The sequence below is a fragment of the Malania oleifera genome, chromosome 3 (genome assembly GCF_029873635.1).
Source record: "Malania oleifera isolate guangnan ecotype guangnan chromosome 3, ASM2987363v1, whole genome shotgun sequence".
NCBI lineage: Eukaryota > Viridiplantae > Streptophyta > Magnoliopsida > Santalales > Ximeniaceae > Malania > Malania oleifera.
This window is the reverse complement of record NC_080419.1, coordinates 58,168,759-58,240,847: the sequence shown is the minus strand read 5'-3', so window position 1 is coordinate 58,240,847 and position 72,089 is coordinate 58,168,759. Positions and strand designations below refer to the sequence as shown.

The 72,089-nt window shown below is 36.5% G+C and overlaps 2 protein-coding genes and 1 non-coding gene across 13 annotated transcripts in view; 1 reads left to right on the top strand and 2 right to left on the bottom strand.

Annotated features, from left to right (window-relative positions):
• Positions 1–3,728: 3,728 nt before the first annotated feature.
• On the bottom strand, positions 3,729–3,834 carry LOC131152477 (small nucleolar RNA R71). The gene has a single exon (XR_009135976.1). It is a non-coding gene; the product is annotated as a small nucleolar RNA R71 (small nucleolar RNA).
• A 19,217-nt stretch (positions 3,835–23,051) lies between these two features.
• LOC131152073 (protein ALTERED XYLOGLUCAN 9) lies at positions 23,052–55,691 on the top strand. Of its 11 annotated transcripts, XR_009135842.1 has the most exons (4): positions 23,158–23,360; positions 23,424–24,982; positions 54,807–55,417; positions 55,520–55,691. XR_009135842.1 is itself a non-coding variant. In XM_058103686.1 (3 exons), exon 3 carries the CDS (start codon positions 23,728–23,730, stop codon positions 24,841–24,843), a length of 1,116 nt encoding a protein of 371 aa, XP_057959669.1. In that variant the 5' UTR covers positions 23,052–23,321; positions 23,424–23,510; positions 23,651–23,727; the 3' UTR covers positions 24,844–25,171. The 11 variants fall into 11 exon arrangements, 9 of the variants coding, with proteins under 9 accessions (XP_057959669.1, XP_057959667.1, XP_057959665.1 ...); XM_058103686.1 differs by lacking the exons at positions 54,807–55,417; positions 55,520–55,691 and having other exon boundaries at positions 23,052–23,321; positions 23,424–23,510; positions 23,651–25,171; XR_009135841.1 differs by having other exon boundaries at positions 54,807–55,691.
• A 16,321-nt stretch (positions 55,692–72,012) lies between these two features.
• LOC131151649 (crocetin glucosyltransferase, chloroplastic-like) overlaps positions 72,013–72,089 on the bottom strand; it is a 1,605-nt gene continuing 1,528 nt past the window's right edge. Inside the window, exon 1 of the mRNA XM_058102929.1 lies at positions 72,013–72,089. This exon is cut by the window's right edge and continues 1,528 nt beyond it. The gene's annotated coding sequence lies outside the window, so the exon portion shown is untranslated.

Below are 72,089 nucleotides of genomic sequence, written 5' to 3'. Positions count from 1 at the left end.
CATTTAAATTCTAATTTCTGAGCCTAAGTTTGTTTTATTATGTAATTTGTGAAAATAGACTAATGAAAGTGGAAGATTTTTTAGGATAATTGTGTAGGAAATTAAAGGTATACTTTCAGTATATGAACAATAAATGAGGGTTGGCTTATTTTACAGAAAATGTTTGAAATATATTGCTAAATTGTGTGGTATGAGTAAAATGGAAATTCTATGTTGAATTATGTTATATGTATGAAATGCATGTTATACAGGAAATGCAAATAGAATGAAAATGTGTTATGAATTATATACTGAATGTGATTGTTAATTCAACCCCGAATAAATGATGAACAGCTGAAAGGAGCTGTAGCAACAGAATAGCACATATCTATGTGGACTAACTGATAAACAGCTGAAAGGAGCTATAGTAGCATAATAGTGCATATCTATGTGGACTAATTGATTAACAACTGAAAGGAGCGGTAGTAGCAGAATAACTCATATCTATGTGGACTAACTGATGTACAGCTGAAAGGAGCTGTAGTACGAATACAGGAAATGAAATGGAAATGAGAATGAAATGAAATATGAATGAAATGGAAATGAAATGTTAATTGTGAATGGTGTAAAATGGGAAAGAGCCATGTAAAGTGAAATGCTATGAAATGTCAAAGCTGAGAACATGAACAGATGAAAAATATAGAATAAATGACAGAGAGAGTAATATATTATTGTAGTATCAGTATTTATGCTAGTATGATATGTATTTATATGGGCGGGGCAAACTCTTCGCCCGAGGGCTTGCTGAGAAAGGCGAGTGCCCTAATAGGTATCAAATGTAACAGTAGACTGTATAACGTATTAGGGCAGAGGGAAATTACTTGTATGGGCAGGTAAATTTCCTTATTCTCAGGAGCTTTTGTTAGTAAACTTTTGTATGAACTGTGTGAGTACGGGATTACTTTTTCACCTTAGAGCTTACTGAGTAAGGTAAGTGCCCTAATATGTTTCAGTTGTGACCATTGGTTGTCTAAAGTATCAAAGCATAGGGGTGCTACTTGTATGGGTGGGTAATCACCCCAATCCTTAGGTATTCTCATGGGTAAAATATTTTGCATGTGTTTGTTCAAACTCAGGAAAGGATTTTAGAAATTATGATAATGATTTTCAAATGATGAACATATATATATATATATATATATATATATATGTTATATACAAATCTCATGTTGGTCACACGCTGATTTAATATATTGTTTCTTCCCTTACTGAGATGTGTCTCACCCGAATACAATTTATCTTTTTCAGGACCTCTATGTGATAGAGCTTAGAGAGCTTGGGGTTGTTATAGCATTTTTGGATATAGAAAGAAAAAGGGTATAAAATTTGATGATACTTTTGGGGTGTATAAGTTTTATGTTTTATGTTTTAAGACTTCTGAGTTGTAGTGGAAATTGTGGTTTATGTTTTTAGAGATATGTATATATGTGGATACAGGTGGGTGAACGGTTTATTTTGGAATTTAGATAGATTTTGAAAACTCTGGTATTATATTGGTTAAGGACTATAGTTATATTTTTCGCTGCGTAATTGTAAATGGAATAACAAGTATAGGAAAATGGATGATGTGGCACCCAGGTCCTTCTAGGCAGGTTCGAGGCGCCACAGGCATGGTTTATTTAGGTATAACGCACTGGACCGGGTTTTAAAGCTCGGGGTGTTACAAGTATGCAGCTAAAATAGGGGTCCAGGTTTTTTAAAAGGGTTTTTTTTTTTTTATTCTCCGCCTCTTGGCCTCTCTCTTGGCCCCTCTGGCTCTGTCTCTCAATCTCAGTTCTCCTCCTTTCCTTTCTCTGTCTTGCCCCCTCTTCTCATCCTTTCTTCTTTTTTGTTTTTCTTTAGTACTCCTCTACTTCTCTTCTCTCAACTCTCAACTCTCAACTCTCTTTCTCTGTCTCTTCCTCTCCTTTTTCAATCTTTCTTGTTGTCTCATCTGCTGCCGTGCTACTCCTATTGCTCTCTATGTTGCTGCAACTCTCCCCTTGCTGCTGTTGTGTGCTAAAGGACAAACCGAGAGGCTCTGCATCAAGCTAATGCCCCTGTTGCTGCTTCAATCTACATTAATCTGAGGCCCTACCGTGGTGCTATTGTGTGGAGGAGGACTCAAGGCTCTACAGCTGCTGTGTTGTGTTGCTGCTATGGCCAACTCTCCAATCCCCCTACCACACGACCAACTTTTCTCTCGCATTTCTACTCTCTCCCTCTCTCTTTCTTTGTTCTTGCATTTAAATAGTTGGTTGAACATTGTTAATATTCAGTTGAATTTCAATTAAAGTTTTGAACTTTTAAATTTCTATTGAGTTGTTATTATTAAAGTCAATTTATTTTTTTTCTCTTCTTACTTAATATCATTATTAGAGCTAATTTTGGTTGGGTTATTTCCCATTGTTAAAGTTTAGTTTGGTTTTTTTTTTTTTAAATCTTATTTAGGATTTAAATTTTGTTGGGTTCTATTTATCTTAAGTCCAGTTTAATTAAAGTCGGAGTTTTTATTGTATTTTAGTTTATTGTTTAAGTTGTCAAAGAGTCAAATTTATTTTTAGAATTGCATGCTTAAGTTACGTAGTAAAGTCATCGTCTTTAGGCTTTTTGTACGAAGTTCAAACATGGGATTTATTTCTTGCATGGATGATTAAACGTAGGATTGTGTTTGGTATTTAATTTTGTCATTGTCTATTTAATTGTCTTTTTCTGTTTCTCATTGTTAATTTATTGCATGTTAGGATTCATAAATTAAATTTCACGTTGTTTTAATTCGTCAAAAAAATCGCAAACATCCCAAAACCCGAATCTGAACTGTGTTCAGTAAACCTTTTGTTTCTCATTTTCTTTTGGAATTACACTAAATTTGGAATTAAACTGCATTCCGTGAGGAGAAAATCTGACCCTTGGATTAGTTATTACACGATTGAACTCCTATACTTGGGATAACTTCTGAGTTGCTCATTTTTTCAGTGAGTCAAATTTTTGGTGCCGTTGCCGAGGACTGCTAGATTTAATTTCAACATTTGTGTTTTTCCAAATATTTTTTATTTTTAATTAAAAATATATATAATAAATAAAAAGAAAAAATAAAAAAAATTGAAAAAATTGAAAATTTTGATCATGCTTGTTTGCTACTGTGTTGGTGAATTTCTACTGTTTGCATTGATGTTTGATACCTTAGGTCCGAGATCATTCAAATAGACTGTCTAAAATTTCACTTAGCACCAATACTGACACATAGAGCACAGAATCTGATTGTTCTCTTGTTACTTTTACGAATGATTCTGAAATTGATTTGAGTAATCTTTTTGAAGAAATTTTTAAGGGAGCTATGACTACACCTACACCACGTACACTTCAGGATTTTCTGCAGCTTACACACATTTCTACACCTTCTTGCATTATTTTACCACAAGATGCACTGAACTTCACAATTAAACATGGTATGTTATCTGTGATACCCCAGTTTCACGGGATGGATTCTAAGAGTCCATATCAACATTTGACATATTTTGAATTAGTCTGTACCACTTTCATTAATAGGGCTGGAACTGATGAGTATGTCAAACTTCGCTTATTTCCTTTTTCTTTAAAAGATAAGGAAAAATTTTGATTTAACTCTTTAAGACCTAACTCTATTACTAGCTGGGCTGAAATGCATTGTAAGTTCTTATACAAATTCTTTCCTTTTCAAGGAACCCAGTACCTGCAGAAGCAGATCAGTCAGTTCATGCAGAAAGGTGACGAGACCCTCCAAGCTAGTTGGGAGAGGTTCAAGGACCTAATGAATATATGTCCACATCACGGATTCAAATCTTGGAGGTTAGTAAATTATTTCTATACTACTCTTACCCATGAATGTAAATAATTTGTCCAGACTATGTGCAATGAGGTGTTCTTCAACAAGGAACCAAATGAGGCTCTATCATTCTTTGGTTACTTAGCTGAAAGTGCCCAACAATGGAACATACGATATGATCGAGCACCAATGGCAGCACAACCTCTTGGAGCAATTGGTGATGGAGGTAAATATAAGGTCAAAAAGGAGACTAATTTACAGGCTCTTGTTGTAGCTTTGTCTAAAAACAATAGAGGTTATAGAGTTAGAGAAAGTGAAAGCTGCGAAATCGGTGGAGGATTGTCCACTTCTACTAATATAGCAGGAGAGTGGATCTGATCAGATGCAATCAGCAAATTGGTTCAAAAAATCTTAAAATTAGCCATTCTCGAACACTTATAATCTGGGATGGAGGAATCACCCAAACTTCTCATGGAGGAATGATCATTCTGGTCCATCTTCCTTATAGTTTCAACAACTTCCTCAATTTTATGCACCACCTCCACCGCTGTTATATCATCCAGTTATAGCTCCTCAACAGCAGTATCAGCTGCAACAGATCTCTCAGAGCTACGCACCTTTAGGATTTCAACCTAATTTAGCTTCTATTCCATCAAAGAAATCTTCTGATGATAGCATGACTCAAATGGCGAATATGTTTCAGCAATTCATGTCGATTCACGTTACGACCAACAGTCAGAATACTCAAGCCATCAATGAACTAAGAGAAACTATTAATAAGACAAGTACATAGCTGAATACCTTAGAAAAAGGGAAATTTCCAGCACAACCTCAACCTAATCCCCCAAGTATATCGACAACAATAGCAACCAGTGCATACTATTTCAAGGGATTCTATTGAAATGGCGAAGGCTATTATTACCTTGAGGAGCGGAAAAGAAGTTTCCCGTCCTGAGATACCCATTGATCAAAAAATTTGTAATGACTTGCCTATATTACCATAATTTTTTTTAAATATAATATTCTTGATATCCTATTCAGCAGATAAAACATGATCAAATTGGACCCATGTGTACCAGGGATATACCTGTCATACAACTCTGATACCTAAGCAGCGGAATACATAAAATCATATACATGCCATAATACACTAGAATTCATATCGGAGTTCTATTAAACCTTTCATATACATATACAAATCCCAAAAAGACGAAAAAAAAAAAAGGTGTCTTAGGGTCATAACCCAAAAATCCATCAGACCCTAACATAACAACTTACCCTTCTGACAGGGTAGGACAGATAACCTCTAATGCTGCGGGGCTCTATCCACCCTTCTATCTGGGTCTCTTGAAATGTTTATATAGCTAGGGTGAGACACCTCTCAGTAAGGAAAATAAACTAACATCAGTGTGTGGCAACATGAATAATTTTGTGTAATACATATAACAATACATAAATCATATTTGGCAAAATTTTCTGTATCATAACTAGATAAAATATAATTTATCATAACATGGTACAATATACTGAGTTTCTATACATGAAATCATCTTATATTACTATACAAAATAACACCCTGGATGGATAGTTGGTTGGTGTCATATCTTACACCCATATGACTAGGTTGTGCGGCCCGAATGCGAGACCTAGCAATGGCTGGACGACCACGCTAAATCAACATAAGTTTGTAAGTACGATGGGTCTACCCCTCTTAGTCTGGACTACCAGATGGATGCATGTACTATCATAAAACTGCATCGACTTTCGTTCTCCCACAGTCCCTTAAGACATGTGGTAGCACTAACATATACATGATCGTGAACATATAGCTATGGTACCGTGCTTCGTGAAAGCCTAAACCAAGCCATCCAGGTTCTGATAACATATAGTAAATCTCAAATAATGATACACAACTATTTCATAATAATATCTATTAGTATAATATTTTCATGAATTTTCGCATATCATAACGTATAAACCACGACCCTTAGGCCAGCATTTTGTATCTTATAAATCACAGCCCTTAAGCCGACATAGTATAACATATAAAAACCACGACCCTTACGCCAACATATTAGATCATGTAAAACCACAATATTCTGATATAATACAATTTTATCAAAATTATACTCATGCCACACAAATATGAATAATGTTTTTAAAGCATAAAACCTGATCTTAAATCATATTTCCTGATAAACAACATTAAATCCCTTTTCCTATTCAACTGCAGTATTCCCAAACACTATGCTAATACATACATAATTTCTGAAAATAAATTATGTAATATGGTAAATAATTTCATAAAAATTTCTTACCTAGTTTATCCTTACTTGACTTATTGAAAAGCCCACAAATTACTCCAAAATTATACCCATGGTGTTCCTAGCTCAACACCCTAAAATTTACATTTCCCCTAACAAAACTTCAGTATAAACTCACCTAATACCTTTCCCCAGCCCAAAAATACCAAATACCTTAATAAATATCAAAATGATCAACTTACCCAAAATTTGGAATGGTGCCCAAGTTAGCCTAACCAACAAATCACTCCAACAGATTTGTAGAGAATATTCCCAAAAGTAACATGGTGGATTCGGATCACCAAACCAGCAAAGAATTGGCCCAAAAACCTAGAGAGAAGGCAAAGGGGGTCAGAGTTAGAGAGAGAGAGAGAGAGAGAGAGAGAGAGAGAGAGAGAGAGAGAGAGAGAGAGATTTCCTGAATGTTGCTCGTAAGAAAAATGGTTTCTTGGCCTTTTATAAGATGCTCGTCCACGTGGCCTTGGCGACGAGTCACATCTCCTCGTCGACGAGTCTAAGCGATAGTCTCGTCAATGAACACCTTCTTCTTGTCGATGAGTTTCAGGTTCTGGAATAAGTTCTCTCAGTAATTTCTCATCAAGGAGGCACAAGTTCCCATCGATGTGCCAAAGGCCCTGCTCGTCGACAAGCACTTCTTCACTCGTCGATGAGACCCTACTAAATTTTCTTTTCAAAAATCCTTCTCTCCTTTCTTCTATTATTTAATTACTATAATTCTTCGGGTCTCTACACAAATAGTTGCCCCAAAACCTAACATTGTAACTAAGACAAATGAAGCAAAAAAAAACTCAGATGAAGCAAGCTCCGATTCAAAGAAGTCAATTAATGAGGAGGATAAGACTAGTAAGGAGTATCGACCTGTGGTACCCTATCCTCAAAGGTTGGCAGCTGGTCAGAAGAACAAATATCACAATGAAATTCAAGAAATCTTCAAGCAAGTAAAGATCAACATTCCACTTTTGGAAGCCATACAACAAGTTCCTGTGTATGCAAAATTTCTGAAGGATGTGTGCACAGTGAAAAGGAAATTAAATGTAAAGAAGAAAAATTTCTTAACTGAGCAAGTTAGTGCATTGATATTGAGTCAGAATTAGTGCATTGATATTGAGTCAGAATCCTTAGAAGCTCAGAGATCCTAGTTCTCCCACTATTTCTATTATGATTGGTAAATCTCGTATCGGGAAAGCTTTACTTGATTTGGGGAGTAGTGTGAACTTGCTCCCAGTTTCAATATATGAGCAGTTGGGTTTAGGTGAGTTAAAGAAAACAACCATGATACTATAGTTGGCAAATAGATCATTAAAAGCTCAACGAGGCGTGCTGAAGATGTATTAGTACAAGTTGACAAATTTTATTACCTAGTGGACTTTATAGTTTTGGATATACAGTAGCATGTCTCCAACATCTACCAGACACCTTTTATTCTTAGGTAGCCATTCCTTGCTACCTCCAATGCATTGATCAATTGCCAAAGTGGAGTATTGAAGCTTACATTCGGAAATATGACATTGGAGATGAACATGTTTAATGCTCACAAGATGCCGACTAGGTGTGATGATTTAGAGATACAAGCAGTTGATGTAGTAGATGACTTGGATATTTCAGAGTTGTTGCCGACATTTGATTCTGATGGTTCATTTGAGAGTGAATCTCCTAAGCAGCCAGAGGTATTTAATAAAAAATTTCCCTTGATTAGAGAGTTTCTAGAATCAGAGGGGCAGTCCACAGAGATAGATGCAATACCAGTTCGTGATGCGCAATGGAGACTGAACCCAACCATAATGGAGGTGGTAAAGAAAGAAGTACTAAAAATGTTAGATGCTGACATCATCTATCCTATCACCAGTATGTCACGCACCCCTTGGTTTGATGATATTGTGAACTACCCTGTCAGCAACCGAACGCCAGAACATGGGGTAACTCAAGATAAGCGTAAGTTCTTTGTAGAGATCAAGATTATACTTGAGAAGACGGGTTTTCCTAATCGAAAAGACTGGTCAGAGAAACTGATTGATGCATCATGGGCCTACCAAACTGCATTCAAGACAAATTTAGGTATGTCCCTTTACAGGTTGGTTTACAGTAAGGCATGTCATTTACCTATTGAGATTCAGCAACATGCTTTATGGGTTATAAAACAGATTAACTTTTCACTTGATGATGCCAAAGGTTTGAAAAAGTTGCAGATATGTGAGCTTGAAGAATCCAGGAGGGAAGTTTATGACAAGGCTTGCTTAGCGAAGAAGCAAATAAAGCTGCTACATGACAATAAAATCAAAGATAAACAACTTTTTCCAGGAAAAAATCAGCAAGTTCTTCTCTACGATTCCAAATTACATCTATTTCATAGTAAACTGAGGTCCCAATAGGGTGGCCCGTACATCGTTAAACACGCTCATCCCCACGGCGCAGTAGAAATTGTGGATCCAATGAATGGTAATAGCTTCACGGTTAACGAACAATGGCTCAAACCTTTCATGACTCCCCTTGATCCAAATGAAGAGGTCTTGCTTCTGCAAGACCCTAGAGGAGTTTTCTGACCTTTTTCTCTTACTACTTTTCTTTTTATTTTTGTTTTATTTGTTTCTTTATTTGCACTTTTATTTTCTTTTTTTATTACATTTGTTGGCAATGATTTTCTATGCTTTTTTTTTTTTTTTCTATTAGTTTGTTTCCTTCATGCACAGTTTTTCTATTTCCCATATGCTTTCACATTAAGGACAATGTTCCACTTTAGTTGGGGGGGGGGTTGAGAATTTGCATGTGACACTGTGCACGTCCACTTGCTGAGTTTTGTATTAATTAATTAAAAAAATAGTATTGAAGATGGATGATTATGCCATGATTAACATTGACTTATACCCTTTACATACTTGCATATAACCTAGGAGTTACACACTTAAGCTATATAGTGGGTTATTTATGTGTAGTTTCTCCTTATATGGGTTATCTAGGAATTACAACTCTATGAAGGTTGACTGGTAGTTCATTCGTGTTAATCTAACTATATAAACTCTTGTATTTACATGGTATCTCATGAGCCTGAAAATACACATTCACGTGACTTGTAGCACTTAGGATTCCTTGTGAGCACTGAGAGAGCACCCGTGGCAACTATGACACCTTGTGAGGTTGAGCCATTTATCGTTCTTTTGAGTTTTTGACGTTAACTCAGAGTTCATGAAACTCAACTTTTCCTTTTTTTTATGGATACTCTTTGTACACTAGTCTCGGTTTTTGACTTACTAGCCTAGAGGTGACATCTAGTGGGGAGATAGAAACCTAAGTCTTGTAACCTACTCAAGATATGAAGGCTGAGTCACCCCTAGAAATAGACTTAGTTCATGAACTACTGTGCGAGCTCAATTCACATGGGTGGTATGAAAACAACAAAAGAAGTGTAATGATTGTCCTAATTAATCATGAAAAAAAAAAGATATTGAAAAATGAGTAGAAGAAAAAAAAAAAGAAAAAATAGAAATGCACATGAAGTGAAAGGTTAATACCTGCTCCACACAAATACCACAAAAAGTTAGGGACACGACACATGTTCTTCACATATGAAGACTCTTCAATCGCCTAATGTCTCATATGTATTCATGTCTGGTTTGTGAATAAGTCGATCTAGGGTGGTCTTGATTGGATATGGTGAGTAGGTGAGAAGATGCTAGGGTGAAGGATCCGACATCTCACAAATAGGCTGGATCCTTTTCAAACTAGTCCACTCCATACATTTAGCATTTGTTCCTTGCAATATGGGGGATGTTTGATCGCGACACTCCTCCTCACATATGACAAGTAAACCTATAATTTTTAACTTTTTTTGAGGGTATACCAGTTAGGCCGAGTCAAAACGACCATTATGTAGGTGTTCACTAGTATCTTGGGTGTAACGAGTCATACACATTACACATACCTTGAGATTTCTCCTATTCATTCTTTGAATTGTAATTTCTGGTCCACTTTATGTCAGTATATTGTTCTTAATAGCTATATAATGATGAAACTTGCATGAATGACTTGCTTCGGAGTTGCATGAATTGTGTATGAATGAGCTTGTATGTAATCTAGTTTTATTCATGTATATGAAATGGTATGGTTGTGTCGCATGTGCATTCATTTCATGTTTTTTGGAATTAGTATTTGTGGGGACTGCCCTGGATTTAATTCAAGTTATTTACTAAAGACTAGAAAAACGTTAGTTGGGGGTGTGTTACGTGTCTAAATTGTGTAATTAGGTATTTTAAATCATGCATTGATGATTATATTTCTAATTAACCGCCTAATTATGTTCAATCTTTTAACATTGTGCTCAATTTATAATAATTAATTTTTATTCAATAATTTATGGATTTTCTGTATTTTATTATTGTAGGATAATTTTTGGAAATTAAAACTGAGCCATGCACAAAAAGAGAGGTCGTGTACGTGAGCCATGCGCGTGTGGGAACCGAGCCATGCGTGCATGACCTTGAGCCCATGAAGAAGCCATGCAAGTCCATGAGCATCAAATGAGTTTACGCGCCAAAGATTCTCTTATACACTTAAAGAAAATTAAAAAGAATATATATATATATATATATATATATATATGTGTGTGTGTGTGTGTGTGTGTGTGTGTGTGTGTGTGTGTGTGTGTTGTGAAACAAAGGACATGTGGCCATGTGCATGAGAATTAGGGAGCATCTGGGCTTGAATTAATTGAAGAACCGGCCATGCACTAGAGCATATTGAAAAGCAAACCCATGTGCACATACACGCTGGAGTCTTTAGCGAGTCAGCTGGGCCTTGTGGCCTATGTATGCACTGGAACAGAATTGAAAAAAAAAAAAAAAAAGAGAGTGGGTTGGGCCTTGCTCTGTGTGTGTGTGTGAGTTGAGAACAAAAGTGGGCTGAGTTGTGAAGAATTGAAAAAAAAAAAGGGAGGTCGGCTCTTGATTTGACCCGGCCATGTAAAATGTGTGAAGCGTTGGGGGAAGAGCAGTATGCAGCTAAAAAAGGGGCAGCTAGGTTTCTTAAAAGAGGTTTTGTTTTTTTTATTCTCCTCCTCTCGATCTCTTTCTTGGCCCCTCTGGCTTTGTCCCTCAATCTCAATTCTCCTCCTTTCCCTTCTTTGTCTCGCCCCCTATTCTCTCATTCTCTTCTTCTTCTTTTTTTTCTTCAGTACTTCTCTGCTTCTCTTCTCTCAACTCTCAACTCTCAACTCTCTTTCTCTGTCTCTTCCTCTCCTCTCTCAATCTTTCTCGTTGTCTCGTCTGTGCTCCTTCTGCCGCTCTTTGTGTTGTTGCAGCTCTCCCCTTGTTGCTGCTATATGCTGAAGGAGAAACTAAGAGGCTCTGCTTCAAGCTATTGCCCATGTTGCTACTTCAATCTACACCAACCCGAGGCCATGCCATGGTGCTACTGCGTGGAGGAGGACCTGAGGTTCTACAGTTGTTGTGCTGTGTTGCTGCTACGGCCAACTCTCCAATCCCCCTACCACATGGCCAACTTTTCTCTTGCATCTCTACTCACTCTCTCTCCCTCTCTCTTTCTTTATTCTTGCATTTAAATAGTTGGTTGAACATTGTTAATTTTCAATTGAATTTCAATTAAAGTTTTGAACTTTTAAATTTTTGTTAGGTTGTTATTATTAAAGTCAATTTATTTATTTTTTTCTCTTCTTATTTAATATCATTATTAGAGTTAATTCTGGTTGGGTTATTTCCCATTATTAAAGTTTGGTTTGGTCTCTTAAAAAAAAATCTTCTTTAGGATTTAAATTTCATTGGGTTTTATTTATCCTAAGTCAAGTTTAATTAAAGTCAGAGTTTTTATTGTATTTTAGTTTATTGTTTAAGTTGTTAAAAAGTCAAGTTTATTTTTAGAATTGCATGCTTAAGTTACGTAGTAAAGTTATCGTCTTTAAGCTTTTTGTCCAAAGTTCAAACGTGGGATTTATTTCTTATTTGGCTGATTAAACGTATGATTGCGTTTGGTATTTAATTTTGTCATCGTCTATTTCATTGTGCCTTTTTCTGTTTCTTGTTGTTAATTTAGTGCGTGTTAGGATTCATAAATTAAATTTCATGTTGTTTTAATTCGTCAAAAAATTGCAAACATCCTAAAACCTAAATCTGAATTGTGTTCAGTAAACCTTTTGTTTCTTATTTTCTTTTGGAATTACACTAAATTTGGAATTAAACTACATTCCTTGAGGAGACGATCTGGCTCTTGGGCTAATTATTACACAACTGAACTCCTATACTTGGGATAGCTTCCGAGCTACTCATTTTTCGAGTGAGTCACTGTTGACTTGTTGAATCTGATCCCTAGTTTTGATTATGACAAACTGCATGTTACTAATGTGTGTGTCTAAGTACTTGAATAGGTTAATAATTTAGATCACACACATGAAAGTGAAGTGGAAGTCAGAAAGGACTTAAAGCACATTATCCTGACTAATTCCATGAAAAGTCAAAAGCAAAAGAAAAAGATATTTAACTTTAAGGATCACCCTTCGGTCGACCGACACCAAATTTTTGGGACTAAGTAAAAAGACCTTAGATCGACCCTAGGTCCTTACACAATCACTTGCACAAATCCTCTCTTTCTTACAAATCATACCATATGTATCTAAGGTAAACTCTAACAAGAATTTGGAATTAAAATTAAATTTGAAAGGGTTTCGGTTGACTGAACCTGAAGCTATATAGAAGCTTCAGTCGACCGAATTTACGAGGGTCAACGGGTTGACTATTCGGTTGACCGAACCAAAATATACTAAGACCTTTGGTCGACCCAACCTCCCTAAGGTTAAAATTTTTACCATTTGGTCAACCGTATTTAAAATGAACATCAACACCCTGGTCGACCGAACTAGCATGTGGGGATCCCAATGCCCTGGTCAACCGAACTTGAAGTTGAAAAATGGTTTGGTCAACTGAATATCCAAATTCGGTCAACCAAACTTAGCCCAGTCAACCGAACCTCGGAGGTTCAAAAATCGCCTAAAGTTTGGTCGACCAACTCCTCAGTTCAAAAACACCTTGGTCTATCGAACTGAGTAACTTGGTCGACCAAACCTTCAAAATGGTCGACCGAATCTCTCAGGTTGCTCGAATTTTATCGAGGTTAAATTGAGTTATTTTTAATTAAACTCACTTAATCTTTTTCCAAAATGCCCATCATATCCCCAATGACTATAATTTTTCTCAGCTGTGTAAATACCTCCTCATTTGCAAAATTAAGACATGATTAGGGTTTTAAATTAACCAAAATTCTATGAAAACTTTATTAGGCAAAATCTTTCCTACTTCTATATTTCACATGCTCATTGCCAAAATCTCTTCTACATACTCATCTAGCCTTTTATTTTGAGAGAGATTAGTGTTTCATATTCACCTTACAAGCTTTAACTCTCCCTCATTTTATTTAATTGTGTATTGATTTTTTGGAGAGTTGCTTAAGGTTTTTCCTATAATATTTCACTCATAAATATTGTATTGGGTAAAACTCTTACTTGGCTTAAGATCTTACATCCTCATTGCAAGATTCATAAGCTTACTTTGTGCTTTGACTAAAACATTTTTAGCAAGCTTAAACCCTATTATCTATTGTACTTTACATTTAAAAAATATTATTGTGATATTTGTTTAAGGGTTATAGAGACCTTTTGATTATTCACATTACAAGCACATTATCTTGAAATCAAAAGTCTTACTCTCACATACACACATTGACATACATACTGTTGAGAGTTAACACATTGGTTGACAAAATCTCACTTGAGCTTAATATCTTGTCATATGTGAGTGCATTAATTGATTGAGCACAGTGGTACATATCTTCTTAGTATAAAAAGCATATTTATTTGTATAAAAAAATTTATATCTGTTGTATTCCAAACATGGGCTTGAAGAGGGAGATTTGCCCTGTGAAAAGTCTGAGATTGGCTTTGACTTGGTTAGAAAAGTTAGGTACACCATCCTGTAAAGGTGTTGTATTAGTTGTCGCTTCACTTGTTAAGTGAGCCTTAATGAAATCCTCTTACTTGTGAGCTTGAGGCGGGGACATAGGTAGTATTGGCTGAACCCCGATAACATTTCTTGTGCCTACTTTTAATTTCCGTATTTAAATTTCAGCACTTGAATGTTTGCATTTAATTGTTTTAATATTTGATTAAGTTTATGATTATATAGAAAGACGCTAGGTTTGTGTAATACTGCTAATTTGGGTAAACCTAGGTAGACAAATTTTTAAATACCCAATTCACCCCCTCTTAGGAATTCACCAATTTCTACAATCACCTATCACTACATCGTCGGCCGCCTCTGCGCCTCCCGGTGTCAGTGAATAGACCCGCACCGAGGCGGTATTCCTCTAATGATTTCCTCAAAGTCCTTGATGGTTTCCCTAGAATGGTCTAGGAGAGGGTGGATTAACTGGTTGTGCTCTGCAGTCTCTTGCAATATGCCCGGACCGACCACAGTGGTAGTAGATATTCATCCAAACTCGGCACCCCCCCCCAATGCCTCCGATCACACCTAGCACAAACAGGGGTGCTAGATTACCTTGATGGACTCGATGTCCCATTGCCTATTGTGGACCCACATTATGCCTCCTCCACTAACTCTGACTGGTGCTCACCTGGAACCTAGGAGACGTAAGCCTTTTCCTCTAACTTTGTATCCTAGCACCTCTCTGGAGGCTGGTCTTTATCACTGTAGCTTTGTTCACCAATTCTAAAAAATTCTGGACCTATAATGCCACCACCTGCTTATAAATACCCTACCTGAGGCCACTCTCAAATTTTCTCGCCTTCTTTTCCTCGTCTAGCACCATGTATGGGGCAAAGTGGGATAGTTGGAAAAATCTCACGGCGTACTGTTGTACCATCATGTGTCCTTGGGTCAAATTCTAGAATTTCACCGCTTTTTGCATCTCTGGTGGTAGTGGGGAAATACCGCTCGAAGAATAATTCCCTGCAGCAGCTCCAAGTCATGGCTATAGGCATAGGCCTCGCTCCTCCAGCAATCTCGCTAGTCTCCACCAGCGTTTAGCCTCTCCTGTCAACTTAAACGTAGCAAATAATACTTTCTGCTCATCTGTACAAGGGAGAACTACAAATGTCTTCTCAATCTTCTAGACCCAGTCCTCAGCCACGAATGGGTTGGCCTCTCCATAAAATGACAAGGGATTCATACGTGTAAACTGTTTAATCGTGCAGCCCTGTTCCCCTGAATTTCTAGCCATTTCTGCCATTACTTGCTATGTGATACTACGCAGCACCGCATCTGAATCTCCACCACCAAAATTAGAAGGCCTTACATGATTACCTCTAGCATGTGCATTGCTACTTCCAGGGTACATCCCAAAAATGGAACAAACAATCTTAAAATTCCACTATCTTAATATGGTCGATGCAGTCATTGAACTATATAAAATATACTATATCCTTACACGACCGACCAACTTAATTTCCTTACTCCCAATTTAGAATTCAGTCTTACCACTCAGAAACAAGAACCGGCAATAATTTACTATGACTTTCTTGAAATCGTCACTCCTAGGAAAATTACAGAAACCACCACGGAACTTCCTGCCTCTAGGTTGTGAGACAGAATCCTAAATACCAATTTTAACCTCCAACAAGGACTTACTATAATCACAGTCTACCCATCTTTTATCCTCATCAAAATTCAACCCTATACTCTGGTATTGCTATCCGCTATTCATTGAAATCTACAGAACTTAGCAATCTAGGCTCTGATACCAAATTGTGGCGCCCTGATTTTTCAACCATTATATATAACCATACATATCTATTACCAGAATATCATCATCAAAGTCAATGTAGCAGAGAAACCTAATACTTCTAATCCTTATGTACAATACCAGAGTTCTAGAGTCTCCACAAAAATACATATAACTCCCAAAAAAATCCAACTGATATCCCAAGGATTATATAACATATCCACACTCCCAAAAATAAAAACACATATCCTGAACTATAAGAACTATATATATCTCCTCTATTGTGGAGCTCGCTCCGCCTGGTTGCCTAAATTTCCTAAAATGTTTAAGATCTTTGGGGTCAAACACCTTTCAATAAGTGGGAATAAATTATTATTTGTGTGTGGAAAATGAGTTTTAAAGTATCATATCATGTTCATATAAATATCAACTTAACTGAGAATTCATAGTAATCATACTCATATTTATATACATATATATATTTTTCTTGAAAATGTGATCATGCTCAACAAATATCTCTATGTACAAAATAACATACCTACCAAATACAATCATATGATTGTATCACGTCTGTAATAAGGAACCTATTCATATCACTGTCATGTAATAACCCCACATGACCAAGTTGTGCAGTCTAGAGGCGGGACTTAACCCTAGTTGGCCTGCTAGGTTAAGTCAAAATACCTCGTTTGTAGTATGATTGGCCCACCCTAGCCTGGTCCGGATCCAGGGGCAGTTAACATCTCTCCGAAGGCTCAATCGACTTCCAATGCCAACACGCTACCCGAGCTGTGTGGTTGCACTAACTCAATCACTAGCAATAGTACCGTCCTTTTAAATCATTAACCAACCGAGTTCTCATTTCCACCACTCAATGTACATAATAATATATTTCCAAAACCTTTCATTTCTCATAAACATATTCATGAGTATCCATGTGTTTGTAACACATCTCGTCTGTAACTCATGGTTGTTCATCATATCCGTTAGCATAAAACCATCGCATCTGTATATATCACATATCATTATATCTTATAAAAACATGTCTGTATAAATCTTGTTTCATCGTATCTATATAAAACATATCTGTATATATCATATCTCAATATAAATTACATTTCATCATATAATATTTTCACACATTTATTTCTCAGTAATCAAAACCATTCCTCATGCCACACAGATTTTCAGTAATATTTCATAACATAATACTTGTCCATAAAAGCATATAATAATTCAAAGTCATTATTTTCATATGACTGATAAGTTAGAAAATTACATATAATATATATTTATATCCTACTTTAAATTAATCAATTAATTTCTAAAAAATTCTGACGTAATTTATTCCCCTCACCTGATTCCCGGAGAAATGCATGCAGGGATCCTAAAGCAGTGCCTGTGGCATTCATACAAATCCCTGTATTCAGACATCCTAATTTAATCAGTTCAACCTCAGAATAACTACTATCCTAACATCCTTAGGCTCACACGCTCCCGTTAACCGATTAAATTCTAAAGAAAACGTGGGTATGATCCACTTTCCATATTCAAATTTAATTTTTAACATATTTAAAAACACCAATATGATCAAATCCCCACAATTTAATCTAATTCGAAAATATTCCCAGAATTCTAATTTAATCAAATCCTTGCAATTTAACTTAATTCCAAAATATTCTCCAAAATTTCTATTTAATCAAATCCCTGTAGTTTAACTTAATCCTAGGAATATTTCCAAAAATTTAATATAATCCAATCCTACAGTTTAATTTAATCCCAAGAATATTTCCAAAAAACTAATATAATCCAATATTACAATTTAATAATTAAATACTACAATTTAATAGGTTAAATTTTTTTTTTAAACAACAAACATAATTTGTACTCCTTACCTTAACCTTGGAGTGGTATGTAGGATCCCCAAATCAAAAATCTGCTCCGATTAAATTGCTAAGGATCGAAGCCAGGACCCTATGGTGGTGTCCGATCATCAATTTGGCAGAATACTGAGGAGAAATTAAAGAGAGTGTGAGTTTACCTTATCTCAAGAGCGGTGCCCATGACGTCGTGATCACAAATCCACTCTACTTAAAATATTTGTGGCCAAGATAGGAATCCAGTGGTATTTTTCATTTTTCAATCAATCAAGAATTGGGAAAGAAAATGAGAAGAGAGAGAGACAGGTGAAGGAGATAAAGAAAAAACGTCCAGGGGAGCTCTCTGTTGAATTCTAATTCCAATTGGAATTGATTCAAGAAATATCCCGAAGTACATGTATATATATAATACTTATTACTTTATTATATTATATTAAAAACGTTTGTTTTCCCAAAAATATACATTAATTCATGAATGCCATTTCTAAATGCCTTAATTCCTAGAAAAATCATAGAAATAACTTTTGTAAACAAATATTACATTTTAATCGGTAAATTTTCTAAAAATACTTGACATAATCTATCCCCTTACCTAATTCCTGGAGAAATGTTTGTAAGGATCCTAAAGCAGTGCCTACGGCATTCGCACAAAACCTTGTATTCACATATCCTAATTTATTCAACTCAACCTCGGGATAATTACTATCTTACCATCCCTAGGCTCACACACTCCCGTTAACCGATTAAATTCTAAAGAAAACACGGGTATGATCCACTTTCCATATTTAAATTTAATTTCTAACATATTTAAAAACACTGATATGATCAAATCCTTGCAGTTTAATCTAATTCCAAAATATCTCGAAGCCCAGACATATATTTAAATCATATAAATATAATTAAATTCATATATTTAGATTTAATCGGGAATATTTTAAAATATGCCTGACATAACCCATTCTCCTTATTTTATCCCAGGAGTGGTGCCTGTGACACCCAAATGACGAATCCGCTTTGGTTAAAATGTTGGTGGTTAAATTGGAATCTAGGAATATTTTCCGTTCTTCAATCGGCACCGGTTTCGCCAAGAAATTAAGGAGAAAGAAAGTGAGTTAAGGAGAGAGAGAGAGAGAGAGAGAGAGATCATGTGGGGGGGTGTGCGTAGAGAGATGAAAAGAAAAGGAGGGTGGCCTCAGTAACTGAATCTAGATTGATTATATATATATATATATATATATATATATATTATTATATTATATTATTATTATATTAATATATTATATTATATAATTAATTAATTAATTATTTTTTTTGGAATCACTACTGTACGGATCACATCATAAACCACTCCTTCTAGGCAAAGCCACCTCTCCAAGTGATGTACCCTCACTTGGCCACGATTCACAACCCAAACCGCAAAGAGCTTGTTTTGAAAAAGTTTTGCATACAATGAAATACTCCGTCAAGAGTTGATTTGTACAATTGAAAAACTTTTTAATATGCACTCTCAAATGATTTTAAAATGAAGTTCAGTAGAGTTTGGGTTTTCTCTCAAAAATATTTTTCTAGAAAGATGAGAATATGGAAAATGATCTTCCTCAAGATTGACCTTTTGTAAAATCAAATATGAGAAGTCTTTCAAGCAAGTATATATGAAATGAATATAAGCTCAAAGCTCTCTTAAATACCTCAAAGATTTTCTCCAAAAATAATTTTCAAAATAAAGAGTATAGGAGAAATTTGATCCTTAAAATTATCACAAAGATAAAAAGACTCTCAAGAAATATATATGAATGTGGATATATGCTCAAACCTTTTCAAGAAACCCTTAAGAAATTTTCTCCAAAAAGTATTTAAAAAATGAAGGTAGGAGAAATAACAATTTGATCTTGAAAATGAGTATATAATGTAAGAAGGAATCAAAGAATAATCAGCTATATTTTCAAAATGATTCAACTAACTTTTTCAAAGTGATTGGGTAAGGTTTATATAGGCAAATTTGAGATATGACCATTGGCTATTATAATAATAATATATTTCAATTTTTTATGACCTTTGGAGGCTCAAATTAGCCTGAACCCAAGAGGTCCAGTCGACCGGCCAAAGGTTGAAATCCCTTTTAGCGGAATTCGGCCTGCCGGACTAATGATCCGGTTTGCCGGATCATCTCTCGTATAAAATCCAGTCGATTAGGCTTGAGAGTCTAGTTGACTGGGCCCTTTATATTTGGCATAGTCTTCTGTTCAGTCGACCGTGCTGAACCATCCAATCGACTAACCCCTATATAAATTTGATTTTTGCCTTTGTTTTGTTGTGAAAAACATTTCAAAACTTTTGTGATTGATTAACTTTGAGTATAAAAGGTTTTTATGAAATTCTTGGGTTCCTAAGGCCAATCTATGGTCGGTGTTTGAGCTTTAATTTAAATCATATGATATGTATGCATATTTAACACTTAAATACATTACAACTGAAAAATAACATAAGTCTTCAAGCTTTACTCTTTGATGATCATGGAATATGCCAGTTGATATGTTCGATTAAGTGTTTCTTGGCTTACATTTTGTATCGATTACTTGTGCTTACGGAAACATAAACATGTTCATACACTTAGCACATAAGTGAAATGTTGTAGTTTGTCATAATCAAAACGGGATAAAACTCAAAAAGTCAACATATATATTTGCATTGATGTGTATATCATGTAAGTGGGTAGATATATGCATATGTAGGTGTATGCATTTCATATAAAGAATATAACTCTGCATATGCATATGCATATTATGCAAGTGTGTTGGTATATGCCATAAGTAAGCATATGCATTTCATGTAAGTATGTGAATATGTGTATAGTGAATTATGTAGGAATGTGTATGTGTAGGTGTATGCATTTCATGCATGTGTGTGTGTGCATAATGTAGATGTCCAGGAGTAAGCATGTGTGCATGTTGATGCTAATAGTATAGGTAAATATGTCTGTGTGTGTATGTGTATTTGTGTGTGTGTAGATTGGTGTGCCAAGTGTGTACAAGTAGGCGTAAATTCATGTATGTGTTATCATCACTAGTATTTTAGTGTGTTTTGAAAGAGTCTCCACCTACAAAAAGTGTTTTCAAAGTCAAAAAAAGTTTTCAAAAGCTTTTTTGATTTTAAAATGATGAATGATGAAGCCTTGGAATTTCCATCAAATACATACATTTCATCAAAAACTTTTTCAAATTGATATCATAACCTGGCATCTTTTTCTAAACTCATCTTCTCAACACATTTCTTTTATATAGGTAATACAATCTGATATCCCTTTCAAACACATATTTCTAAATTGATAACATAATTCGATGTTTTTCTCAAACCAACTCTTTTCATCATCATTATTATCTATTATTTTTTTCAAAATTAAGTTTTTTGAGGCCAACTTCTTTTAAGAGCGATACGTTGAACTTCTAGAAGTCATCTTAAGGTGCTCTTAAATAGTAATGACATTACTGAAAGACCAAATGAGTCTTTTTCCATTTTAGTTTCTCTTCTATTTTTTTTTTTTTTTAAAAAGGCACATAGACACATTTATAATTGCAATAATTGTTCTATGAACAAGTGTCAATAAAGATGTTGGTCGACTAACTATCATTGAGATGACCAGTCAATCACTTTCTCTACATATAATTATAATCCTGAACTTAACTCCAAACATACATTTCAAGAAAAAAAAATATCACTTGAAATAACACTTTGAATAGTTTCTAACAACTTTCACTGCCTAAAAGATGTACAAAATGAATTATAGATACAATATCCACCGCCTTTTAAAAATGTAGAAGATGAACTAAGAGAAAGAATATTGTGTGAGGAAGAGTGTTAAAAATTAATCTCTTTTTTCTTCCTTAAATTTTTGAAATATGGGAAAATCTTTCCATAAAATGGCAAGGATGAGCTTTTGCTGATGGATTAGGGTGATGTGATGATTCCTAGAGTAGCCATGGGAGGAGGAGGAGCAGGAGGGAGTTTCATGGGTTTGCAGGAAAGGAAGATAGGAAGAAGAAGATGTGCAATTTTTTTTTTCGAGAAGTATTTGACTCGACTTCAATATTTCAACCAATATTGTTTCTCAAATGAATATTCAAAGTAATAGTAGGATCTTATAAATGAGTTTTTTTCTTAGAACATTATTATTTTAAATAAATTATTTTCATAATTTTTATAGTCTCATAAATATAACCAAAGATAATCTAATTGACAACTTGAAAAATAGACTAATGATTACTAGAGCTAGGGGTGACAAAACAGGTTAACGGGTCGAATTTGGGCAGATCATAGACGGGTAGGGGTTAAACGAGTTCGGGTTTGGGTTGACCCGTTTAATAATAGGTGACTAACATATAAATCCAAACCCGCCTATTTAATAAATGGATCGCAAACGACTGACCGATTTTAAAAAAATAATTGATATATTTTAATTTTTTCTTATTTTTTTTAAAAAATAAAAGCACTCCTTATTTTATTTATTAAATCTTAAAAAAAAACATAAATGTTTTTTTTTTATCTGAAGTAGATTAGACAACATTAGCCTATTAGGGAAATAGAACAGGCAAAAAAACACACAGAAATTCAGATTAGTCCATGAATGCACATAAACAAGACATGAGTAGGACTAGAGACCATTCATTGGCCAGGATATTAGTTGAAATTCGCTGTAGCATAGGCCTTCGCCACTTCAAACGCTAAAGCCCCTATTTCCTTTTTAGAATTAGAAAGAAAGAGGCCTTATTCAGGGGGGATGACAAATAAATAAAGGGATTAGGGGGCTTCATGATTGAGAAAGGGAATGGGCGTGATTTGGTGTGTCATTGAATCACTAGTTCGGCGTGTCTCAAATTAGATTTGGCGTGGCTACTAGGGTGGTCGCGTGGAGAGTGATGTGACCGCTTCTGGCCTAGTCGCCTGTGAGGCCGTGCATGAAGCCTGAGGCAACGAGGCAAGAGTCTTGTGGCTGAGGGAGTGAGGGGGAATAAGGATTCGGGGGATTCGATCCATTTGGGAGATGGTAGGCAGAAGGGGAGTGGGGAATAGGTTTTATAGTATATATAACAAGTTAAACAAGTCACATGTCGGATAATCTGATACGAACCCGCCTAACCCTTTAATAAATGGATCGAATCTGAATTGATTTGTTTATAAAATGGGTCAATTTGTATTAAATTCAAACCAAATTTAAATGAACTGATCACGGATCACTTTCGGACTTTGACCTTTTTGACACTCCTTGTAGAGCTTAGGCATCCGAACAAATTTGACATGTTGAGTTCGAAAAGGTATATCGAGTTAACGCCTGAAAACGCAAACTTTACACAGGTTGACGCCTAAAAAAAACCGCACCTCGAATTTGACCCGATCCGGCCCGGCCTAGTATGTAGAAACAGTGCAGTGAGTGCACTAGGAACCTAGAGACGAGAGAGAGAGAGAGAGAGAGTGGAGGAGAGTCAGTGCATGGTTTATCATCAGCGGCACCGGTGAGAGCGGTAAGGCGGAGGTCGGCTTTTGGATCGCATAGGCAGCAGACTAGTAAAATTCCTGACCCTCTTCTTCAAATTCAATTCGCAGGTGCGTTATGTTTTTCATTTATTTATTTTTTTTCTAAATTTAAACAGAAAGCGACTTCTGTAGGGTTGGCGATTCGCGAAGGGACAACAACTGCTGGTTGTCGCGTTGCAATCAGTCGAACCACTATCGCTGCATTGCCTACTTCCTCAAGTGATCATTTCACCCAACTCCTCTTACTGAAATCTCGCAATTTGGAATCCCTTTCTCCATGTCTTGATTTTCTTTGATCTCAAAACAAACCATAAAAGCGAATCTTATACATTACGTTAGATTTTTCTGATGATATACAGCTATATGCGTCGACAAATTTTTCTGGTTGCATCAGATGCTGTAGTTCGTGTGATTTTGTTTTGAAGAAGAAAGAGCAATGTTCGGTGCCGTGCAGTTCGGTGTCATGGCGGCGTGCGTTGTTCTCTTCGTCCCGATGGGCATGGCAGGCTGGCATCTCAGCCGCAACAAGATGCTCTTCTTCAGTGGGGCCCTCTTCATCACTCTCGCCGTTGGAGTCCATCTCACCCCTTATTTCCCATCAATGTCTGATTTGGTATCGTCTGTTTCCTCGGTCTCTGTACTGGAGAATCGTGATTCTTGCATATCTTTCCTTCACGAGATTGTTTATGATGTGAAACCAGTTAGCGTTATTGAGCCTTTGAATAATTATAGCAACGAGAGTTCTTCTAATTTTGATAAATCATGGGGATGGGTAAAGTCTGCACAGGTAATTGCCTGTGAATTTCAGAAATTAGGTCAGTCTGACGCCTCAGATTTGCTTAATGGATCATGGATTGTTGTTGGTGGGGATTCACAAGCACGATTAGTTGTGCTTGCACTTTTGAATTTGGTTTTGGACTCCGAAAAGATGGAATCTGTTCGGAGTGATTTGTTTAAGCGGCACAGTGATTATCAGATTGTGATTGATGAAATTGGGATGAGATTGGATTTTATTTGGGCCCCGTATGCAACAAATCTAACAGATTTGATGATGGAATACAATCAAGCTAAGAGTTATCCAGATGTTCTGGTAATGGGTTCAGGGTTATGGCATATGCTTCATGTCACGAATGCATCTGATTATGGTGGTTCTTTACAATTACTGGGGAGTTTGGTGTCATCAGCTGCATCTCAGCTTCCAATTTCATCAAAAGTTGGTACAGATGGGCCTGTGACGGGGTCTGTTTCAATTCGATTGCCTCACTTGTTTTGGCTTGGCATGCCAATGTTGATAAATTCGATGTTGAATACACAGGAGAAGATGGAGAAGATGAGTATGGCAATGCAGGATGCTTACGATAGAGAACTTTATAGAAGTAAACTTCTGCATGGTTTTGGTGGGTCGCTTTTATTGTTGGACATTCATTCCTTGAGTAAGAGATGCGGAATTCGGTGCACAGAAGATGGGATGCATTATGATGGAGTTGTTTATGAAGCTGCTGTCCATATCATGCTAAATGCATTGCTTATTGAATCTCATCAGATTCTTTGAGGGTAATATTTTTGAGTCTCCTTCTGCTCCTCCATTTACCAGGTGCAGAAATGAGTAGATTGATCAACATGTGCAAAAGTCTTGATCCTTTTGAGACGTTGACTTCTTCCTCCAATGCTGCATTTTTAATTCTTTCCAGGTTTTTCTCCTGGCTTCAAATTAACTCGGCAGTAGAAATTTTCAGTAGTATTTTCATACTGAGATTGTATTTTCCTCCTCTTTCAATGTGTATGAAAGTTGAATACTCACAGCACTTGTAACCCAGGCTCAGAGAACTGAGTATGTCTCCTATCCAATTTTGATAATAGATTTGAATGGTTTGTACAAATATATTATGCTCTCATTCTAGAGAAGCTGTTGTGCTTTTGTTGATTCACTCTTGTTTGTTTTAATAGTATTCTTTTAGAATTGAGGTGATGTAAGAATCTAATGCCTGGTGGCCCCACCCACCACTAACTTTCTTAAATTAAAATGAAAATTTGTACACCTATGCCTTAAATTCTGCATATGTGGTTCTCTGTTACTTCAGTATTGGTTTAATTTTAAGAGGGTGCGCTAATTGGGTTTGTTTTGGAAGTAGCAAAGTCACATGAAAACAATGATGGATGATAACAACAAAGTACTGATAAAGTTAATGGTAATAAATATTTGAGGTTGCTAAAAGGTAGTGATTTCAATGATTCAATGCTAAGTGGGCTCCTTGGCTGTTTGGTGTTGGATTACCCTTTTTCTTGTCTAGGTCTTCTTTTTGGGGGTAATCTTTGGTCGGTTTCTTTCAAGTATCCCATTGTTGAGAGCGTGGTAGGCATATTGAAGGTTAGGAAAAAGCTTATATTTTTTAATGGGGCACACTACACTTATTTATTTTTGTTTTTCTAATATTCCTCTTTATATGGAGTTCCTGTGTTTTGACAGAAGGAATTGACAAGATTATATGCAGTTTTTTATGATTCGATATGAGAAATGGTAAAAAAGGTGATTTGGTTAGTTTGGATATTATTAGTAGGCCTAAAAAACAAGGGGGTTTGGTTCTCTGCAATTTGGTGTTTAAAAAATCTCCTTGGTAGACAAATAGTTGTGGAAATTACTGTATAGGAGTATGACCTTCAATTGGTGGGTTGGATGCTAGAGGAGCTATTTACTCTAATCATGCAATTCAGTTGGAGGATCATTTCTCAATTGTTCTGTGTATTTTTTTTTTTTCACATACTTACAGAATTGAGAGTCATTCTTTTGCCCCTTCTTAGGAGGATACTTTGGCTGGAATGCTCCTTGTTTGTTTTATTTTCCAGTTTTTACCTTCATAGTGCTCCTAGTTCTTCCTTCTTTCTTTGGATGGGTTCTATTCTCAGGATTTTCATTTCTTTAGAAATCTTAATGCTAGAGAAGTGGAGGAGTTTGCTTGTCTAGTGAAGGATCTTGCTTCTTTTACTCATTCTTGGTCAGAGGTGTGAATTTGAGATGGGGATAATTTTGGTTATTTATTCAATTATTTTATGTATATCTTTGTTGATACATGTCTTGAGAGCCTCCTCTCTCTCCTTTCTCCAGGGGCAAAAATTATTTGGCGGACCTACAATGTAGAGAGAGAGGAAGAAGAAGAAACAAGGAAAGGAGAGTTTCGTGAAGGAGAGATCTGGAAATCATATTCAAATGATTACTGTCTAAAACATTACAAAAAAAGTACTTAAACACAAAATAAACTGAAAAATTAAAACATATAATCATAAAATGACTCAGAATAACTTAAAATACACAAAATAAACTTAAACTAACCAAACTTAAAAAAAAACCAGATTTTTTCCAAAACTAAAATAAAAGTCCTAGCTTCAACGTTTTCCATTGGTTCTCCATCAAAGTCCCCTTCTTAGTGAAAAGCCGACCTGTAGTTCTAAAATGTCATAGTTGCTTGAACTAAATGAATGGGAACAAAGTCAAACATGTGGGCAAATCAAGAGGTGGCATGAAGTGCATTGCATTGTCGATCACCATTGAAGAGAATCTAAAAGATCCTCCTGCAAGTAGCATAGAAGCTGCAATGTCTTTTGATAAAATAACAAGTCCTCCTAATGCTTCACTTTAGTTTTTCATTGAAAGTGGGACTTGTGACCCCCGCAGTCCTAGTGGGACTCTTGAGCGCAGTCAAGCATCTATTCTAGTCTCCCAGCCTGGTTTGGCGAACATCTCATGCCTGTGTGACAACGATTTTGGCTAGACTTGAAGCATATCCTTTGTCGAAGTAGGCCACTCTTCGTTGAAGGGTGACTCAAAGCTATTCTCTATGTTCTCTCTCAAAAGCTCGAAGCTTTTGGGTATTTGATCAACTGTTACATCTTTTGTTTAGTTGGGAACTACCAGCACCCCTTAGTTGGCCATGGGTGGTGTCTGTATCATTGGGTAGCAAACTAATCGCCTTCCCATCAGCAAAGTCTCTCTGCTCTTCCTTAGAGTCTGTGGGTTGAAGAAGAAGGTATTGTAATGTCCAAATCCACCGTAATAGACAGAAAACTATTTCACTTTTGAATGGATACTGTTGTCAGGAGCTCTTTGAATTTTGGAGAAGTTAGGAAGTAAGATGTCTCGTTGTGTTCTGCTGACTAACAAGGTTCTCTGGTTCCAAGAACAGATGATGGAGTTTTGGTGGCAGAACACTAAATTCCTGGGGATTCAGTAGATGAAACTCCCAGGAGGATTGTTGATTGTTAGATTTGTGTCAAACAAATTCGGAAGAATGATCGCTGTTGAGAAATTGCTGCACTAAGGGGGAAGATTTTTGTTGAGAATTTTATAGGGCAAGGAAGCCTCTGGTTGGTGGAGTTACAGTAAATCGTTGAAAGGGGACGTAGATAATTTGAAAAGGAATCACCGAAAAATCCTGGGTATGTCGTGTAGACAGTGGGGTTTTGTCGATATAGAGTCGAGAAAGGGAATGGATACGACACTTAGGGGTTACCTAACGAGCTCAGTTATGCAGAGGTGCGAAACCAGCTGAAAAATTGAGAAAGGCAAGATCCTGTTTCTGGAAAGAGAAAATTTAGGGGAGAGAGTATCAGGCATTAATGAAGCCCAATTCCTTTTCAAATTTTGAAAGCTTTCCACCCAAAAGCAGTGGATCAATTAGTAGGCCGAAAATTTTGAAAATGGTCAAACAATTTTTTGTCACTTGTTTTGATTTGGAGGACTTGTATTGAAGCCTGCTTTTTTTTTTTTCTTGGGGTGGGGGGGGGGGGGGGGGGGGATCAGTGGGCCTAGTGTGGGTAGAAAAAGAAAAATCTTGCTTCTGTAAGGTCCCAAGAATGACTGAGGGGTTTCGTTTAATTGGAGGGGGTTTAGGAGAGTTGGTCCTAGGTGAGATGGAGCGTAAGGGCTCACCTAAGACTCAAGGGAAGGGGGAGGAAGGAAGTGTGAAGAGGGAAAGTCACAATAATTTGATCTCTTCGGACAAGCGACAGATTGTAGAGACAGATTCGTTTGAAAAATATGAATTTCACTTGTCAAATGCACCAGTTACTGACAAGATGGTACCTTGTTGTTCTCCAATCCAACAAGGGAGATTCACAGACAGTATTGCAAGCAAAAGAAAAGCTTGTCTCTGATCTCTCACATTATGGAGAGGAGGCAGCAACAAAAGTTGTAAGCAGCTGTTAAAAAGTGCAAGTTCCTTCAAAATATTGTGGAAAATACAGCACAACTGTGCGAGGCCAAACAGAGGTGTTTTTCGCAAGAGTTTGATACTGAATTGGAAGATTGGTTTGATGAAAACAATGGTTTTCTTTTGGAACAGATCCGGGAATTTGAGGATGTGTGTTTGAGCTCTTCTCAGCTGAAAGCTTTGGAAAAATCAGATATTTGTGAATGTTTGGAAAGTTGTGGAAGTGAAATCATGAGGTAGGAGGCTACCTCCAGGAAACAGTGGCAAGAATTTTCAATTCAAGTCAATTGGAAAGATATAGTAAAGAGATTGAGGGAGAGGAGATGGTCAAGAGTGTCAAGTCAGTAATGATATCACAACAGTTGGAAAGAGATTGCCTTCAACTGCTTCTTGAAAATGCTTAAGTAGGTATTTATCTCATTAATTACAATTTTGATCACTTAAGTCTTAAATGCTGAGGGGCCTGTGCCTTCTAATACTGGCCTTGGGCTCATTTTTTCTCCTACGGATAATTCTATTAATCCTTCTTATGATATTTGGGGGGGGGGGGGGGGGCGGGGATTCTTTTTGGAAGGGAGATATTTTCATGGAGGACCCCTATTCGTCTAGAATTAGCAAAGGTATTCGACCTATTCCTACCCAACCCATTACTTCTTTGGGAAATTTATGCCTTAAGGAGGACTCTAATGGGAGGAAGAGTTGTGGGTTTAGTTGTGAGGGTGGTGAGAGAGACAAACTAGACCCGCTAAAACTCCTTGGGGACCTATGTTTGGAGCTTTTAGATCATGTTAGGAACTCAGCGAAGGTGGGCCTAAGTCCTAGATATAGGAGGAAAAAGAAAGTATAGAAAGAGCTTAAAAAATTGGTTTCTTTGATTAATTTCGAGTGTGGAGAAAGGGGCTGGTAAGGGGGATAAGCTAGCTAAATTATGAAGCTTGTTAGTTGGAATGTTAAAGGACTAGTGGGGTTTAGGGGGAGTTTGATAAAGAAAGTCCTGGGCAAATACTTACTGGATATTGCCCTTATCCAGGAGACTTAACTGGATGAGGTTGATAGGGGATTGTTAGGAGTATTTGGGGGGAAGCTATAGGGAGTGGGAATTCTTATCCTCGCGCAGTGCTTCAAGTGGCATCCCATTTATGTGGGATTCTCAAACTTTCTCCAATTTGGATAATTTTTTAGGTTTTATCTCCCTTTTTGTGTTATTTGAAGTGAGAGGGAGGGGTCAATGGTGAGTATCCTTTGTGTATGGGCCTACTAGACCAATTCTTAGGAGTTATTTTTGGGAGGAATTGTATTATGTTTTTGGTTTCTACTACCCTAGGTGGATTGTGGGAGGTGATATTAATGTAGTAAGATTTCCCAGTGAGAAGAAAGGGGTGGTAGAGTTACAGCTAGCGTGCAAAATTTTGATTTGCTTATCATGGATTGTGGTTTAAGAAATATTCTTTTAGGGAATGCTCTGTTTACTTTGTCTTTTTTTTTTTTTTTTTGGGGTGGGTGGGTGCTAGAGCGGTGGCTAGTAGACTAGGTAAGTTTTTGTTTTGCAGCGAGTGGGAGGATGAATTTCCAAACCTTTCTCATAATGTTCTTCCTAGGACTACATCTGACCATTTTCCAATCTTCTAGAATCTAGAAAGGAGTCTGGGGTCCTATGCCTTTTTGGTTTGAGAATATGTGGCTGGATCGTGTGTCCTTCAAGCGTTTGGTTAGGAATTCTTGGGGAGACGAATTGGAAAAGGGTTGGGGAGGATTCCGATTCATGAGAAAGTTGAAGTGCTTGAAGGAGAAGTTGAAAGTTTGGACTAAGGATGTGTTTGGTGATGTCAAAATTAGAAAATCTAACATCTTGAGCAAGTTAACATCTTTGGATAGGAATGAGTAGGATTGTAATCTTATAGATAATGAGGAGATTAGAAGAGTTTCCATAAAAAACAGGCTAGGAGAGGTGATCTTTCATGAAATAAGGAGTTGGAGACAAAAGAATAAATTCAAATGTGTTAAGGACGGTGATTGCAACTTTTCTTTCTTTCATAGGCTAGCTAATGGGAAAAGAAGTAAGAATTTGGTTAGGGAGTTAGATGTGGGGGATGGAATAGGTCTTATAACCAATGCTAGATTGCTTCTGTTATCACCATATTTTCCAGAACTTGTATTCAGAGGAGGATCATGGTAGGCCGATGATAGATGGCTTAGATTGGAACCCTATATATGTTGATCAGATGTGTTGGTTGGTGATACCTTTTGATGAGGAGGAAGGTAGGGGGGTCGTTTTTTGGATGGAGAGGGATAAGGCTCCAAGCCCAGATGGGATTAACATTGCTTTCTTTCTAGATTGTTAAGAAATAGTAAAGGATGATTTGCTGAAAGATTTTAGCGAGTTCTTTGAAAATGGAGTCCTTAGCAAGAGCATTAATTTCTCCTTTATCGCCTTGGCGCTGAAGAAGTCTAATTCTATTAAAGTGGAGGATTTTAGACATATTAGTCTTGTCTCTAGTGTGTATATGATTATTACTAAAGTCTTAGCTAATAGTTTGAGTGTGGTGCTTGTTGATACCATCTTTAGCGCTCAAAGTGTGTTTGTGGTGGGAGATAGATTGTGGATGCTATTTTAGTTGCCAAAGAGGTGGTGGAGGATATTCGTAGGAATAAGAAGAGGGGTTTCATTTTTAAACTAGATTTTGAGAAAGCCTAGGATAGAGTGAATTGGAGTTTCTTGGATATAATTTCTGCAATTAAGGATTTTGGTGTGCATTGGCATTTTTGGATTAGTGGTTGTATGTCTAATGTGTGATTTTTGGTAATTGTGAATGGTGAGCCTAAATCTTGGTTTGGTGCATTGAGGGGTATTAGACAAGGAGAGCTTTTATCCCCTTTTTTTGTTTGTCCTTGTAGCAGATGTTTTGAGTAGAATGGTGGATAGGGTGGCGGAGAGGGTTTGGTTAGAGGCCTGTAAGTGGGGAGAGATGGTGTGGTGGTTTCTCATCTCTAGTTTGCTGATGACACCGTCTTCTTTTCAGATGTTCAGTCTTTCTTTCAGGAGAATCTTGGGTATTCTTCATATTTTTGAGAGGGTGTCTGAACTTAATATTAATATGGGGAAGAGTAGTTTAGTGGCTATGAATGTGCCTGTCGAGTTAGTTAGGCAGCGGGCTAACAAAGTGGGGTGTGGTATCTTGGATTGGCCTTTGACTTACTCAGGATTCCCTTGGGGGGTAACCCCAGAGCCATAGATTTTTGGAACCTGGTAGTGGAAAGGGTGACAAAGAGATTAGATGGTTGGAAGAGACCCATCTTCTCTTTTGGGGGTGGAATTACTTTGATTCAGGCTTTCTTGCTAGCATATGTTATATTTCCTATCAGTTTTTAAGATTTCGGTGGGGATTGCTAGTAAGCTTAAGAGGATTATGAGAGAGCTTTTATTGTCCGGTGGGGGGAGTTATAGGGACCATCTAGTGAGTTAGGATGAGGTTTGTAGATCTAAAAAGGGAGGGGGTTGGGTCTTGGTACGTTGGTGTCTAAAAGCACCGCTCTTCTAGCTAAATGGCTATCTATGGCACTTGCCTCAAGAAGAATTGTCCCTTTGGCATAAAGTAGTAAGAAGTAAGTTTGGGATGGATGAAAACGGTGGGATACCAATGCTAATTTTTGATGCTCTTTATGGAGTCTCTGAAGGTCTACTTATCAGATGTATCCTTTTTTCATTCCTCACACTAAACTTGAGGTGGGGAGGGGTTCTCATATTCGTTTTTGGAAAGACCTTTGGCTGGGGACCACACCATTTTCCACCTCTTTCCCTCATCTCTTTTGTCCAAGTTCTGAGCAAAATAAAGCCATTTCTACTTTTGTTGGTGACTTGAGCAGTCCTTTGGTTTCTTGGAGTCTCCACTTTAGGAGACCTCTCAACAATAGGGAGATGGTGAAATTGTCATCGTTATTATCTTTATTGAATGGGTGTAATCTTTCCTTGGGGAGGGACATTCATTCTTGATCTTTGGGCCAGTCAGGAGTGTTTTCTTGGAAATATATATATATATATATGTATGTATATATATATATATGTATGTATATATATGAATTTTTGATTTGTTCCAACTCGTCATTCTTGCCCTCTAATTGGAAGGCTAAGGTTCCCCCTAAAATAAAGGCTTTCACTTGGTTGGTTGTGCTTAATAAGATAAATACTAATAATTTGTTGCAAATTAGGAGACTTATGAAGGCTCTCTCTCCTGATGTATGTGTGCTTAGTTACAAGCACTCTGAGACAGTTTCTCACCTTCTTTTGCAATGTGAATTTGCTTGGAGTATGCGGAATATGCTTTTTGGTGTTATGGGAGAAAGCTGGGCTTTTCCTCCTTCGGTGGAAGATTTTTCAGAAATATCCTTTGCAGGCTTTGGTAGAAGGAAGGATAGAGCAACTTTATGGAAGTATGGTATTTTTTGCAGTATTACGGGGTTTATGGATGGAATGTAATACTTGGATATTTTCTGGGAAAAAACTAAACCAGATGCTGGTTTGGGAAAAAATTAAGTACTTGGTCTCACTATGGTGTGTTGGTTATGGAATTTTTAAAGAGGCAAGCTTCCAGGAATTTCAAAGAGATTGGATGAACACACTGACTTGATTATCTTTCTTTTCTTGGGTATTTTTATTTGTTTAGTTTTGGAGTGTCTCAGGGAATATCTCATTCTCCCTCTTGGAAACTCTTTATCTATTAAGATATCTTCTTTTGTTATCCAAAAAAAAATATGTCCTCCTAACAAGAAATGAATTTAATATTCAAATATTTTGTCAGATCAAGCAAATATGCATTCAGTCCATATTCTGGAATGATGTAGAATGTTTCACTAGATTTGGCTAAAGAAGATGTGGAAGGAGAAGATGTGAGGGATGGAGGCACAAATTTAATGGATGGAGGAGAAATAATCTCAAGGGGATTTTCAACAATAAGATCCATGATTAAATAATTTTTTTCAACAACTCTGGAGCAACCAATTGATCCCATTCTTTGGGTTAGAAATGGAAAATTGAGGGTAAAGAGCAAGGTCGTTGACAAACATATCTACCTAGTAGTTGGCAACTCGTCCTGAAGTTCACTCAACCACCAAAGTTGGTGATAAATCAAGGTCCATCTCTGGCCTACAGGCTTCAACAGTGTTTAGGGTCACCAAAGACAATTTGAAGGCCTTATGTTGAGAAGATTCACAAGACATGTGCATTGAATAATGAAAAAATTGTGTACTAATGATATGCAAATAATTTATGTAGTCATAATTTGCATGGGCACTTTTGATATTTATTTGTTTATCCTCAACATGTTGAGTTTTCTCCTAAGTAACTTGGGTGGGCCTATGACTACCTCTTGACCTTTTAAGAAATTGATCTGGACTGATGAAACTCTTTAAGATTGGAAGTGGTTCTATGGGTTGATAGGTGGAGAAATCTCTTAGCTTCCAAAGCCATGTGGTAAGCCTCAAATAAAATAGTGGGACATTTTCGAATTTGCAAAATTATATGCATTCTAATTTAATCCCTCAACCCTTTTTTGAACATAATCACTCCTATAGGTTCCTCACTAAGAGCAGACTGATAAATGTTGTCTCTAAATTAAAGGTAATCATAGGTGGCACTAAAAGAAAGTTGCCTAATACTATGCAGTCCACTAATTTCTCCCTATAAGAATGTGGGGCATACTTTTTTCTCTTAAAATATAACTCCTTTCAAACCATGTGTAACAGGAGATTCTCCATGACAGTATTTGCCCCTTACAAATTTACGTCAATATTGCTTTGCTAAAGAAATTTTGGTCTAGCGAAGTAGATACTCAGATGGTCACACAATCCATACTAATTAAAATAATTCTCCATTTCATCCATCCAATTGGGGGGGAACTAGATGTGTGAAATTGACTCATCATTTTTTTCTTTTAAAAACCAAAGAGCAAATATGAGCCGATGCAAATTCATACAAGTACCAATCAGGTAAATTACATTAAATCAATTTCTGTGGAGTCCAAATAGTGTAAGTATGCTACCTCATCAAAGGTCCTCAGATGCTCATAGATGCTCCACTAATAAACTTGAAAAATGGTACTAGCACATTGAATTTGTCCTCTAAAAATATGTGGGACGATCAAAGTTGGATTTCTTCAGACCAACACCAAAATCTCATGAAGGAAAACTAATTTGTCTCAGTAAATCTCAAAATACAGCTGCTGGGCCTCAATATGAATGCTAGTTGGTCTTTCAAACACTAGATGTAGTCCTATAGATCAAAATATCTTGAAGCCAAGTCAAAATACTGCAAAAAAAAAAGAAAAGAAAAGAAAATATCGTGGATAAATTCAATATTCCTCAGTTCTGAAAGTTGGACAAGGTGCTGGCAGGCTAAATTTATCCATAGAAATGTGAACTGAGCTTGATCAATCAGTTTTCAATCAAATAGCTTCAAAATCTCAGGAGGAAAAAACCAAATTATTGTGGCTGGAAACAATTTCATGAATCTGGATGCAGTAGTTCGGGTTCAGTCTCACTTGTGTCGCTGGCACATGGCGCACTTGTGCTGCTGGAAATAAGCCAGCAGCAATGGTACTCCGGCTAGTGGCAGATCAGGGGTTAGTGTGTTGATTGGTGGTGGTGTGTGAAGAAAGCACTGGCAGATATAGAATGTAGAGTGGGGTCGGCTGGATTACTTTCAGGTGGCACTGGGGCCACTTCCCTTGTTGCATGATGGTGAAATTGCAGGTGGAGGCCCTTCAGGGTGGTTCTGTTAGTGATGGTGACTTGGTGAGTGAGGTGTCGTAAAATTCTTGCTTGGGACTTGGTGTTTGAATTTCAAGGGCACAAAATTTTAATTTCTAGAGAAGATGCAGGATAATGAACAGTGATTTGAAATTTGAATTTTCCTTGGTTTCTTTGCTAAATTGTTGGACATATTTGGTTTGATACATGCGAGCAGAAATTGGAAGTGTATCCTAGTTATTTTGGTGGATTTGGTTTGAATTTTTGGATATCCTTCAATGGAGATTGTTGTAGAGCTAGAAATTTGATGGATCAGTTATCTTACAAAGGAAGATTGTGGATAAATCAGAGAGAGAGAGAGAGAGAGAGAGAGAGAGAGAGAGAGAAGATTGGAAGAAGAAGACATAAGAAGGAAGAATAAAGCAGGGCAGCGGAACTGGGACAGAACGGAAGGAGGAGGTAATGCAGAATAGGAAGATCAGAAGGAGAAGAAAGAAGAGAAGAAGAAGGGAGGAAGAAGAAGGACGAAAGGGAGGAGAGGAGAGGTTGCTGAAGGAGGGAGGGAAAACAGTTCTGGAAATTTGATTCAAATGACAAATTGATGTAGGACGAGAAGTGGGTATTTGGATGGATCATTTTGACCCAAGTAGGAGGCCAATATCAAAGAATAGGGTGAATGGTTTATTGGGTCCGAAACCCAAATGTGATTAGTTATTTGTATGTGTGTGTAATCTGCTTGTATGAGGATTATGTATGTTGGGGGCTTGTTTGTAGTAGTTGTGGATTCTAGGGTTATGTTTGTAATGCAATGTTGTTTTAGGGGTATGTGTGTAATTTCATGTGTTTAGAGGCTTTCTTATAAATAGTGTGTGAAAGCCATGATGTAGGCAGTTATTGATGAATGTGAATTGGAATTGAACGTGAGTTCCCCCTGGTATCTCCTCTCTCCTCCCTTCCCTTTCCTTCCTCTTTTCTATTTCTTTTAAATTCCCCTTTGGCTGCTGAACTTTGATGCTGCCCCTGCATCACAACTGTCTAATACATTACAAAGAAAGTACTTGTACAGTTGCACCCCACCATCACAACTACAACATATAATTATGGAATACCCCAACTAAAACATATGATTATGAATAACCCAAAGTACTTACATTACACAAAATAAACCTAAATTAACACTTCTAAAATAACTAGAATTTTCCCAAACTAGAATAAGAATCTTAGCTACAACAGAAACATATAAAGTTGTACATTGATGGTTTTCCATCAGTTGGTCTTCTTAGGATGATATTCATTGTGAGGTTCCAAAACTATTGTTGGGTAATTGATGTTTTTGGAAGTATTTCTTTGGGTGATCTGCAATGTGATTGGGCTGCTCTTTTGATGTAATTTTTTGTTTTTATTTTTTTGGGGTGTGTTTTGTCCTGTCTTGTGTATAAGGACAATGCTTTATCCACCATTTTGTGTTTCATTCTCTTTAAGCCTTCTTTTTCTTTAAAAAATGTTGAAACCGAACTGGTTCCAATATTATGAGTGCGTTTATCATGAGTTGATTAAATATCACATTGACATGGATACCTAAAAGTCAAAGCTGTTAAGCTTGTGTGCTAGCATATCAAGTCTTAACAGTACATCACGTATGTGTTGATTGCTTGCATGTCTAGATGGCCTTTTCAATTATACATGGGTCATTATTAAATTATTGGAATTTGTTAGTTTTTAGTAAATACCCTTTTGTTATTTGTGTCTTATAATTAAAGAGCGTTGAAAAAACTGGGGCTTTAATATCTGGTATGTTGCTTGGTAAAGTTCAAAATTTTAATGTTTTGATCTTTATTATGCTTCATAGAAAAGAAAAGAAAGAATGCATTTTTGACCTAAATATATTTACTAGTTTCTTGTTGGAGTATAGTTATTGTGATGCAATGGCCATAGCTTGGTTGGATGAGGCACATCTACATCATAAACCTAAGACAAGATCTTTGGTGTTATGGCATCCAAAAAGAACCTCTAGGGTGAATAAGGTGTCCATGGTAGTGTTCAGTTGTGATATTTATTTTTTTGCATTTTTTTTAATATTTATAAGTTATATACTTATATGACATTTTTAGTGTTTTTAGAGATACTACACGTATCATAGGCCAAACACTTCACACCATGTGAACAGCTGTGCAACAATAATTTTGGCATGCAAGCTTTTTTAGTGAGGCAGGAGTTACACCACATGAGCACTTTCACTAACATCAAATACTAAGTTTGCGGTAAGCAATAAGCAAGCAAGTAGTAAACACGAGAGAAATGTGGTAGACAAAAAACGACACAATTCGTCTTATTACACCTCCATAAGCAATGTGTGTTCAGTTAGGGAGGCAAGTAGGCTAAACACGTAATAGCTTGTGAGTTTAATGATGATTGAAGAATGATGACCCTCCCCAAAGAGCTTTGTATGTAATTTCTAATCTAGCACAAGGAAACACATCATTATGCACATGGAGTCATATTCTTCTATTTTTTTCCTAGTGTGCCACACAACTTAAAGAGCAAACCCTAAACTACTATGTATGTGATGGTTAGCCACTCAATAAGCACAAGAAAAGCGATCATATGTGAGCATAAGGCCCTTAACAAGCTTGGCTTGTGACAACATGGGTTGTAATTTTGGGTCATGGGTTGTATTATAGTTATCCTATGTTTTTAGTTATAGATTAATGAGTAAATTCCAACCAATCCTTGGTCACCAAGTGTAATTTTCTTATAAATATGTGACGGAACATTTTATTTAGTGGAGTTTGAGTTTGGCCTTTTGTGAATTTGCTAGCTTGGTCCTTCTGAGGAGTTTGTTTCCTTCTCTGTCCTTGTTCTTCTTTTATTTGTGTGAAAATATGAAACTATACTTGGGTTATTGTTCACAACTGGTGTGGTCCTTGTTTCAACCTTAAGATCCTTTTACATCTACCCTAAATTCACTTCAAACCCATCCTTGATCTCTTGGCTTTGAAATCCACTGCATATACAGCTGTAGTGAGTCCCTGCTCAGAAGAAGTTGTATGTGGTGAGGTATAACACATGGATGAATGTCTCATTTTGTTGGTAGGATACTAACCTGATCCATTACTCATCACTATCATATTTTGGTGAGGAAACAAGGACTATAATTTGCATTCTCTTAGTAAAGGAGTGTCTAATACTCATAGGTTGTGCTTGTTAGCATCAATTTTGGGCCTTGGATTTGGATTTGTGTGGATTTGGATGAAATTGAGTACAATTTTGTATTGCATTTCATTCAAATCTACACAAACCCAAATCCAAGGTCCAATTCTAAGCTCCTTAACATGGAGTTAAGTTGCATTTATTTCATGGGTACTTCACTCTAAACCCATGTTTGGTACGACCAAATTATAGGATATGCTAGTGAAGGCACATTTAGTCCATGCCCATGGGCTAGAGCTGGTTTGTCCCCACCGACAAGCCCAAGCTAAGGCAGACCAAAGGCTTTAAAAAGAAAAAGAAAAGAAAAGAAAATCCACTTATGCCCTTATCCCTGTCCTTAATATTGTATATAACAAACCAAGCACAGATAGGATGATCATCATAGCTAATCTAGTCCAATACTGATGGTCAATGCATTTTTTGTCTGCCGAGAAACTTGATTGAAACCGCTTGTAAAAGGTCCACTTTTCTCCAACCTAAAGTTCTTTGCTTAATTCTTAACTCTTTAGCTACCAATGCAGAGCTATCATAGATATTTGAAGCCTTCTAAAGTGACTGAAGCTACAAAAGAAGATCTTACTTTTAAGTTCCTTATAAAACGAAGTTGATTTTGTAATTCAATCAATATGCTTTCTTTAAGCAAGTGGTAGTGGTCATCCAAAGCATGAAGATTCAACATCTGTTCAATATCAAAAAATGAAACCAATCAACAACTCCATGTAATAACTTTCCAATGCAAGTCTCAAGAGTCAATCCTAGAAGGTAACAACAACAAACTGGGAAACAGCGACATACTCCATCTTTAATCTCTACTCTCTACAACCCCCACAGTTTGTTAAAAGAGCTCATGTAGATGGTAGAAATTAGGAGGTTGATAAAGGGGCTAAGTTGAGAGTTATTGACTTTCATGGGGACAGCCATGTGGATGTTTCGCCGTGTGAGAGAGAGATTAATTGCTCGAATGTCCAAAAGGAAAACAAAAAGGAATGTTCACTACTGACATGTGGCATACACTTGACTAGCTTAGGAAAAGGCTAAGGATTTGAGACTCCTATTGAGTCCCCCAGGCCAAGACTTTAGAACATCCCAAGACCAGGATTGGTAAGACCCCACCTCGTCTCTATGGTCAATCCTGGTGCACACCCCCAATTTTGACCTCATGGAAGAATGCAAACATAGCATATATTATAATTAATTTAAAATAATGCACATACAAGTTTGACGTTGGTCCATTCCACAATCTAAGCAAAGAGGTAGTTTTCTGCATTTACAAATGCCATCTGAAAATTTTTTATTTTGTTGGGGCCAAGGTAAAGAGGATTGCATCGTTACACTTATTATGGATGAAGGAACGAAGGAACTACTGAAGGTCAAGAATTGGTGAAATTAGAATGTTGGAGATGGAGTAAGCTATGATGTGCTACTTTCTTGTAGCAAATTATGAGCAAAGAGTCTGATAGAAGCGGAATGGCAGAATCCTCCAGATGGTAGCCCGGAATATGTTATCTTCAATACAATTGGACTAGAAAAACAAAAAGAAAGGTAGAAAAGAGGATGAAGAAGAAAGTTGAACAAAGAAGAGAATTGATTAGAATATAGAAAGCCAATAGGTAGATTCAGCTTTTGTTTATTTACTAACTATGAACCCACACAATGTGCAGACATTTATTTGTTTTGTTTTGTTTTTTTTTTTTTTTGTTTTTAATGTAGTTTTTTTGCCGATTAATTGCAATCGGAATTGTATTTTAAGTTAATTAATGGGCTTTCTCTTTAAATATGCAAGTTTGTGAACCAAATTGATTTACATGTGCCAGGTTAAATTTTAAATTAAATGAAGATTTAAAATATTAATAAATTGATTATAAATTTATCTATTACATTAAACATGAATGTGGTGATTTGGGCATCAAATTGGAAGCTCATTTGAATCCCTGGCAATTATAGCAATGATTTGGAGTTAGCGTTTTCTGCTGTAACTTTATTATTCGAGGCCATCTTGTATTTCAACATTTTCTATTAAATTGCCAAGGGCAAAAACTAACAGCCAGATGATCCTGTGATTCAGCTGCAATGAATGCAATCAAAGTAGAAATAATAACTACAAAAATATCTATTACCGAAAGGGGCAGATTCCATCACCGTGTATTAGAGAAAAACACCCCAACAACTGTCAGGAAGAGACTTGCAATACAAACTCAGATGTCAGATCTCGTGCTGTGAACAGCTTAATCAAGAAACTAATACACTGATACTCCAGTCGTTCTTGGCACCATATCCCACATTCTCTCGTTCTTAGGTGAGATAAAATGAATCACTTTCTTTTCTTAGCATAATACTTTGTTTATCTAAAAACATAACAAAAGATTATTTGACATTTTCAAATATAGCATAGCAGCATTCAATCAACATGGTTGCAGCCTCACAACCTCATAATTGATAGAACTACACTAGCCCTTTATTTATTTATATACTTTTTATGAACAAAGTATATTGGTCACGATAGGAAGATGGAACTCTTAGCAATTTCTGAAAACAGTTGCTGTGTGGACTGCTCTGATATCTTGTAACAGAACCAGAATCCACCATATACGGTAATGCATGTATATCTGACAGAAATGAACTGAAAAACAGAAAAAGGTTGAAGAGTCCAGGCAAAAGAATAGTAGAAGCAGCAAGGTAAACAATCAGAAAAAAGAAAGAAAGGAAAAAACAAGAAATTGAGTGGTCCAGATTTTTTTGTTTACACTAGGCAAGACAAGACATAAAGACAGGTTATCCTCCAATATATATTGGTTACAAGGGAACGCAAGACACTTGTACAAGGTTTGAACCAAGGACCTTGGTGAATAGCAAGGACTGGGTGGGGGTTTCAGCTAACCCTACTTATTAACTACTTATATTTTCTATTGTATAGTACACAAGTAAGTTATATCATTTGGTTAATTATTCTGATCTTGAATGGAATGAAGATGCTATGTGATATGTATATGCTGCATAGCTGGATATACTTTGTTGGGCTCAAATTCCTCTTAGCTAAAGCTTTTAGGCCTGGCAGGGACTTAACATGGCACTGAAGCCATGGTTAAGAGGTCACAGCCTCCCAGGTTCAATTCTTGTTGCCTGTGTTTATCTTCTATTTGTTAATGTATCCCAGGTTAGATGATGTTATTATCTAATGGGTGATATTCATTTGTTTGCTTGTTAATATTAAAAAAAAGATACTCCTTTTTTGCTTACCTTCACCTGTGCATAGTTGCATTTGGACGTAAATGAACAATGGATAATGTCCTTTAGCATCTAGAGGTAATCAAACAAGAATTAACACTATTAGAGGAATAATGGCATCTAACTTAGGATAATTCAACAACTAGAACTTAAATGTGGTGACGGAGGAGGGGATAGTCCGTTGTGGAGAAGAGGGCCAGTCCTGAAGCTCTCTTCCTCATTTAGGAGATCTTAATTTTGGTTTATTTGATTTGGTTTGATTTTCACTTATTTATTGTAGATAAGTATGTCTTTTTAAATTTTGGGAAGTGGATTTAAGAAAGTATAATCATTGTTTACGAGGGTAATAAAAGTATAAAGAAGGGGTTTTATAATTGAATTAATTGAATTTTAGTTTGGGTTTTACCTGCGTGTTCTTGTATATCATCCTGTGTGAATCGGTATATCAACTAGGTTTCCATTGTTGCTGTGCTGTCAGCCTTAGCCACTTGACTGAAGCTCACAGCATAGTCATCCACCATAGTTCACCGCACGATTTGATCTTAGCCAGATCTTTTTCTGATGCCAACAACCTTGCTTGTTCTCGTAGCAACTGAAGATTCATTGCCATGAAAGAAAAGGGGAGCATCTTCAACCATATTTTTCTGCATCATTATCTTAATTTGCAGTTTATTAACCCACCATCCTCTCAAGAGTTGTTACAGTTGCCATCATGATCCGTTGAGCTCCTCATGTTGAAGCCTAGCCTTCGTCATAATCTCACCAGATTCTCGAATCTTTATCAGGGATCCTCTTGCTAAACATCTTCTTCATCTTTGACCAGACTCTCACCAATAGTCTAGTTGTCGCTGAACACCCTTGACATTTGGCAATCATTGCTGTTTCCTTCTCCATTTCTCTGCAAGGTTGTGCTTCCCTGATGTGGTCAATGCATGAGATTCCACCTGTTTTTTGGATTGGTTATGCCCAAACTTGAACACAGGCTTTGCATTTGGATAATCTAACCAGTTAGTTTTTAAAAAAAATCATCATACTGGGTAAATACTTGACCAAGCATCTTAACATAAACCCAAGCCCCCACCTAGTTTCCTCTTTTTAAACCTAAATGCAAACCTGGCAGCCCAATAGTCTGAAGGCAGCAGGCTTGAAAGTACCTGCCAGGAAGCCCGACATTCATGCATGACCAAGGATCAGAAAGCCCAGTCAATCAACAGAATAAATAACTAAATAAAAAGAAACATGGTAACCAAGGACCAGTTTGAGCTTGTGCAACATGACATGGCCAGCATCAAGGACAGGAGAGATTATATGCATGCCATGATGGAGAATTGGATGGTGTGCACTGTCCTGATTGGATACATTCGTAAAGGAAATTGGTATTGCAGAGGCAAGTGACAATGCTAGCTTTCCCACTTCATGACTTGAGCATACACTAGAGTTCCATCCTGGTAAATTCCAGCAAACTATAGGCCTGAATATGGTATTAAAGTCACTTTATGTTAGGTGAGCAAAATTGCCTGTATGACTTTATTAACTGATTGGAAAATATTTTTATTTGCCCAGTTAGGATGAAAATAATTTTAGCTATCACTTGTCTGAAGGGGTATGCTAGCATACACATTGGGGGGGGGGGGGGGGGGGTGTGGGGGTGGGGAATATAGTTACAGTCTATGAACCATTTAGCCCATAACTGTTTGGAACTGAGTGAAGGAAATTATGGTCCATAATTTTGTTCCACTCAGTTATGCTAGGGAGGTCTATTCTAGATTTTTTCTATCACCCAACATGGAAAGGATACTGATACATGCATGCAGGAGTTTCATAAACTCATCACCAGGTGCCTTTTTGATGTGATTGGGCAACAATAGATTATCCAATAAATTGGTAGGCTTAGATATGGAATTAGGATAAGAGTCAATAGCCAACACTTCAATTCCATTGATCAGGCTGCACAAGTTGTGAAAAGGAAACTTGGAGGAAGCAGACATCTTGTTGTGTCTACCACTTGAGCATAAATTTGACTTCCCAAACAAGACCCAAGCCAGTTAAAACAAAGATACCTTGGTCAATCCTGATTGTGGTGAGAAGGGCTGTTTGTACTTTTAGTGCCCCAAGAAGAAACATCTAACTGTGGTGGAAGAAAAGTCTGAACAGAAAGAGATTGATTAAGTATACAAGCCACTGCTTGCTAGCAGTGAGGAGGTGTTGGATAGTGAGTTGTCATCTATGGTCAATTCCAGAGTGCCATCTCCAAAGCTATTACTGGGGAGTTCGGAAAATGTTGTGGAAGAGAAGTCTGAACAGAGATTGATTATGTATACGAGCCACTGCTTGCTAGTAGCGAGGGTGCATTGGATAGTGAGCTATCACCCTTAGTACAATTCTGGTGCTCGAGGCGATCTTCTAAGTTAAAGGAGCTATTTTAGCATGCTGGGATTGGTGCCACTAAGGAGTATATCAGTTTATGCATGCCTTTGTGGACACTAGGTCTAAAATTAATTTGATAATTATTATTGCCGCTTTCCAGTTGGGTTTGCATCCCTTTAGGGCTCATGTGTTGCAGGCACTTGGTTACTGAACAGAGTTTGCGGATAGTCTGTCATCTTGAGTGGATTTGGATTTGGGGTTGAGCTGACTTACTTGCATGCTTGTGATGTTCTAGTATCATATGACTTATGATGGACATGAAAATACTTGTGTCAAGGTTGGGTTCTCTCATTGTTAACTGTACTCTCAACCTCTATTATAGATGCTGAGATCCTTGGAGAGGATTGGGTTGCCTTGGATTCATTTCCATTCGAGTCATTCTTTAGTTAACTAGCATTTGAGGTCAAACTTTTTTATAAGTCTAAGAGAATGATTGAGGATGGGATAGCCCATTGAGAAGAGGATGAGTCTGGAAGCCTCAATTTAATGTAGGTGGATAACTTAATTTTGGTTATCTTATTTTATTTTATTTTCACTTATTTATTTTAGGCTAGGATGTCTTCTTAGTTTAGGGAAATATCCTCTCTATTTATAAGGGTTTAAACACATTATGAATTAATTTTTTGGAAATGAATAATTGAATTTGAGTTTTGCGGTTTTGACTGTCGATTGTTCAACATCATGCAGGGAACAAGATTCGGACCGAGAACCTTTTGAGAACCATGGCTTAGATACAGATAATTACCACAGAAACATAATTGGTGTTGTAACATGGTATTGTGCCCGTTGTGAAGTTATTGATGGATGAGAGAAGAGAAGAAAAGAAGAGAAAAAAGAGGCAGCAGTTTCCTGAGTATACATACGGCTTCAGGTCTGCCTTTTGTATATTAATAATTAAAAAAAACATGAAAGACAAAATAACCCACTCAAATCACATAATTATTAAAATAGCATATTCTTTTCTAAACCCTCCCCGCCCCCTCAAGTTGGAGGTATACACACATCACCTAACCTCAACTTGTTACAACCACAAGACAAAAGGCAGGCTTAAATAAAGTCTTTGTGAAAACGTCACCTAACTATTTTACAAATGGTGTCCTCACAACCTTCTTCAACACATCATCTCACACCAATGTTTTGTAAGGCATTCCTAAAGTGTGCCTTTAGGCATTTTGGGGCTAAATTGCACTGAGGCGTATTTTAAAATATATAAATCTTATTTTAGAAGGTGTTATTTTTTCACCTTAAAATGAAAGGCATGTGCTTTTTGGGACCAACATTTATCTTATTTTAATAATATAAAAATATTTTAAAACCATAAAAAATACTTATTAGGATAGAATACACATGCATCCCTTCAACGAACGAAGATCCTTTCCTCGACAAGTTTTGATAGAGAACCCTCTCTTGGCCATTTGTCTCTCTCTGACGAGCTCCTCCATTGGGTCGACTAGTTCTGCTATTCGACCATTCACTCTCTCCCTTTGCTCTTGAACCCCTTCAGATCTTCAACATCACTTCAGATTATCAACGAACCTCATATCTTCTCTTGATTTGCGACTCTTATCTTCTCAACCGACTTCTTTCCAGCAACCCTCTCTTTTCACATGTGACTTCCCTCACTTTGGCAAGCCACAATGACTGTGAGATCTCTCTTCAATTCCATTTTGGAGTTATCAGAGAGAGAGAGAGAGAGAGAGTTGATTGAGATTTCACTGATATACAAAACTTAGTCAAACTTTTTTATTTTTATTTTATTTTATTAGGTATTTTGCTTATGGGGCTATTTGCCCATGAATCACAAGACCATTACCATGTGCCCATTATTGATCTTAAATATTTTACTCTTAAGTCTCCTCCCATTGGAAAAAAAAAAAGTGTGACTTAGTTAGTTTTGTATTTCAGTGAAATCTCGATCAACTCTCTCTCTCTCTCTCTCTCCCTCTCTGATAACTCCAAACTAGCGGTAAAGTTTAAAGAACATGCTTTATTTTAATTATCTAATAAAATTCATATTTTTAGTATGTCTAATTATTTATATTTTTTGAATAAAAATTAAATTCAAAAAGGCTTAAATGCTCTTGAGGCTTACACCTAGCCTCAACAAGAGTAAAAATGCCTCACCTTATGCCTTGCATTTTAAAATCCTTAAAAAATCAGTCAACTTTAATGAATCTTGTCCTTTCATGAAACCCTAGGTTGCTAGCTATATAAATGGTAGCTTGATTATCACAAAAAAAAAAACCTTTGGGTTTTGTAACCAAGAATCCCATCCCTTATACGAAGAGATTTTAACCATAGAAGCTTTCAACCATATAAGCTTACTCACAATATGAGCCATAGCTTTGTGTTATGCTTCAGTACTAGATCTTGCTAGAGTAGTTTGTTTCTTGAGACATCAGGTGTAGAAATTTGCAGTTCATGCTTCACACCACGTAACAAGATTGCCTGCCACAAATGTACAATATCCAATGGTAGATCTTTGATCAACACAACCAGCCCAATTTGTATAAGATATTCCCATGATCTTATAGTTTCTATTATATTTATATATCAAACATCTACCAGGAGAACTTTTGAGAGACCATAAAATTCTACGAACAACATCTCATGGTTATTTGGATTTTTCGTAAATTGACCCACCACCCTGACAAACAAAGGATATGTCAGGTCTAGTGAATGTTAAGCAGATTAACTCGCCAACCTACTGCCTATATTGATGTTTATCTTCAAAGTTTGGTCCAACATTCCTACACAACTTCATGTTGGGACATAGGAGTATGAACACTGGTTTAGCTCCCAACATATCAACCTCATTTAGAAAGTCTAGGTATATATTTGCTGAGAAAAATTTAACCCTTTCTTTCGCAGTACAGTTTCAATAAGAAGGAAGTGTGATGTAGATTACTCAAGTCTTTGATTTGAAATTTTGCTTGAAGCCACTGCTTGATTGCAATTTTGTGATGATATCATCTACATAAACTACTAAAAGTGCTACACCTATCTCCTTTTTGTGGACAAAGATTGAATGATGAGAGTAGCATTGGATAAAATCATTTGTAGAGATCACCATACTAAAGTTTTCAAACCAAGCCATAGGAGACTTCTCAATATAAATGGCCTTATCAACCTTCGTTTATCGTCTTCCCCTTGTGCAACATACCCAAGAGGTTGCTCCACTCAAATCTCCATTCAAGTAGGAATTCTTTACATTTAGCTGGTAGAAAGGCCAATTAGAATTAACAACCAACGAGATCAAGACATGAACATTATTTAGTTGAACAAAAGAGAAGAGCGAAAAAGAGTCAAAATACTTAATTCCATATGCTTGGGTGTATGCTTTGGCAATCAATCAAAAGCCAACAACATCTAATTTTACTCCTTATTAGAAGGAAGATTCACCAAGTCCCATGTCCCTTGAGTGGTTAAGGCATCCATTTCTACATCCACATGCTTTTGCCCAGGCATAGCATGCCTTTAACATGTGAAGGAGGGATAAAAACAAAGGAAATAGACAAGGCAAAAGAACGCATAGGACTAGGAAGGTGAAGAAGTGAAATATAATGAGAAATAGGATAACCAGCTAAATACTACTGAGCACATATATTTGGGTCCCTTCTCGATGAGCAATTAGAAAATCCAAGTCATGCTGGGATGGGTCTCCAGAACTAGAAGGCGAAATAGTGAGGGGTAAAGGAGGTGGTTGCATGGTTGTAATGATGTTTATGCTACCTTTCTGTTGTTTATAAACCCTTAATTGTTTCTTTGGGATAGTAACTAATGGATTTGGAAGAGGAGCAAATGTTTTCTTAAAGTTCTTGGAACTTTGTGATCAATACACTGAGGGGGTGGAGGCGGTGGGGGAACTAAAAATTTTTGAACTCGAAATTGATTAGTTCAAGGACTGAACACTACAGAAATAATTCTCAATTACCAAAAAAGACACATTGAATAGCACAAGGAAAGAACTAGTCCTAACCAATATGTGGAAGACAAACAAAACATGTGCACCACCAAAGACACAAGGCACAATAGAGAACATGGGTGTTTCTAGGTACATGATGGAAAAGAGAATTTGCCTCCTGGAACACTAGGGCATCTTGTTAAACAGAAAGCTGGCTGTAAGAAGAGCATCGATCCAAAAGGTTTTAGCAACATGCATGTGAAAGTGGGTGTGCTATGTCAAGTAAATTTCTATTTTTACGTTCTACTACTCCAATCTGAGGGTTATGAACACATGCTGTTTGACAAATAATCCCTTTGGCCAAGCAAAAAGGCTGAATCTCATTTTGAAGAAATTTGAGTGCAATGAATTTTAATACTAATGCTAAAATTATTTTTTGTTTCTAGTAGAATTAAGTAAATGCATTAAGAAATTCATACCTATCCTTTAACAAATAGATCCAGGTCATATGTGAAAAATCATCCATGGATACAAGATATTGATGACTTCAAATTCTTGACTCCACACTGACTATCTGGATGAATAAGAGAGAACAAAGATTTACTATGAGACTCGACTCTAGATGGAAAATATGTCCAGCATGCTTCCTAGTTGACACACATAACTCTCAAAATGAGAAATAGACTTGAACATGGGAAAAATTTGCTTCATTTTTTGAAGGAATGGATGACCCAGACATGCATGCCACTAATCAAGGGAAACCCCAATGAGTAGAAATGGAAGAAGCAATATGAAAAAAATTGATTCTATTACCACCGCAGTCGAAATAGAGAAAGCCATCCTTTTCAAGCCCTCCACCAATCCTCTTCCTAGCGTGGAGATTCTAAATAACACAATGAGAAGAAAAGAAGGGAAAAAACAGTTACGAAATTTAGTTAATTGACTAACTCATAAAAGGGAAATTTAGGCACATATAACACAAAGGAAAGAGGAATAGAAGGAAATGAAAGAATATTGCCGCAACCAGAACAATTTAATAACCATAAAGTGAAGTAGTGGGTTTCAAGAACTTAAAAATAAATTGACTACTTGTCAGAGAATAATAACTTGGGGTAAGGAGGATGAAGAGGCAAGAAGCCCAATTGTACTTGAATGGGCCATAGTAGAGCATTAGATGTAGAATACTGAATTTGGAGTTGTTGTACCATGGGGACATGATTGTTATACTTTTGAGACACAGTAGATGAAGTACTCTACTCCTTAGTGTAGTGGCCAGGTGCACTAGTGTCAACTGTAGAATCATCCTTGGCAAGAGACTTGTTGGCCCAAGTCATCCCAACGTTAATCAACATGATTGTTTCTTGCCACATGTGTGCAATTTCGAGCAATGAATTGCTTGTCTTGGTTCAGTACCTCTACCGCAATTGCCTTCCAAACCCCGTCCTTGTCCTCTTAACACTTCCCCTACCATGGTTGGAGGCAATGCTAACCATGGCTGAATTATCACTGAAAGCTTGAGAAGAAAACAGAGCTATATTAACCACCTCTATATCTATACCTAACGAAAAAAGTGTCATCAAAGATGAAATTCCGGTTATTGATGCCGAATAAATGATAAAATGACTGTAACTAAAACTGTCACTATTCCCAACTGTGAATGTTTTTCTATGTATCGTTTAAAATTCAATCTTCACTTCTACCGATATTTTCGATAGGACCAAGACTGTCCATTGAGTTACTTAGCTCACACCTGTGGAAAAAATTTGCATTAGACAAAACTGAATTGAACCCCCACTTTTCTGTAGATCTTTGGTGATATGCTTCATTCATGGATGGTATGGGTTCACCAGCAAGAATATGATGGTGGATGGGTTTGAAGATCAGGACTAAACCTGAACTCAAACCTGGGAACCAAAAACTCTGCCTTTTGCCTATTAATCTTCTCAATGTTGGAACTAATTGGTTGATAGATGTTGAGTTCCTCCTACATACCCATCAAAGTGCTATAATGCTTGTGAACAGACCTACCTACTTGGTCATATTTGAAGAATTTCTCATATAGGTCAAAACACGAGTTTTTTCAATCTTGTGACAAGCTTTCATGAAGATCATCCAATGTGGCCTTGGCCGTTTTATGAACGTTTGCAACCCGTGGCCCCATGCTTTTCCACAATCACGCAAGCAATATGTTAATTCTCTTTCATCAAATCTTCATAATCCATGGAGTCTAGAGATGTAAAGAGAATGCAACAAATACTTGGACTTCCTTTTTGTGTTAATGTGCACACCCACTGCCTCAGAAAACATACTTGGAGGGTCCAACCAATTTTATGGTTATGATTGTACATCAAGATTTAACATTATAAGTTAAAGTCCTCTTTGTAGATGCCATCAAAACCTTCCCCTATATGCTATGATCAGCATTCGGAATGAATAAAACAAATATGCAGAATCAAGTAGCACACACAAGCACAGAGTAGCAGTTGAGAATTTCAAAGATCCCAAACTTCAAGAGGCTGGGTTGACCACAAAAACTGAAGTCAACAATACTACAATTACTTGACCATGCAAATGATGACAGATCACAACAAGCATTGTAGGCACTTAACAAACAACATGGCAGCGCAACAGCTGCTGGAATTATTGCTGGCAGCAACTAAAAGGGGAAAGCAAGAGCATGAAATAGTCATTGAACACCAATAGAAGCCACCAGCAACTATACATGATGGTAATCTATCAGTCATGAACACATGCAGCATCAAAACAGATGAATCATGCGATGACCATCCAGTGAACAACAGAATTGCAACATACCAAAAACTGAGTAACTAACTTCACACTAGCAAATTGCCATGAATGCACACAACATCTCGAGTATTCCTAGCAAGGATTCTGCACAGTTAACGGGAATGAAAAGTGTTCTCAAACAATGATCAAACCAACCAAAAAATCTTATTTGAGAACTGGTCATGGGAAGATTTGAGAAAAAAAAAAATGAAAAATAGAATGTCTATAAACAACTAAGATAAATAAGGTTTAGAAAAGATTAATGCTTTAATACCATTTTGAAAAGTTACGGATGGAGAAGAGAAAAAGAGAAGTAGAGAAGAAGAGAAAAAGAGAAGAAAAGAAGAGAAAAGCAAGGTGGCAGTTTCCTGGAACACAAGTATAGCTCCAGGTCTACTGTTTATGCATTAATAAGAAAAAAAAAATTTAAAGAGGAGAAAAGTGCTCCCATTCTAACCACATAATTACTAAAGTATCATACTCTCTTTGAAGTTTGATTCTAAGAGGTACTGGCCTGAAGTCTTATGATTTGTGTATATGAGACCATTAGGCTTGTTATGCCCCTTTATTTTGTTTTTATTTGTGCAACCTTTAAGGTCAATTTTTTTTTACTCCCTGCTTGTGACATGAGATCACTTGTGACAGGAAGTGTTGGACAACTTCATATGCAATAGGCCTTAGTTCGAAGGTTTGTTGTTGTCCAAGTGAACCCAAGAGTGGGGGGGGGGGGGGGGGGTTTTCGATGAGGAATTTAAAGAAAATAAAATGAATACAAGCAAATCATGCAGTAAAGAGAGTGAGGAAAAGAGAGATGCAAACTCTTCGTAATGACCTTGAGGTTCTACTATCACCAATGGACATACAAACCCTTGCTTAGATGAAGGCAAGGACATCAATTGTAACCTCTTGTTTTGATGGAGGCGAGGACACCAAATGCTTGAATATAGCAATACAAGATCCTTATAGAGATTGATTTACAAATGGAATATCAATTGTGAATCACAAACTTGAAAAAAATACAAAATTATGGCATTAGAGTTTTGGTGTTTTGTCTCTTTGAAAGAAGATGAGCAAGTTGAGAAATTTGAGAGTGATCAATGGTAGAAAGCTTAAGCAATATGTTAGCAAACATTTGTTTCCTTCATGAAGACAATGCATTTTCGAATTCCATCAACAAGATCATATGCATTCACGTTTCATCAAAATTTACCAAATTATGTTCGACAATAGCATGCATACATTGTCCACATATTTCTCAAACAAATTCATCTCTCATATTTAACATATTTCTCTCCCTTTGTCATTGTCAAAAAGAATTTGGGGGAGGCTAACTCAATAGATATTATCAAACATTTAACATCCACAATCATTCATCATTTCATCTACAATCATCCATAATCATTCGCATTTTCAACATCCTCAATATTTCCACATATTTTTCCTCCTTTGTCATTTTTCTCCCTTTCTGACATTCAAAATAGGTGGAAAGAATAAACATTTGGGCTATATAAGATTAAAAACTTATGTTCATAAATATGCCTACAATGTTCATCCAAATTAATATCTATTCACAATAAAAATGCACAAATGTCGTATTGTATCAACAAATAGCCCATGATGAATTGTGCACAATCATCATTTCAAGAACATACAACCATTTAGTACAAACTGAATTCTATGTGAACAAAATTTTAGAAGGCAAGCAAAGCACAAGTTACATCAAAAACCAATTTCCCTACTAGGATGAAACATTGGGCCAACAGTTTTTGGATTTGACAATCTTGTTCAATTTCTCTTAAAATTCTGGATTTAACAAGTTAAACTACATATCTCAATTACTTTTATTTACTAGATAATCAGTATAAACCAAGTCCAAATATAAGTGTGTTATTATGTGCAATAGTTTTAATCCCCTTGGTACCCGTTTCTTCTTAACACTAACATATGAATTTCTCTACCATAATAATTATGTCTCACAAGTTGACTTGCTAATTAGGTAGCTTTCACAAAATAATTTTTATGAACCTTTTGTTTTTGACTGTGGTTATTTCCAGCATTGGCTTTGTTAAAAACATATATTTAAATAGCTAAATATTTTGTCTAAATTCTCATTTCCTTAGTAAATTTTGAAACACATAATTGATACTAACTTTTTCAAATTTTCATTTTCCATTTTCAAATGATTGTTAGAAGGACTAGACATACTCTATCTTTTAAATTATCTTTTAAATTTTCGTTATCCTTTTTCAAAAGCTCATTTTCACAAAAAAAAAAAAAAAAAGAGATTTGATTTCTTTTTAAATTCTATATATTAAGATTAATACTAAAAATGAGCACGCCTTTCATTCAAGGAAGCAGCGCATCGTGTGTAGGATTATGATTAAAGAAGGAATTACTTACCTCATATTTGTCCTTAGTGGTCACGAGGCAAAGATTTGCCAGTTCTTTGGTGGAGTCTAATTTACTATCACTATCTTTCCAAATAGCACTTAAAACTTTTTTGAGCTTTAGATAATTCAACTGAAGGTGCCCCTACTTCTTGCACTCATGGCAAGTGCTTTGATTTCTCTTGCTTATTTCTCTTTTCTTTTCATCCTTCTTCTTGAGAAATCTCTCAAACATTTTTGTGATGAGTAAAACTTTTTCATTACATCTTCATTTTCTTTTTTCTATTTTGTGGAGGCAAGAGTTGGTGCCTTCTTGCCCTCAGATTCTATTTTCTTTGCCTTCATTTCCTATTCAGGAAGGGAGCTAAGCAGTTCATCCAATAGTAGTTCTTTTAGGTCCTTAGCTTCTTGAATTGCTGCTACTTCGGCATCTCAAGAGCTTGGTTGGCAATTGACATCTAAGGATTTTCACTACGAGCTCATAGTTACTATAAGATTTACCAATAGACTTAAATACATTTATTATATTGGTAAATCTCTTGGTAAATCCTGCAAATATATACTTCCTTATGTTTTTTATGTTGCCATATTTCAAACCAATGTTACCCAAAACGTGGAACGGGAATGGGATTGCTGTACAGCACATGCTCTGAATCGTGGAACATTAAGGGTATACATAAATGGATATATTGGTGAAAAAGGTTTTGGCATTTGCATTTCTTGGAGAGGATATAGAGGTGTTCTAAATGTAGAAGAGATTTTTTTGTTGAGAAGCAGATTAATAATGACGTAAATGTAATCGAATTGTGATGATTCCCCACTTTTGACTAATAAAAAGTTATGTGAAAAATATTGAATTAAAGCTCCGAATCACTACATTTAACATTTTGGAACGAAAATGTTCTAGGTTTTGGAACGTTCTTGCCTAATGGTTCTATAGGATGTTAGCGTGATAACTATGTTTCAAACATTTCATATCTGTGAACATACATATTTACTCTTGATGCTTTTACTGTATTTGTACCTTTATGAGCTACCTCAAATGTGTGCCAAATTTGCTATCATATCACAAGTTGATACCCTATTAAATTCAAGTGTTCATGACTTCGGCATTAATAGTACACACCTTTCATTTTTCATTCCACTTATTTCTTCTAGGTTTAGGCACGGCCTCACCATTTTTTACCATAGTTGGGGGGAATATATCCATCTTGGATGATATTCCAATTTTTAAAATCAAGAGCAAAGATATGTGCTCATTCTGCATCATTTAACTTGACCATTTGTGTCATTATTTGTTTTTGTACAATAAATAATTTTAACTGATTTTACAAATAAAAAATATTTAATTGATCTATAGACTTCATTTAAATTAATTGGATATGTTTAATGTGATTATTATATTTAGTTGTTGCCCTTACACACTGCGTACCTGTCCTTGAATTATTTTATTTATAATATTCTAGTTCTAAATCTTGCATTGTTGTGTTTAATAATAGTTTCTAAACTTCAATACTAATTTCCATCATATTTTTAAATTGAAATCGAAATTAACATCAGCATTGAAATTTCCATTGAGATTTCTGTACTTTTGAAGCCTCAAATATTTGTATTTTATTTTTTTTCACAGAAGCTAAGAGAGTATATATCGAGGGAAAAAATTCAAAGAGTACAACAAACAGCCTTCACACCAAGTCAAAGACTGTAAAATGAAAAGAGAAGCAAAATGGAAAGGGGCAGCATAAAAACTACTGTTTAATCCATCATTTTTGCTTTTACATCTTGGTGAATTTTGTATACGATATTTTCAGGAATGAAAGCTTCTTGTTTGTAGATGAGGGAGTTCCTTGCTTTCCAGATTTGATAAACTGTGGCAGACCATAACAGCCTCCAAATATCGTATTTCCTCTCCTTTCCCAGAGAAGAATCCAATCTAATGCAGCAATCCATGATTAACACTGCTTATCCATATTGAATTTGGAAAAGGCCTCGTAATAAACTTTTCTAGAGGGATCACGGTTGAAAGGCTGGTGCATAATCTGCGAGTATGAAGCCTCAAATTTTAGTTGAAATTAAAGTTAAGACTTTGGTTGCAAAATCATTAACTGAATACTGCAGTGATGGTACCAAAGTATGGGTTATTAGAGTTCGTGGTGATGTTTGAGAGATGGAGAGCGAGAACACTCTTTGAAGAATAAGGCTGCAAGCCAGTTGAGGATTATGTGTCCCCATATTGAGATTGTAAGTTTGGAGTATGTGTGCCCCTTTCGAGATTGTAACTATTGGAAAAGAATATTTCCAATGTCCTTTTCATTGAATACTGACTTGTGGTTTCAACATCAGCTGTAGGCAACAATGAGGTAGTAGCAAACAGCAACTGAGAAGGGAAACCAGTGTTTGCCACCTCTGGTTTATCTGGTATCATTTATTTATTTATTTATTATGCTGGTGTTTCTGTATAATGGAGAAACAGATTATGTAAACACATTTGTTTCTATGGGTAGTTTTCTGTTTCTGTTGTTGGTTTTTTGTTTTCAAAAAAACTAAAATCCATATTTAGTTGTTTTGGCAACCTGCCATAATACTTTAAGACCTGGAATCAAATTTTGTGGATTAAATCATTCATTTTATGCATAATTTTAGTTAAAATTACAATAAAATGACCACATGAATATATAATATAATTAAAATAAAAATATCCGTAAATTTTCTAAAAATTTTTAAAAATAATAAAAGCTATAAAAATTTATTTCTACTGTTTTTAGTTGTCATGTACAACAAGGTTGTTCTTGTAAAGTCAATTTTGGGGTATAATAATTAATAAAATAATTATCATAATTTTGATTTTTATTATATTGTATTTTCTTTTTGTATTTTTACTATGTTAATCATATTTTTTAGCTGTCATTACTCTCTAGTTTCAAGGACAAAAATGAGCATTTGTTCAATCAATTTTTTTAATCTATTTATTTTAATTTATTGCTTGCTGCAATTTGGTTTATAAGTGCATCTCCAAAATTTTGGTGAATAGACTACAGAGTTGCTTGGGTTCTTTTGTTAGTGCAAACAAAACTGCTTTTATAAAAGGAAGAATCATACAAGATAGTATTCTTTTAGCACAGGAGCACTTGCATGGCTATCATATTGAAGGAAAATCTCCAAGAATGGCTATAACGTTTGATGAATGCTTTTGATTCAGCAAATTGTGATTTCTTAATTCAGTTTCTTGATTCTATTGATATGCCAAAGTCCTTATAGGATGGATAGAAGAATGCATATTGATTCATTCTTATTCTATCATGATTAATGGCTCTCTTGAAGGATTTTTTAAAGGGCAGAGGGGCATAAGGCCAGGAGATCCTTTTTCTCCTTACCTATTTGTGATGATTAATGGGGGTTTGACTAAACTTTTTCAATATGCAGCTACTAATGGTACACAGTCTTTTCATCTTAAGTGTAAGAAGTTAAATTTGCTTAATTTCTGCTTTACTGATGATTTACTGATTCCTTCAAAAGGGTGATTTGAAGTCTGCTAAAAGCAATAAAAAAGATTCTGTTTGTTTTCTACAAAATGACTTGGCTGAAATGCAATATGTCTAAATCTGAGTTGTTTAGCTTGGGTATTCACCATGATGTTATGAAGGATATTTTAGAGGAGATTCAAATTCCTAAGGGTCTATTGCCAGTGAAGTACTTTGGGCTGCCCTTGGTTACAGAAAGAATAAGTAGGGCTGATTGTGAGTTAATTGTTGAGAGAATATCAAGCAGAATTCATACTTGGACTCACAAGTACTTATCTTACTGAGGAAGATTGTAGTTGATTAACTCTATTCTGCTAAACATTTATGGATGTTGGGCTTCAATTTTGTTTCTTCCAAAGGCTGTCTAGCAGAATTGGATAGGAAACTTTTCTTTGAAAAGGAAATGAAAGTGATACACACAGCTGTAAGTTTAGATGGAAAGATGTATTTAAACCTTTAATGAAGGAGGTTTTGGATAGCTGCAGCAGTCAAGTTACTCTGGTATATAAGTTCTTCCAAGAACTTTTTATGGGTTATATGGGTTCATATATAAAAAGTGAAAGGTATAGGAGTATATGGGAGGTTGAAAATTCACCAGGAAAATCCTGGATTTGGAAGAAAATACTTAAATAGTAAGAGATCAGGCTATCCTCATGTTAGATACAAAAATAGGTGATGGAAAAAGTGAGATTCTGCTATATGATAATTGGCATGATAATAGTCCTATTACACATTATGGAACTCTCTTTGCTGTGGAGCTTGGGGTTCATAGCAGGTCAAACGTTAATGACATCATTGCTGCAAATTCATGGATTTGGCCAAGGGAAAACTTTTATGAGTCCTAGCATTCAAGTAAACTCTAACATTCTGCCCAAGTAGTAATATTGCTGACAAGGTGATTTCAAACTTAACAGCAAATGGATCTTTTACATTTCACTCAGCTTGGGACTGTTAGAGAAAAAAAAGAGCCCTGTTGTGTGGTTTAATGCTGTTTGGGTCCATGTTAGTATTTTGAAGCATGCTTTTGTTGCTTGGCTGGCTGTGCTTAATAGACTGAATACGACAGAATTTTTGCTTGGGGAAAATGTAATGATGCAAGATGTAGCATCTGTGGGGATCTCACTGAAACAAGGAGTCATTTATTTTTTCATTGCCCAGTATTGCAGCAAGCTTATCAGAAAGCAAGTCAAAAGCTAAACATTTAAACCTACAAGGAGTCCCGCTGAATTGAGATGATAATCTCACAAAATTACGTTATACAGGAAATTTGAAATTAGAAGTTGTCAATAAAATGATCTTGGGCTGCGACAACATATCAGTCTGGAAAGCCATGACTGATATAATTTTTTGAAGATATACCAGTTTACTTTGATCTGACCACAAATCCTGCTGTTAAAGTTGTTAAAATTGCTTGCTTGGGGCATAAAAAATTTGGATTTCTGGGAGATAAAAGTTAAAGCTAGTACTCTGATAGGAGAATAGCATAAATGATGAGAAGATAATCTGTTTTGGTTTCTAGCATAGCAAGTTTTTCAAACTTGGTTTCTCAGAAGTCATCTTTGTAGCTCTGTTTTCTAAGTAGTTTTTATTGTTAATTGTAATCTTCATTTGCTAGTTTCTCAGGGCTGTACTCTGGTAGGCTGAATTGCCTTTTTCCTGCATGGTAATATATTGGTGCTTAATTCTTCCTAAAAAAGTTTTTAAATTTATTACGTTTTAGAAATATTAACTAAACAAGTGCCGATTTTTGGCTTTTAATTTTTGCTTCTGATTTTTACTTTTCATTTTTTGAAAATGGTACCAAACTGCCCCTTAAAGTATGTCTCAGCACAAACAGCCTATCAGCAGTGGATTGAGTAAAATGGAGACAGTGGCTCAAATTAATCTCTAATCGGACCAATCTCTCCCTAGAACTCACATAAGTATCTAATTGCTGTTGATCCTGCAGTTCCATAAGAGCTAGCTGATTCCAATAAGTGCTCAATTCGATAGTAAAACTCCCGATAGACTCATCCTCTTTCTTTGCAAATTACATCTCCAGTTGATATGAGAAAAAAAATTGCAACACTAAGTGCCCAAGGCTTCCACACCATTGGGGTGGAGAGAGCAAGATGCATGCAATCTTATCTCCATGCTTGGGCAGGCTGTTTTCGTGATTTGAGCCAATAACCTATGGTTATGATGTAACACCCCTTACCATTGAGTCAAGGCTTGCTCTCATAAATTCCAGTTGATATATATATATATATATATATATATGTGTGTGTGTGTGTGTGTGTGCGCGCGCGTGCGCGCGTGCAAAAATTGATTTCAAGTACATCCTGTTGACCTTATAGGTTACGTCCGGTTTTGATTATGAGAAGTACTCATTATATCTAATGGGTATTTGAGGTTATGTGCAGGAACTTAAATTGAAAGATCTTAATGCACATGGAAGAAAGTAAAGATTGAAGACCCAATTTTTATGTTGTAATATATCTCATTCATGTAAAGGGTCTGGAATAGTAAATAGGGCTTTGATTGTAATAATTGCATGCATCACTTGCATGGTATATGAGGTAAGTTTAAAATGAAAATGACCTTAGAAAGACCTTAGGAATTTCGGTCGATCGACACTGGATTTTTTCAGTGTTTTAAAAAAGACTTAGAAATGACCCTAGGACACTCACTCATGCATACACATGTTTGATTATTTGAAATAGGATGATTGTGAAATAAAACAGGACCGAAATGCACTAAATGTGCACCTTCGGTCGACCGTCCTAGGTAGTTCATTTTTGGGCTTGGTCGACCGAACCTGGTCTGGGCCAACAAGTTGACCACATCCCGGTCGACCGAATTGCGTAGTTCATTTGGCCCCGGTGGACCGAACCTGCCTGAAGTCAACTTAATTGACTTCCTGGTTGACCGAGACTTTTTTGTATTGCACCAACTTGATCGACCGAGTTCCCACGTGTGAGAATCCAACGGTTTGGTCGACCGACCAGTTTAGTTCAAAATGACCCTGGTCGACCGAACCTCGGACATACGGAAAAATTGCCTCGGACATCATGTTCGGTCGACCGAGAGGGTAGTTTATTTTTGGCCTGGTCGACCGAGCCCCAAGAATTTCGGTCGACCGAACTTGTCCTGGTCGACTGGTGCCTCAGGTTGGACCCATTTTTTTACCGTGGTTAACTTTTTTAAACGAGGTTAAATTAATTAAATATTGTTAAAACTTTCCTAATTATTCCAACCATGTCCCTAACGATTATATTTCTGGAGAAGTCTATAAATACCCCCTCATTTGGAATAATTAGCAGAGGATTAGCAAGTTTGTTTAAGAAAAATTATTTGAAATCCCAAAATCCATAATACTCATATCTAAGCTCCATTCACTCATACTTACCTTCTATTATTGTCTAAACTCTCTGTAAGTTGATTGAGTGATTGTTTTGAAAGGTTTGCTCTCCTTGTTTTGATTGATTGATTCGATTTTCTTGAGAGCCAAACCTAAGTGTTTTTAGGGGACTTTGTTGATAAGTTTCTCCTAAGAAAACTTGCATTAAACATCTGAGTATTGCATATTCATTGCAATATCTTGTGAAGTTGGTATTTGTTTTTGGATTGCAAAATCTTCTTAAACATTTTCAAATATCTTGTGTGATTTATCTTAACATACCTTTGAAAAGATATTTGTTTATGTGGTAAAATCTTTATTGCAATATTCATTGATTCATATATCATTTGCTGAATACAAAGATTAAACTCTTTTTGCAAACCAAATATATATATTACTTAAGCATCATACGATTGAAAAATCTGCCGATTGAAATATATATATATATATATATATATATATATATATATATTGTTTGATTGATATTTTTGTTTGAGCATTTAGATTTAACATCTTGTGATACAAAGAACATACTGGTTTGCACTCACGCACTTATTTCATCGATAGCAAATATATTTGAGAGTACATATTAAACCACATTGAGCTTACTTATTATATCTTGTTGGTGGTGTATATGATTGCACGTAATTGGGTACATATCTGCTTTACACGAAAACATAATCATTGTACAATTTTCATTGATTGTGAACATATTGTTGTATTTCCAGGCACGGGCCTGAAGAGGGAGACTAACCCTTTGAAATAGTCCCAGATTGGCTTAGACCCGGTTAGGAAAGTTAGGTGCACCATCTTGTTAAGGTGTAGGTTGAGGTCAGCCCCGCTAATTAATCTGATTGTAAAGATTGAGGTCAGCCCTGTGTTAATTGACTTGATTGTAATCGGTGCCGCTCCACCTGTTAAGTGAGCCATTAGTGGAATTCTCGGGCTTGTGAGCTAAAGGCGGGGACATAGGCACAGTTGACCGAACCTCGATAACATATCGTGTGCCTTGTTTATATTTTTGCACTTTACATTCACTGCACGTGTATGTTATGGTGTGAATGATGCGCTTGATTTAAATTTCTGCATATTATATTATTGGCACATTTGGACGTGCATGGAAAGACCCTAGGTTGTATCATACGGGTATTTCATTTAACTTAGGAGATAAATTTTAAAATTCCAATTCAGCCTCCCTATTGGGAATACACTAATTCTAACACATCCCCTTGCAAATAGCTCCATACTCCATACTTTGCATTAGAAAACTTTACATACCTATGCCAGTTCCACAGAATTATGCAACCAAGCACCCGAGCATTCTCCATTCCCCATTTAGCAACTTGTTTGTCAAAATCTTGAACCTTTTAGCCCGAAGGCTTAGTTTCAGGTTCAGGAGCATGACCCATCTTCCCTTCCAAGCTAAAAAAATGTTCATTACGCTTGATCAGTTAGTAATTTTTTTTTTCCTTCATTCAACCTCGTACTAATGGTCTGAATTTGCCATCTGGTGTTGACATAATTACTGATTTGAAGTCTGTTAACCCTGGCCCAATTGCCGAGACAGAAAAACTAGAAAGAATTTGTGGTTTGCTGGGAAACATGACTGAAAGAGAAGTAATATCCTTCTTTTGTTGCTCAGAGAACAGGCAAGAAACAGAACTTGAGCTACACAAATCTAGGCCACAAATATAAGAACATCTCAGAAATCTGACTGCAAACGCAGGGACAGGCAAGAAATATTATACAATGCAAATATGTGAAAAACAAGCGCGAAGGAGGATAAAAAGGACTTGCAATAGGTTGAGAATGGTGGAATGGAAGACAATAATGACTAAGGGGGCGTTTGTTTGCACTTAATGGGCTCTATATAGAACTGGTTCACTGAATTGGTTCTAAATGAAGTGACCAGTGTTGTTTGTTTAGCTCCCTGAATTCCCTCTTAACTCCTCTGATTTGTTCAGCAACAAACTCATTGCTGAACATTGTTTTGAGGCTTGCGTAACATACCCTCTCTCTCCACTCTCTCAAACATCAGCTCCAGTTTGGGGTTTGCTTCTACATACCCAAATCTACAGCTATTTTTCAGAGATGAGAGGAGCACCTGGGCTTTCACGCTGATGATTGATGAATTGATTTGCGCCTGAGCAAGGCTGTTGGTGCTGCGACGATAAGAGAATGAACAGTTGTTGCCCCCTAAGGCTATTGTTTAAATTTCATGCTGCAATAGTACTTGTGTTGGCGATGATGGAGCAGAGGCAGCGGGACAGGTCGGCAATGGCTTCATGGCATTGGGAAGGAAAGAAGATGGGATTGGAGTCAATTTGTGGTTGATTAGAAAGATTTGCGTTTAGTCTCCAAGGAAGTAGTTGAAGAAATCATGGTGAAGAGCAGCAAAAGAGATGCTGCTGCAACAAATTCTTCTAATTTGAATTCAACTGTGTTTGTTATTTTTTGAATGTTCATCATTGCTATCATTCCCTTTCTTGAGTTCATCTATAGCTGTGTGAAATTGGGATTCAATTTTGTGTTATTTTTATTGAATTTTTTCTTGAATTTAAATTGAGATTTGAGTTCAGATTTGTTTGATTTGTGCTGAATTTTTTCTTTTGTTTGAAGAATGCAAGCAATTTCTCATTTCAGTTTGGGTAATTTTATTTATGTTCTTCTATTTTTTGTAATTTTTAATTTTTTGTAAAATATACATATTGAGATGTTTATCAAACAAGTTATAGTTGTCGGTGTTAAGAGGTTCAATCAAGTTCTAAATTGGTTCATAAAGTTCAAAGGCTAATTCAGTATTTAGCGCTAAATGCTAAATTTTGTCAAGCACTCCCTAAGACCAGGCTTTCTAGAGATGCTGCAAACTGAAGAAAGCCTCAACAGATCCTGCGGACTGGAGATAAGCCACAAACACCCCAGGTGCTTTTGCAATTGGTGTGATTCTAGAAGAAATAGATGAAAATCTAACTACTCTTGCAGCACAGCGGAAATACTACTGTTGCAACACAGCAGAAGGAGGAACAGTGGCTCTGATGCCCTGGAACTTCGCTGGAGGAGCCTTCAATTCAATGCTGTTATGACAATGTTACAATACATCAGCAGAGAAAGCAACGTACAGTAATATCAACCTAAACTACCCAAAAAATTGAAGTACCCCTAACAAAAACAATATTTAAAAAGGCTGCTAAATATCAGGTCCTTGTATATTTGAGGACAATGCTAATAAGGCCATTGCGCTTTATTGAAAAACTATTGTCTTTTCATGTTTACTTTTGGGAGAAGGTGCCAGGTCTACTTCTTTATTTAAAAATATGTGTGACATGTTTGAAGATTTTGAGATTGACCTTATTGCTTGTTCCTGTACTTTTAGCAGTTCCTTACATTTGAAAGTTATTCCCTGTTTAGTGCTCCGTCTCTAGAGGGACATGGTCCATGCAAATGCAGTTTTTTTTCCCCTTCTGCCTTATCTGAGGACTTTCTCTTGAAATTTTCGTTTACTTGGAAAAAAAAGCTAGTACTCGATGTAAATCTTGTGCTCTACTAAATGTGGATTTGTTGCAGCTGAAGTTCTTATATGCAGTAGTTGTCAAATAATGTGCTGCTGGACAAACGTCGTCTTGAGAGTACGTGATCCCAATATGCAGATTTTCTGTTTTCTTTTTTGTTTGTCATGCAAGAAAATCATATTTAGCCGATGGTTATAATGCAGACATCCAAAATTACTGTTCTATTAAAAATTAAAAATACACTTGTAATTTTTGTTGACTTTGAGCGTTGCACTTTTGTCTGCAATTCTTTTTTTCCCATGTTTCTTTCGTTTATCTTTCCTTGCACTTATTTCTTATGTCAAAGGTACTAGTTGTAGCGTCTCATTTATTGTTGATGCTTGTTATTGTTAATTATGTTAAATATAATTAGCATTTAACTGAGACACCCCGGGTATTTTTGAAGTGAGCTTGTATTTCCTTACCTTAATTTTGAGATGACTTTACTTTCCTTGCAGGTTGAGTTGATTTATCTTTCTTATTCAGTTGCTTTTCTTGGGAATCGACATTAGGCAGAAGCTTTAATTTTACATGTAAAATAAATACTATGCAAATGATGACCTATATCGATTGTATTACACTTACATCCTCTATCAATTTTATTATATTCTCATTATATTTCATCTTATTTTAATCAAATGTAACCGTAGTACAAACTGTTATACAATGAAATGAAGCAAACGTAAGGTACTATCCTAGGGCATAAAAGAATCCATTGCCCGTGGATGGTAAACTGGTTGACCTAGCGGGCTAGCAGTTGACTCTGGTTAGTAACCCGACATGTGTCCTGAAAGATGAGTTGGTTGAAAGTCTAACCAGCTGATGGGAACTGTGACTGCATTCGGATTTAGAGGTAGACAGGTTAGGAGGGTTCGTCTGCCCATGGGTTGGTGCCGCACCGGGGGATCCAAAAGACTTGTGGGTGACTAGAGTTCTATGTAAATAAATAAATAAATAAATAAATAAGGGGGTGAACTATATATGGACGCTACTTTTCATTATGGCGGACTTAGAAAGGAGTTATTTATGTGGAAGTTGAAGTTATTCTATCTAATATATAATATATGGAATATGAAAGATATTCTCATGATAAAATTTTAAAAAATATTTATTTCTCGCCTACTTTTTATTGTGGACCCCAAAAAATTTCTGCATTGTAATTTTACACTGTCACTAACATTTTTCTTTCTGTAAACCATCAAAGTATTCAACTATAATCATTTTATTTGTACTAAATATTTCTGTAAATCAACTGATTTTTCAATATATATTTAGAAGCGTATCTTGTTTTCTTTCTTTTTTTGTTTTGTTTGATTGGTAAATTTCATAAATTACGGATGATGCCCATTGCCCCCCTGCTCAAGTGAGGGACCAAGAGGGTGGGGTTGGGCCTAAGAGGAGAGAGAGAGAGAGAGAGAGAGAGAGAGAGAGCTGAAGTAGCCCAGCCCAAGCCTTGGCAGACAAATGAAGAAGGCACCCATAAGCTGCAGGGAGAAAATTTTGAACCGTGAACTATTTGAAGCATAGGTAGTGAGGAAACACCCCAAATTGAACTAATGCAGGTGGAGAAGGTGAAGATGCTAGAACGGTCTGACATAATATAATCATATTTTTCAAAGATATACAATTCAAGTAAAAGTTTGATCTCTTCATTGGATTCGATATCATCTAGCACTTAAACACAAGGCCGAGTATGACCAAAACCCAACTGGAGGAGACAAACATAATCAGATATTACACTTCAAGCACAATCTATTTGATTAAAAATTGACCAAGAAGCTTGAAGACCGAGAAACTTGATCATGTTATCTTTTTTGGTAGACTATCTATTATAAACTAATCAGATTGGGAGATTTTTGGTGCTTATTTTTCTACAAAATGTCTTTTATAACATTTCCTAGACTCTCTGCAGGGTAATTTAATTTTCTGGTATATTGTGCTAGCCAAGGGAGGATTTGTCTCCTTCAAATCTCCATAATCATTTAAATGAAAATGTGCAAAATTTAGTAATGCTTTGAGTCGAGGTGTTGGATTTTTGAATGGTTTAACTTTCCACGATTCTCAATGTGGCCTATACGGGGAACGATTAGACAACTTTTTACTTATTTTTTTTTATCTATTTTTTAATTGGAGAAATGGGCTACGTTCCTCTAGAAAAAATGTGCCATGGGTCAATAAGGTTGCTTACTCCCGGCATGTTTTCTTTTTTAAAAATTATTTACTGCAACATTTACTCATTATTTTTATTTTTATTATTTCTATCTCCATTTTTGTATTATATTAAATGAATTTTAATGATTTTCATGAATAAAGAAAGGGACATCTGTGAACTCTGGTCACATAGGAATAGAATGAATATAATGGACTGAAATTAAATTTGTTGTCCTTTCTTTTGTTGGAATCATGATCTTCATACCATAGTTAGGTTAAATTTTCCTAACTATGTGAAAATTTAACCTAATGTGAAAATTTATTTAAAATCTTTAATTAAAACTAATGGGGTATGAAATCAGAACTGAGTAGGAAATAAGAGTCATAATTTGGAGACCATGAATTCAATTTTACTCGAATTATGGGAGAGATCATTCTTATCATTTTTCCCACCAAACACTCTCCCTTACTGAATCATTCTGATCAGGAGCACCTTAATTCTAAAACCTCTCTAAAACCCAACTTAGAATCCGAACATCCTAAAACCTCAATGGCTTCATATCCAGCTGAACCTTCGAGCCCCTACGCTCCCAATCGAACCCTAACCGGCCACAAGCTTCCCAACTCCATCAAAGACAACGACAATGGTACCGGCGTCTCCCCGGCGAACAAAAGCATGCGCACCGGTTCCGTCACTGTGGCCGACCCCAGAACCAAAATATCTTTAGACCTGGTCGAGCCCATTCCCCGCTACACCCTCAAACAAACCCTAACCGGCCACGAACGTGCCATCTCCTCCGTCAAGTTCTGCGACGACGGCAGGCTCCTCGGTAGTTGCTCCGCGGACAAGACCGTCCGCACCTAGTCCACCACGGACTTTTGCAATAAATTTCCCTGTGGAAGGTTCATATTTTTTGGCTCTATTATATATATATATATATATATATATATATATATATATTGTTGGGTTATTTTCTTCTATATGGAGGAAAGTCCAAGTGAGCTTTATTAAAATCTCAAAACCTAACCCTTTTAGTGTGAAAAACCTAAAGTAAGTCATAAAAAGAGAGGAAAGAAGAGAGGAGCCGTCACTTCTCAAAAGAAAGAGAGAAAAATGTGATTTTTCTTATGCTGCTTAGATTTCATTAAGACTCCGATCCCGCTTTATTTGTGGTCCGATCGAATTGAAATTTGGAGGAGAGGTTCACGACTTAAGGAGTTACAATCTGAATGGTGGAGATTGGATTTGGAGCTCGGGAGTTGGAGTTTTTGCCCGTGAACAGAAACCGCGAATTTGGTATATTCTTTTCAATTCTCTTGGTATTTGCCAAGATTATTGATATCTTAATGAGAGATATTTCTATCCTTTAATTACGATTAGAGAAGACTTTTTATACCCATTATTTGATTGATAGTGGAGATTTTAACTAGACTAGGTCTCGTGGTTTTTCTTCCTCACACTAGGGAAGTTTTTCACGTAAAAAATTGCTTGTGTTCTTGTGGCTTGGTGTGATTTATTATTTCTCTTATTAGTTCTAGCGCGTATAAAAGTAGAGATACACTATATTTGCTTGCATATAGGGAGAAGAATTATTCCGTTGTGATTGTTTATTGATATCTCTCACAAAGTGGTATTAGAGCTCGGTTAACAAATTGTCAGGTTGGCAGTTTGAGTTATGGAAGCAAATACTAGTAGAATGATTAATCTCATTGGTTCAAATTATCACATATGGAAAGGAAAAATGGAGGATCTTCTTTATGTTAAAGATTATTACCTACCAGTATTTAGTGCTGAAAAATCAGAAAAAAATCTGATGTGGAATAGACTTTGTTACATCGATAGGTGTGTGAGTATATCAGGCAATGGGTAGATGATAATGTTTTGAACCATATTAGTGGGAAAACAAATGCATGTTCTCAATGGAATAAGTTTGAACAGTTATATGCTAGAAAGACTGAAAATAATAAGTTGTTTCTGATTAAACAAATGATGACTTTGAGGTACCAAGACGAAACTCCTTTATCTCATCACTTGAATACATTCTAAGGAATTATTAATCAGTTGACTAGAATGGGTATTAAGTTTGATGATGAGATACAAGGGTTATGGTTGCTTGGTTCATTATCGGACTCGTGGGAGATGCTCAGAACTTTATTGTCTAACTCCGCTCCAGAAGGTGTAATCACAATGGATATGACTAAGAGTTGTTTGCTAAATGAAGAGATGAGAAGAAAAACGCAAGGATCCTCTTCACATTCAGAGATCTTGGTTACAGAAAAGAAGGGGAGAAGTAAGAGCAGAGATCCAAAGAACAAACATAACAGTAGAAGCAAGTCCAACAAGTTTGCAAATGTTGAGTGTCATCATTGCGGGAAAAAGGGAAACATCAAAAAATATTGCAGGCAATTGAAGAAAGAAAACAAGAATGAGAAAGGGAAGAGAACAAAGAATGGAGATGACAAAGATGGTGATGATAGAGTTGCTACCACCACTCCTGCAGAATTCCTTATTATTTATGATGATGAGATGATAAATGTTGCATATCATGAGACCAGTTGGGTGATTGACAGTGGTGCCTCCATTCATGCTACATCTCAGAAGGATTTCTTTACATCCTATAGATTTGGTGACTTTGGAACAGTAAAGATGGGAAATGATGGCCTGGTTAAAGTCATTGGAATTGGGGATGTGTATCTGAAGACAAATAATGGCACGAGTTTAATTCTTAGAGATGTGAAGCATATTCCTGACATTCGTTTGAATTTGATTTCTGCAGATAAACTTGATGGCGAAGGGTATTGCAGCACTTTCAGTTATGGCCAATGGAAGCTCACTAGGGGTGCTATGGTTGTGGCTTGAGGCATGAAGCACTCTGCATTGTACATTCTGCAAGCAAAGATCTCCAACGACATTATTAATGCGATGGAGGATAATGGTATAGTAGAGTTGTGGCACAAGAGACTGGCTCACATGAGTGAGAAAGGATTAGTTCTACTAGGGAAGAAAAGTCTACTATGTGGACTCAAAAGTACACTTCTGAAAAGGTGTACTCATTGTTTGTCAGGGAAGCAGAACAGAGTTTCCTTCAAAAATTTTCCTCATTCGAGAAATTCATAGATACTGTATTTAGTACATTCGGATGTTTGTGGCCCTATGAAGACAAAAACACTTGGTGGCTCCAGATACTTTGTGACCTTCATAGATGATCATTCAAGAAAGTTGTGAGTATATATCTTGAAGTCAAAAAACCAAGTGTTGGCTGAGTTCAAGAAATTTCAAGCCCTAGTTGAGAGATAGACTGGGAAGAAACTAAGGTGCACCCGGATTGACAATGGTGAAGAGTATTCTGGTCCTTTTTTTGATGAGTATTGCAGACAGTAGGGTATTCGACATCAAAAGACTCTTCTGAAAACTCCTCAATTGAATGGCATAGTAGAAAGGATGAACAGAACACTGCTTGAGAGAGTGAGATGTTTGCTTTCACAAGCCCGGTTGCCAAAATCCTTTTGGGGGGAGGCATTGAGCACTGTTGTTCATGTGTCGAATCTTACACCCTGTGTTCCTCTACAGTTTGATGTGCCAGACTGAGTTTGGATAGGTAAGGATGTTTCCTATAATCATTTGCGTGTTTTTGGGTGCAAAGCATTTATGCATATTCCAAAAGATGAAAGGTCCAAACTTGATGAGAAAACGCGACATTGTATATTCCTTGGCTACGGTCAAAATGAGTTTGGATACAAGCTTTATGATCCAGTTGAGAAGAAAATTGTGAGAAGCAGAGATGTCGTGTTTGTAGAAGATCAGACGATTCAGGATATTAAGAAGGTAGAGAAATCTATTTCTCAAAAGGGTGATAGTTTGATTGATGTGGATCCAGTTCCTTTGAAGAATTTTTCATCTCAGGCTGAGAATGATGTTTAGGATGACCACTAGGGTAGAGGTGATATGGATGTTCCCTTACAGGTTCAGGGAGATGTTGAGACTAATGAGCAGTTGACAGTGCTAGAGATTCCACCAGAGATTCCATTCAGGAGGTCAGCTAGAGACCGACATCCTTCCACTCGGTATTCAGTAGAACAATATGTGTTATTGACTGACGGGGGAGAGCCCTAGTGTTTTGCAGAAGCCATGGAAGATGAACACAAGACAGAGTGGGTTGAGGGCATGCAAGATTAGATGCAGTCATTATATGATAACCACACCTTTGAGTTAGTGAAGCTGCCTAAAGGGAAAAGAGCTTTGGAGAACAAGTGGATTTACAAGAAGAAGCCAAATGGGTTCTCTTCACGACCACGGTACAAAGCTAGATTGGTTGTCAAAGGGTTTGGTCAGAGAAAAGGTATTGATTTTGATGAGATCTTCTCTCCAATTGTAAAGATTTCATCGATCCGTACAATACTCGGTTTAGCAGTTAGTCTTGACTTGAAAGTTGAGCAGATGGATGTGAAAACTGCCTTCCTTCATGGTGATTTGGAGGAAGAGATTTATATGAAGCAGCCAGAGGGTTTCAGAGTGAAAGGGAAAGAGGATTATGTGTGCAAGCTGAAGAAAAGCCTGTATGGTTTGAAACAAGCACTGAGATAGTGGTATAAGAAGTTTGAGTCTGTTATAGGGGAGCAAGGCTACAAGAAGACAACTTCAGATCACTGTGTATTTGTTCAGGAATTCTCTTATGATGATTTTATTTTCTTACTACTTTATGTGGATGACATGCTAATTGTTGGCAGGAATGCTTCAAGGATTGACCAGTTGAAGAAGCAATTGAGTAAGTTATTCGCTATGAAGGATTTGGGGCCATCAAAGAAAATTCTTGGCATAAGAATCTATCGTGACAGGAGTGCCAAGAAATTATATTTGTCACAAGAGGAGTATATTGAGAAAGTGCTTCAGAGGTTCAATATGGACAAAGCTAAAGTGGTTAGCTCTCCTCTTGCTACCCATTTCAGACAAAGTACAAAGGAATGTCCTTCTACAGATAAGGAAAAGGAAGACATGGAAAGAGTTCCTCACGCCTTAGCAGTAGGAAGTTTGATGTATGCAATGGTTTGCACAAGACCAGATATAGCCTATGCAGTTGGTGTAGTTAGCCGATTCTTGTCAAATCCGAGAAGAGAGCACTAGAATGCAATGAATTGGATCATGAGGTATCTTTGAGGCACTTCCAGTTTGAGACTTGGTTTGGGAAACGGACAACTATTATTAGTTGGCTACACAGATGCAGATATGGCTGGGGATGTGGACACTCGTAAGTCTACTTTGGGCTATTTGATAACTTTTGCAGGTGGGGCTATAGCTTGGCAATCAAGATTTTAGAAGTACATTGCTCTTTCTACGACAGAGACAGAGTTCATTGCAGTAACGAAAACAACTGAAGAGTTGTTATGGGCAAAAAAGTTCTTGAGAGAACTTGGTTTCAAGTAGCAGAGGTATGTGTTGTTTTGTGATAGCCAGAGTGCTATTCATCTTGCTAAGAATTCCAGTTTTCATGTAAGATCGAAGCACATTGATGTACGATACCATTGGATCAGAGATGTATTGAACGATAAGTTATTGGAACTTGAGAAGGTTCAAACTGATGATAATGGTTCTAATATGTTGACAAAGACACTACCAAGGGAGAAGTTTGAAGTTTGTTGTTCGATCATTGGGATGACGATTCCCTCCACATAGTTGGAAAGGGGGAGATTTGTTGGGTTATTTCCTTCCATGTGGAGGAAAGCCCAAGTGGGCTTTATTAAAATCCCAAAGCCTAACCCTTTTAGTGTGAAAAATCTAAAGGAAGTTATAAAAAGAGAGGGGAGAAGAGAGGAGCCGTCACTTCTCAAAAGATTGAGAGAAAAACGTGATTTTTCTCATGCTGCCTAGATTTCATCAAGACTTCGATCCCGCTTCGTCTGTCGTCCGATCGAGCTGAAATTTGGAGGAGAGGTTCACAACTCAAGGAGCTACAATCTGAACGGTGGAGATCGGATTTGGAACTCGGGACTTGGGGTTTTTGCCCGTGAACAGTAACCGCGAATTTGGTATATTCTCTCTAATTCTCTTTGTATTTGTCAAGATTGTTGATATCTTGATGAGAGATATTTGTATCCTCTAATTACGATTAGAGAAGACTTTGTGTACCAATTATTTGATTGATAGTGGAGATTTTAACTGGACTAAGTCCCACGATTTTTCTTCCTTACACTAGGGAAGTTTTCCACGTAAAAAATTGCTTGTATTCTTGTAACTTGGTGTGATTGATTATTTCTCTTATTATTTTCAGCACATATAAAAGTAGAGATACACTATATTTGCTTGCATATAGGGAGAA

Coding starts and splice junctions, on each gene's coding strand:
- LOC131152073 (XM_058103686.1), top strand. CDS start 23,728: ATGTTCGGTGCCGTGCAGTTCGGTGTCATGGCGGCGTGCGTTGTTCTC.